The sequence below is a fragment of the Cyrtonyx montezumae genome, unplaced genomic scaffold (genome assembly GCF_038088225.1).
Source record: "Cyrtonyx montezumae isolate F1298 unplaced genomic scaffold, pur_monq_1.0 scaffold_0, whole genome shotgun sequence".
NCBI classification, from domain to species: Eukaryota; Metazoa; Chordata; class Aves; order Galliformes; family Odontophoridae; genus Cyrtonyx; species Cyrtonyx montezumae.
This window is the reverse complement of record NW_027071824.1, coordinates 16,976,274-17,046,895: the sequence shown is the minus strand read 5'-3', so window position 1 is coordinate 17,046,895 and position 70,622 is coordinate 16,976,274. Positions and strand designations below refer to the sequence as shown.

Below are 70,622 nucleotides of genomic sequence, written 5' to 3'. Positions count from 1 at the left end.
AACAGGGATAGTTCTGTGTGGAGGAGTGTGTAGGGGGGAGATCTGGAATAATATACAGACTCAGCACCCCATTCACTCTGGGTCTCCATCTGTGTCCCTATGCTGGGCTTTACAGCACTCGTTAAGTGGAGGTGGTGGAAACGGTGCAAAAAGATGAGGCTGTGGCTTTCCAGAGTGTCGGAAGTATGGGGTATTAGGATAGGACAAGCTGATTGGGGAAAACTCCATCCCGAGGCAAAGCCCTTCCGTGCAGTTGAGAGCACTGGTTTGACCATGGGGACCTCCTCACTGACCTCTGCAGCTTCACTGGGGCTTCTGAAATGGTTGCAATAAGGAGTAAAGGAGGGGACAGTATTTATCACATTCATTATGAATAGTGCTAGTGACAACAGTAAGGCCACAATTCAGCATGGACTCAATCACATTTTAAGTGCCCTCAAGGTTCCATCTTAAATGAACTAGCCATGAAGTTAAAGATCTCTCCTACCAGCTAACTGATCTTTAATGGACCTTTGGGCAATCTCTCATAGATGTTATTTTAAATATGCAAACCCCAACGATTCCTATTGTGTGCCACCTGAGGTCACTGAAATTGCAGCAGGGAAGAGTTGGTGCGCTGCATCCCCTCAGGGAAACCAGCCAGCTGGGGATTACCCACCCTGCAAAGTGCTGTCCTTCTAACTCCACTGAAGGGGAACAAACCTAATGTTCAAGATAGTCTTTGGTGTCTGCAGATTACCTATGTTTTGCAGGCAAATGTGGCCATGTAGGCCTTCAAGTGCTTTCTACTGAGGACATTTTCTTCAGAGGTGAAAGGAGACTGGAGAAGACTGGTCACCTTCCAAGCCAAGATGTTAATGGGAGTCAGCATATGACATATGCATGTAAATTATAACCTAGCTATGTGCTAACATGCCAGCACCTTCCTGGCCCTGTTTGCTGGAGTCTTCCTGCTGCCCCAGGGGTGAAAAGCTCCATTCATCCTGTGGGCCACCCAGTGCTCCAGCAGAGGAGCGCTGAATTTTTTAGTGATGGATTTAGAGCTATTGGAGGGAAATGAGATCAGCAGGGTGAGAGACCTTTAAACCACTTATCTGTCTGTGCCTGCTTAGGGTGCTGCACATTACCAGCACTCCCCAGGCACTTTATGCCCCTTGGGAACCCCTCCACCACTGTTGTTTCCTGGCCACCAGCCCACCATCATGGCCAGCTAGGAGCCATCTGCAGCACGTATGGAGAGAAGAGGCAGATTATCTGCTACAGGAGTGGCTGTGCTTTGCCTCTCTGATCCTCTCAAGGATGGCCACCCCTCAAAGATCCCCCTCGCTGCCTGCATGCTGAGGACTTGTGCCATTTACAGAAGGGATGGGGAAGCAGCAACCTGCCCAGGTTAAATTACCAGGCTTGCTATGGTGGAGAAGAGCAGGGCACAGAGGCTGCTGGCTGCATGGGGCAGGGTGGGCAGCCCCAGGCCAGGCCCGCCTGCCTAGAGGCTCTCAGGGGAGCCAGGCCTGCCCTGGTGGGCCCTTATCTCCTTCTTGCATCGCTCACAATGCTGCATGGTGCCAATAAAGGGCTGGGGGGAAGCCTGATTTATGGCACACCAGCACCTCTGCCACTGTGGCTCTGTCCAGCCCTGCTGGCCTGCAGTGATGGGGTTTCCCAGGGAGAGGGTGTTTGCATTGCAAGGGATATCTGTCCCCTTGACAAGGGTCACATTGCTTTTTAATTTCTTGCTGGAAATGCATCTGGAAAGTTTAGTCAATTACTGACTGGGAGACTCCCTCACAAGACCATGGTATTTATGAGCCCCCCCAGGCTGGGGGTGCTGACTGCAATTAGAGGAGTTGTGGGAGTGAAAGTTGCCTGCAGTGAACTCCAGCAGCGTGGGGCAACAACCCACTGGCCACTGGCGGATGGGAGAGCGTGGCAGATTGGTGGTCTAGGGGGAAAGGAAGACAGATTCCCCCAGGGAGAGGGTGGGAAGGGCAGGGAGAGACATGAGTAGCATGTGGCGTGTGTGGGACATCAGTGGGACAGATGGGGATGGGAGACGGCATGGATAAATGTCATACCATGCTGAAGGCAGGGGATACATGAGGAGGGTAACCCAGGCATACACTGACCTCATTTACTGCGCCTGAGACCCCAGTGCTATTCAGTGTGTAGTGAGATATAACGGATGCTGGGCCTGAAGATTTGTGCCTATGCCTGGCCCTGTCAGAACCGATGGAGAGGCTTCAAAGCATGCTTCAATGTCATATACATCCTTTAAATGCTGTGTGCTGATGAGGCAACATTAAGAGGTCATCAGCCTGATCTATTCCCCAACATTTTTTGCCCACATAACCCTATTAATTAAGGAAAGAAAAAGTCATCCTGTCCCTCCCATTGATGCAGAAATGCTGGCAAGAGGCTTAAGATGATGTGCTGTTCTGCTGGCAGCAAATTCATCAGGGTTAAGCCATCCTAGCAAGGGCAGACTTTTGCCAGTGGAAGCTGTGTATCCATGGGGAGGATTGCTGCAGTGTTTTCAGCATGAAGAAGGTCGGGTTGGAAGGGAGAATGAAGTGTCCTAAGAGGCAGTAGGAGGAAGTGTTTGTGGTCAGAAAGCTGAGTCAAAGTGGTGGAAGACACTGCTGGCCTTCTGCATTTGTCCCTGTGTCCCCACAGCTGTCATCAAGTGGAGCCTGGTGTGCCTTGCTAGTCTCGTGCGCTGCATTAGCTGCTGGGGCAGTTGTGCTGCTTGAAGACATGCATCCATCCATGAGCCAGCAGGCCTGTCCTCACTGGCGTGTCAGTGTGAAAGTAGGTACGTGTGTGCAGTAATTGAAGAGATCAAGACTGAGTGCGCCCAACAGACCGACAAAGCCAATTACCCCTCAGGAATTTCTGCTCCTCAGGCTTGGATGGTGATTACAAAACCTTTGCCATTAAAAATTAGCCAAGGGAGAGAATTGTTGCCAGAGTCTAGCAAGAATTTCCCATGCCCATCTGATACAAAGAACGACCACAAAACATGCAAATGCCAAACCATGAACCTTTACACTGGGCTGATGCTCCCCTGTGCTGAAGGAGGTCGGTAACTTGACACATGAGTGCAGGTTTCTCTGCAGACAGAGAACATGTGTCCACGTATGTTGGCACACAGAGCAAGCAAACCGTAAAGCTGCAGTAATAGGAGGTTGTGAAACCCACAGTGATTGCGCTGACAGCTCCCATTTCTGACTGCACGCGCTTGGCCCAGCTGCAGGGTCTCAGGAAGGAGATGGGGGAGGGAGCGCCAGAGGGAGGGGGTCTGGCTGCTGACATCCCGTCCTGGAGGCTTGAAAGGAAAATCACAACCTGCTCCCACACTGTGCAGGTGGTTGTGGGACCGCTGGGTGTGTGAGGTGAGGAAAGGAGAGTGGGAAGGCTAGAACTGGACCAGAGCTACAAGCCTGACTGCCCTGCTCTCTGTAACAGTCACTCTGCCTTCCTGGCCTCTCTACTTAGGGTGGGTGTTCACTGCAGTTAATAAGATTAAAACTGCAGTGTTGCTGGTAGCCTGTATCTCATCCACACCCACATCCCTATAAATCAGAGATGCTTTTCAACTTGGGCTGGCTGGCCAGCCAAGGAGATGGGCTAGAGCATAACCTCAAGGCTGCTGACATAACTGCTCTGCAATGTGGGTGCAGGCCAGCCCCTTCTAGTCCTCTGGGGGCTTGCCCATGATGCTAGTCCTCCAGGGGCTTTCTACAATCCACCCCTTTGTCCTAGTTCAGAGAGACAGCTTTCTGCCAGTTCTCTGGGAAAAGGTTTGTAAAGCCATGCAGTTTCCTGCACAGCACTTGGGGCTGTAGGATAAGCTCCCGAAAGTACAAAGGGGAGCCAGAAAGGCATAACCCCTCTCTTGCAAAGTCAGATAACTTGGGAGGGGTACTGGAGTGTAGTCCACGTGCATTCAACTCGGCCATGAAGATGAACTCTCAATAGCATAAACCTTGCTCATCAGAAAGTCTCACTCCTGCAGTAGAAGACCTAGGGAAAGTCTGGCTTTCCTCTTGCACTATTTTATCAGTCCTGCTTCCTGGTCATCCACTAATATCCACTAACCTCGGTAACTTTGCAATGACAGGTCACTCTCACCACTGCGGCACACTGCTGTGTCTGTTTCCTAAACAGGGAATAGGGTCGAGGAGGGATGCGATCAAGTCGCTTAGCCTTTGGTTCTCCTGTCTGGGGGAATTAGTGAGAATGATGAAGCTTTTAGGAAGTTTCACACCTCTTCTCTTCCAGACCATTTATGCCTCACTAAAAGTCACTCCCCAGAACTGAATTTGCCGATACAGTTCCGGCCCTTGGTAAATTCACTACTTAGTTCTCCAGTACCGCATAGTGTAACTCTTGGTCCCTGCATTTGCCACTGTTGCAAATACATCTCTGAGCAATCTGGAAGCAAGAGGTGCTGGCTGGATTTAGCAGAACAATTAATTCATCATACTTCTGTTAAACCATCCTTTGGCACTTGGAGAAACCGTGTCCTGGGACTGCTTATTTCATGAAATCTCTACTTGATTCTGGCTTGACGTAGGGAAAGCCCTTGCAGCTCTGACACAGAAGAGTAATGCCAAGCCTTGGTCTGTTCCCTCCCTTTTTCCCACCCCAGTTCCAGCCTGGGTGTTGGAGGCTGCAGTCCCATGTGCTACTGCACTGGAAACACTGAGTCCTCTGAGCACCTTCTCACGAAGCCGCCTGCTGCTGACCATTACTCCCATTCCTGATGAAGTGAATGGATGCAGGGGTGAAGTCACTCTTACTCAGCCTTGTGATCTCAGTTCAGTGAGCATTCAGGACTATTTGCTCGAAGCCTTACTGGTGCTGGACGGGATTGCACAATTCAGGCTTCAGGAGCTGCCGTGTGGGTGTGCGTGTACTCTGCGCAGGAAGGAGCACAGAGAGTTCCCTGTAGTAGCCTTCGTTTCAAGGTTTTGGAGAACATCTTAAAAGCCTGTCACTCTCCTGTGTCAGCTGTAACTTCCTTTGCACGTCACTGGAACACACACAATGAGTGGGAGAGGTAATGACAGTGGAAGGAGAAAGCACTCACAATATAAACATTCTTCCACCTTGCACAGATAGCAGAAGACAGCCCAACAAACGGCCCTGTCAGGAAAGCAATCTCCTTCCAGACTGGTGTGCCTGCTAGGGGAAGACTGGGAACACTGCGTTTTCTGCAGGGCCATCTGATGCTGTCTGTGATGCTGCACTTGTTTACTGTGGCGTGGTGAGGCTCTGGGAATTACAGCACAGAAATGTCCAAAAGGTTTAGTACTTGGCTTATTTCTCAGAAAGCTGTGACTTGGAAAACTCAGACCGGCCTATCTTCTCTTCCAAATATTCAAGCAATATGCTTAGTAATGTCATTCTGCAGAAAGTTTTGGTTTCTGACTTTTCCAATTAATTCTGGGAGAAAACAGAGGTCCTGGAATTTCCCATAAAGCAAAATTTCTGTTTTTCACCAGCTTGACTCAGCAAGAATTTCTCCCACAGGAATTTGGCCATAAGTGTTGATACCAGCTAGACAGTTTGAATCTCTCTAGCCAGTGAAAGCAAGAGAAAAGTATCTCATAAATCATCATGTCATTGCTGTTTCATACTCAAGAAGGGAGAAGATCATCTCACCTTCCTTTACATTCTCCCATGAACGTTTCCTGGGAACAGCCTAAGTAGATGGGTATTGAAGGTCTGCAGAGAATGTGAATGGCCAGAGCTGTTGGAGCTGTGCTTTGTGAATTACTCCTTGCACACAGCCTCCCCTTTTGTGTCTCTTTATGAATGAGCTCAGTTTTCACAATGCAGTTTCTTGGTTGCAGCTACAAAGAGATCTTGGCCTTTTTTTATTAAAGGTGAATAGCTAGCCTTCAGAAATCGTAATTTTTCAGGTGTAGCTTGTGCTTCTGAATTCAAGGATGGTGTGGAGAAATTTGGTGTGAGAGGCAGGGAAGTGCTCCAGTGCCAATGTAGCAGACGTGGCAGAATGGCTGCTGTGAGATGCCTTGACCTGAGCTCCTGCTGAGAAGCGGGAGAACTGCTGGGCATGGCCTAGTATGTCCTCACCTGCACGAGGTGAAAGGAACACCCTGGAGGTGTTCAAGAACTGCATGCACCATGTGGCACTGAGGGACATTGGTCAGTGGGCATGGTGGGGATGGGTCGGTGGCTGGACAAGATGATCATAGAGGTCTTTTCCAACCTTAATGACTCTATGATTCTGTGTCTGGAGTGATGAAGATTTTAATATAATTTTGTCTCTGTGTAGCTCTGTAGTGGAAATGCTAAGTCATAGCCTGAACCAGTGATGGAGCACGTGGTGGGAAGGCAGGGCCAACCCAGGGGAGCTCAACTGCACATAATGAACCTGAGTGACCAAAAGGGTTGCAGCCAGGATCCACCCTCCCCAGACCTCATTTAAGGGTTGGCAGTGGAGGCAAGAGTATTTTGCTGGAGACCCCTGCATACCTGAGGCCTTCTAAAGGTAAGCAACTGCTTTCCTTTATTTCTGTGCCCACAGCTGTTGTGTTTGTGCAAATTCTCACTTGCTGCAGCCTGGGACCTTGCTACTCTGCTGTTATTGCTGCACTTTCTATTACATTACGTGCTCCCACTCTCAAAACTGTATTGGGAAAAAATATTAGCTAGTTAATAGCTGGACCTCTTCTTCACTGGAAGACAAAAATCTTGGGGTTTCTCCTGGCACCACTAGCAGAGATTTGTTGAAACCAGGCACAGCTCTTGAACTGTGGAAGTCTGTGGCCTAGGGGCAGCAGGAGGTCAACTGAGATGTTCTGGCTGGCCCTCAATGGCTTTAAGAGAATGCAAACCTCAGATAAAACAATGTTACCCTGAGTCAAGTTCAAAGTCTATGAATCAAGAATTCAAGCCTGAGCCTAACTCAGTGGAAAGGAACAAATTTGTGGTATTTGATGACAATGCAAGATGTTACTAGGAAGTTTCCCCGCAAATGCATAGTAAAAGCCAAACAACTGACTGTGTTCATGGCCAAAACATTTATTTTCTTTATGGAGTGAGAACAGAACCTGAAGTGCAATAAATAGCTTCTGAATGTGCCTTCATCTCTGGGCCAGTACAGGAGGTCTGATGCTTTTAAAAGCCTACTGGGAACTTGGGCTTTGATTGCTCCTGTCAGAGTAGCTGCTGCCTCTTCTGTGGTTCCATCAGGGATGTACCTCCTGAATGTGTGCTTGGGCCTGAGCCTGCACTTGTGACCGACCTTGTCTGGTGTTCACCTGGTTTTCCTCCTACCATGATGTGGTTTCATTGAGTCAGGGCATGCTGCATGTGGCCATGCGTGTGCTGACCTGCGATTGCTCTGCACCTGGGAGGAGGGATGGCTGCACAGGGGTAGAGCAAGGCTTGGACTTCTCAGGGGTTCAGGTCACTTTCTGGCCAGGCTTTCCCACAGCCCTGTGGATGTAGCCAGGTGAAACCTGATGTGTTTCAGGAATTAATAGATACACTTTTAATGATGTGAGGTTGCAATGCCTGAAAATAGCATGGTGTAGTGCCTGAAAATAACAAATGTTCAAGTAAAATATCTAGTTAGCTCTGTTCTTACTTGCAAGATGATGAGGGAAACATGGATTTTTTTCTAAAATGGCTTCTACGATATGATGCCTTTCATCTTCCTTCAAACTCCTGGGGAAAAACTAAGGTGACAGCAACAGCTATGCTGAAGAGCATGGGGAACATCAGGCTTGCTTTGCAAAGTTACTTAGATCTGTTCAGTGACACAGAGAACTCGGCTTGTTTGTGGACCCATTTCCAGCTCAAGGCTGAGCCTTTTGTTTGTGTCTTCAAATGGGAATGAGGATTTGCGAAGGAACTCACTGTGAATCACTGTCAGAACCTCCTGACTGATAGACACAGGATATTTGGAGGGCTAAAGTTTGGCTGTCTTGATCTGGAATGGTTTATGTATGTGCTTATGGACATTCTATTTTTCTAATTCAACTGAGCAATGAAACTCAGATCCAGAGGGGATGAAAGAACTTTATGAAGTGCTATCAGATGAGACCTCCTTTTGCTTCCTAATATTGTGCTGTTGTGTGTCTCTGACCACTGGGAGCATCAGGAATTACTGAGATATGGCTCATCGAGGCTGTGAACAGAAAACCTTACCTGTAGGAAGTGATCTCCAAAAAGAGACTCTGAGGCACATTCAGCTACATGGCATGTGTAGCACCAAGTTAAAATGAGATAGACACTTTTTTCATTCTTTAGTTCTTCAGGAAGCTTTTCAGGCTTTTTCCTGCTGCTGTGAATTCATACTCTGTTTTACTCCATGCATTATGAATTCCTGCATGCTTTTGACATCCGGATAGGAAGTTATAATTGTGAGCAGTTAGATCTGATCCAGGTTTTCTATAAATTTAGGTGTAATTATCATGCCAAACTCACAAAGTGGGCAAACAGGCAGCATGTTCCTCATCAGTGCCAACATCTGGCACCCTGGCTTCTCAGGAACCAGAGATGTTCCTTTCTCCAGAAGCAGAAGGGCTTTATTGGTGTTGGGGCTCTGTGTGGTTCAGGAGGGAGAAATGAATCAACAATACTGGTCATTATTTTCAAGGACATCATTTAGTGGGATACTCTTGATGTTCTTCTCACCCAGTCTCTACTGCTCTTCTCTCATCACAGGGCAAAGCAGAAAGGGCAGAAATGTTTCTCTTGTTCTGCAAGTTCAGACACATTTAAAATTTGGATGAGTGCCTAGATGGGATGTGTTTGGGATGATCCCATTCTGCATTACAATTCCAGGCAGGGCAGTGTATGTGCTCATACTTCATGTTCTCCTCAGGGTATGTGGATTTACTGCTTGGAGGTCAGAAGCAATGCACTACCAGTTCTAACTCTTCCTGGATCTTTTTCTTTCATGGTCCACATCATCATGGTACCAAAGCAACATGCCTTGTAAAACATAGGTGGTGATAGCAAAGGGACTCCTGGTCGTTTAAGTTGGGCTGTTGCTGACTGTGCATGAGTTAGCACCGTTCTGTGGTCACCTAGGGGGAAGCAGATCCTTTGCAAGGCTTTGCATAATATCCCCTGTGCTGCATAGTCCCTTCAGAGAGCAGCAGTGACTGAGGGAGATGCTGAGGCCTAGGTGCCTCCAAGGCGCCTCCAAGGCTCCTCCAAGGTACACTAAGTTGCTTCCTATTATCATGAAAGATACCACCGGGACCACAGGCAAGCAGCCGGCTTCTCAGGAGGCTGAATATTGCTCTCTAGTACCCTCTAGGGTTCAGAAGACACAGGACCTGGGAACTCCTGGCCGTGGGATGAAGGAGCCCACAGCAGCAGAGCCAGCAGCTGGACAGGAGGACAAAGCAGGCACACCGGTCATCTCTCAACCCCTCTCTTCCCAGACGGCTCCTAAACACCATCTCTCAGAGGGGTGTGACTTGTCCTTGTCCTGCAAGCCAGCCTGAGACCCTCGCATCACCTCTGTCCCACCTATGGGCTGAGCCATGCGGCAGATGGGAGGGAGCACTCTTAAGCCCACAGCCAAATCACTGAATCACAGCATTTAGAGGCAGAGGCGTGGTAAGGATACTTGGGCTAAATCCCAGCTCTAAAACAATGAGCTTGAGGGGTCTTTATTGTCCATCACAGTGCAGACAATAATATTTTTGTTACCAGAGCAATTGCCAGTGGGATGTGGGGACAGCAGTCCTCTACATACCACAAAGCACAAGAAAATATTGCTTAAAACTTTGTGTCATGTTTTGGATTGCTGCTGTGATTTACTGCTTCTCCCTGCCTCTGGGGATATAGTGCTGAGGCAATCCAGGAGTAGGGATGGGGCATTTTTGGAGCACAGTCAGGGCTGGACTGTCAGCATTATTTGTAAACACAGCTTAGTTCTCTTCACCAGGAAGAAAAGACACTTACCCTGCAAACAAAGCTTGTTCAACTGTAGGCCCCCTTACACTGCCACTTCCCATTTCTCCTCTGTTTCCTAAGGAGAAGATAAGCTTAATCCTTTTCATATTTTAATTATAGGGTAGCTAGCTTTTCAGTCCTACTTTCCCTTTTCTTGTGTTTGGACTTGTAGCCGTGAGCCCAGCTCTAAGCTTTGCTACATTCATTCCTCAGTATAGAAAGCAAGCAGGAGGTGTTCCCAGGGAAAATTTAGGGCTCAAGGCAATACAAAAGGTCTCTCTGAGCTGACTCCTTTCCTTTACAGTCTCCAGAGGGAGTGTCTGCCCCTGGTCTGTGCGGAGGATCTGCTCAGGAAGGGATTTGGGGGGGGTAAAGAGTGAGGGGATGCCTGGGAGGAAGAGCTAAGAGGTCAGGATTGAGGGCATGGCATGGGGACGTGGTCAGCATGCCACCAACAGGACCTAATGCAGCATTTAGGGCTGTTAGATTCACGGGCTGCTCTCCTTGAACTATGGAGTTGCTAGGGTGCTTCAATGGAGCTAAGAAAGAGAAATGGGGGCTGCAAAGAACCTCCTGCCCTTGGGAAAGTAGCAGGAGGGAGAGGGGCTGTGGTTTACCCCAGGTACTATATCCTCCTTGGCTCGGTGTAGCTGAGGGGCTGCACGAAGAGCAGGAGGAAGCAGCAGTGGGGCAGAGTGACCTCAGAACATATGCTGGGGTGTAGCATGTCGCAGAGCGCCCTGGCATGAGCAGGGTGCTCTTATTTATTTTTATTTTTTTACCTGCCTTGCCTTCTTGGTGAAGGACTTGCCAAGGTGCAAAAGCCCCTGTCGTGGTCTGAGAAATGCTGGGACAGAGGCAGGGCTGGGCCTGAGCCTCCAACCCAGAGAAATTCCCTGCTTAAAAGGAGGGAAGTAACACTGAGAAAGAAGGAGCTGGAAACCATGGAAACCGATCTCCCCCTCCTCCTTTCCTTCGCTCCCATCTGTATTTCCCAGAATAAATGCTGAACTCTGGTTTCTTTTGATGTGGCAAACACTTGGGCCAGTGCAGCAGTGAGTGAACTGGTCATTGAGGAGCTGGGTGAAGCGAAGGGAGAGAAGCTGAAGGTCTTCCTTGCTTTTCTTCCCAAAGTCATATAGTCTGGATGTAGAGATGCAAATTAACTCTCCTTTTGGATCATCCTCAAAAGTCAGAGGCACAGATTAGTAGGGGGACTTCTGGGCAAACTGCCCAATTTCAAAACCCCCTGCTTCTCTTGTCTAGTGCCAGGGGTTCATTTTCTCAGCTATAGATCTATTTGCCTTTCAAGCAAAATCCTGATGTCATAGCTTGGCTTTAGGATTTCCCTTAAGGTTTCGTTCTGATGTGTGTGCAGACCCCACTGCCCATACTGAGGATCCAGTAAGGTTTCAGCAGCTGCTCCACCCACTGCTGTTTGTGCGCATAACGTAAGGGTGAATTGAGAGAGAATACTAAGGGTCAAGTGAGATGTGTGGAGCAATGGGTAAGGGAAGAGAAAGAAAAGTTGAAACCAAGGGTGGGGGAGAGAGGGAAATGGAGGAGAGCCTGAGCATGGATGTGTGGAAACAGATGATACAGTTAGAGATTGGTGGGGCCCTCTTTGATTCATCCGTCAGAAGTGGTGTGTTCATCCATAACTACTGGAAGTGATCAGTTACACTTATGTAATGTTTGAGGAAGAAGGCAGTACTGACGGGCTGTACAAGGGGAACATTGGACTCTTGGGAAGGGCCATCTGGGAGAGCGTGGTGACTATGCACTATCACAGCCATCATTTCTTTGTGTGTGTTTACAGTGATCATCTTATCACTCCATTTCCTGAAGTGAAACCAAATACCATCTTGGAGGGTCTGTCTTTAGTTCTACTTGGCTGATACTAGCCAAACACCAAGTGAAAAAATTGGTATCCCATCATACCGTAGTTTCTCTGTGATGCTTTAAAAAATAAATTCTGCTATAGAGGTCTGTTCAGAAAAACCTCTTTGCGCAGATGTGCCAAGTTAGATGTGCTAGAAAAGAGACAGACACATCATCCGTGTAAAAACCGTTGTACTCCTTCTCTATTCTCAAGTATGAGGTGTAGAGAAAGGAGAACTCCTCTTGAGGAGGTGAAAGTATAAAAACAAAGACATGTGAAATAGTCTGGAGAATGAACTGTGTCTGTTACCAAAGATAGATGAGATGTTATTCCAGGAGATTATTGGATGAATATCTATGGATATATGTATGTATGTCCATGTATATATGTAGGTGTAAAGGTGAATGAGAAATTGCTTAGCTTTAGGATATATCAGATCCTCCAGTGAGGACAAACAAATATTTAGAGGGAATAATTTCCAGTTAAATGAGGTTCTAAAGCTCTTTTATTTGTGGCAAGGTGGGAGATGACTCTCTTGCTTACCTCAAAGATTCTGGCACCCGGGAGAGGTAATGAGAACAAGGAGCGCTCCTGCAACTGAAGACGATCCGTACTTCTTAACACAGTGCTGAACACACTCCGTTCTTGGCAGCACTCATGCTTCAGCTGTGTTGAGATCAGGCTCAGCTGCACTCCTTTGCAGTAATTGCTAGTGCAGATATGCAGCATACGCAGCACTGGGACTTCATGAGGAACACAGCCCTTTAGATGGATGCTCAGATTGCAAAACACCAACTGAGCCCTCCTGTTGGTTCCAGGAAGTTTAACGTACAAAGAAAGCACTTTCAAACGCTTTCATCATGATAGACACTACAGGGGGCTGAGGAAGAAGCCTGTGGTCACACTAACCTGTGCAGGCTGGGGATCTGTGGAAAATATTATTTCTGGTCTATGGAAAGGAAGCCTTCCTCTTTGCAGTGGTATTTCTGGCATTGTTACAACCCCAGGAGCAGCTGAGAGCTCCTGGCTGGAATGTTGTGAGCACCTTGATATCAGAGAGAGCAATAAAAAACAGTTAAAAAGCTCTGTTTTATGTAAGAGCAAGCACATACTACAGGTGCCCTGCCAAGGCAAAATACAACTGGGTTTATGGCCTTCTTTGTTTGTTGACATTGTGTGATCAGGACAAGAAAGAAAAATGGCAAGAGGGAATGGTTTGCTTGTTTCTTTGCTAGAAACAACAAAGTTCTTGCTATTGGGTCCTCCTTGATTTTGACATGTTTCAGAACCAGCAGATGTCTTCTATCTACGTTTACAAAGCAGTGATTGTTAACCAAGATGGAATTTTTTTCCTATATTTTTAAGGCACCAATATTAAACAAAAGAAATGAATGTTTTAACTTAGAATGCCTTTGCGCTATTCTTCTCATGACATAAGAACCATCTATAGTTCTTCCACTATCTCTCGTTATTCATGGTACAGGAGGCTGAGTATGAGAATGAAGAAAAATCACTGTTTAAAACACTGTGAAAACATTATTAACTACCTCTTAAAGTCTATGCATTCAAACAGTTTTTCTTTGGAAGTCAACTTTAAAATATTCTTAATAGATGATGCCATAATACAGGAGAAGAATCACACTGAGAGACCATCACCATCAGAGACTTCAAACCATTGTTTTTTTTCTCTGATTTTGATTCCTGTTATTTTTTTTCCCTTCATCTCCTTTCTGTTCCTTTTTAATTTTTCCTGAAGGTCAGACATTTGAGGCATCCAATTCTGATTGATTGCTGTGGAAGTAACGATGAGGCAAAAGTGAGAGTGGTGACATCATGGGAGAAACAGATGGTGAGCTGATGAACTTCTAAGAAACAAAGACTCTCCTGCCAATAAGTGTTCCTAGAGAACAAGACAAGGAAAACTGAGAACAATCTTCGTTCATAACACAAAGAGTGCGCACTTGTAAATCATTCCTTACATACAGATAACAAAGACAACTAGACATTGTGGACAGCTATTTGGATTCTGCCAGGACTTCCACCCAATCAAAACTGAAGCTGTAGTGAACCGTGGAAGAGTAGAGAGTACAGTGTCTAGAAGATTTCACAATTCCACTGAATTAGAAAGATAGAGTCACCAAAACCCTTCCCTCTTTACTGAGACACCTTTGGAAAATTTGCTTTTGGGGAAGCAGAATTTTCACTGTGAACCAGGATCTTCAGTTATGAATGATGTCTTTAATAATCTTGTTGAGGTCCTAATCTTGTGTAAATGTACTAGATTTGAAGAGGAATGTGGATAGAATGAGTGCCACCCCTAATGTCAAAGAAAGGTTAAAACAAAAAATTTGCCGAAGTGCTTGCCTGCAGTCTTCTAGAGAGAAGAACATGAAGAAATGGTTGGTTTGGTGAGGAGGGTGGCTTTTCAGTTTCATTCTCCCACCAGTCATGATACTGCCATTACAATTACTCTAGCATCTACATAAAAGAGTACTTTGTCATTACTTACTTGATTACAAGTCTATCTATGGTTGCTGGACTCTCTCCAGCTGCATCATCAGCAGGAGTAGTAATTGCTATACCTGATGTTTGCATCTGAAGGAGGTCTGTAGGTGGTCTCCTGCCATGAGGTGGACAACCTCACTGGTGACAAAGCAGCAAACAGAACTGATATGCTTCCATGATGTATATTTAGAGATGAAGCATTTTGCCTTGCATTACTTTTGGCAAACAGGAGCTAAAATTATGGAAGACTGCATCATACTGATAATGCTTGGTGACACCAGACAAGCAGCACAGATGGAGATTTCTGTGGAGACATTCCTCCTGTTGCTTAGACAAGGCAATGCGACTCCACTGATGACAGCAGAAACACTTGAACCAAAGTCACTGGGGCTGAGGCTCAAGCCAAGGTATCTTCAGCTCTGAGTGGATACCGTTCCCAGCCAAGGTGCATTCGGTCGTGACTTCTTCACAGAAAACTCTCTCCCTTATTTTCTGTTACTATTTGATCCCCTCACGGAAGTAACACAAGCATAGATACTGCTTCATACGCTACAAAAGACTCAAAGCCTGGTGAACACTGAAGTGCCTTAGTATTAGGTGCTGTTTGGAGATGCACACTTACAGCACTTGGCTCATCAGAGCTCTTTTCAACATCTACCTGAAATCACCCGTGCCCCAGATTGCCTATTTCTCTTCACTGACTGCTAGAGTAAGTCTAGACGTCTAGTTCTGATGTAAATGCCAACATCTGGACAGGTTTATCTCACCAGCAAAATGTCCTCTGGTAAAATCCAGAGCAATTACAGATAAATCAGGGATGAGAGCAGAGAAGAGTGAGGCTGAAGGGAAAAGCTCAGAAGAAAGTGATAAAGGGATCAAATTCCCATACCACCTCAGAGGTGGTAGGGAACAGAATCAGTGCAGGGACCCAGCTCACTCACCCCTTTATCTATGGATTAGATGGAAAGATTTTATAGTTTTCACAGGAAGGAGACAGGAGGATCTGAATGTTTTTGATATGGCCTGCAAAAATCAGTTAGTAAGTACTGGTCCTGTATGTAAATGTAGTTATCACATTAGAGTAAACTGTATGACAGTGTTCTGCCTCTAAGCATGGGAGGCTGTATGCAAAGGACCTGTAAGGGAGAAGGAAAGGAGAAAGAAAAGAAAGAAGGGGAGAAAAGAGAGAAAATGCTGTGGTGTTCCAGAAGAAAGCAGAGCTGCTATGGGTTAGATCATCTAGTGACAACTGTCACTGCTTATCCATGGCATGAGCAAAAGAGCACTGCTAGGTGGTGTGTCACTAAAGGGCACTGCTCCTTTTATCAGACCCCAGAACAAAGGAGCCAATAGATAGCTGCTTTCTCACCTACTTGTGAGTACTTGACCATTTTTTCGTTTCTTTTCTACCTCTCTATGAAAGCAACAGACAGTAAACTGTAAATTTGAGCCCTTAAGACACTACGGCAGTTGTTGAATTTGACCAAGATAGTACAGCACAACATAATTTTGCATTCACTCATATAAGCAGATACATCTGTTAAAATTTCCCTCTTGAACATTCCAGTATTGTTTTGCTTGCTTGTAAAGACAGTTGCTATCTTGTATGAGGAACACTATCTGTGTGACTGTGGTATGTATTGATTGTGGAGTTTTCTGCTATAAGGAGATTGGTTAACATTTATTTAGTGTAAGGAATAAAGTATTAGTGTGACTCTTGGAAAGTAAACCAGCAAGAAATGTCATCCACAGGGGTGTATTCATACATGACTTGTTATAAAATACAGCCTAAAATACGAGAGGAAGAATGTTGCTATAATTAAAAACAAAGGACTGGAAGCAAGAATATCTGGTTTCTGCTTTCAGCTGTGTCACAGACGCTCTGTGTGGCTATGGAAGGATCACTTCTCTCTCCCTTGGGTTTCCCCATCTGGAGAATGATCTAATGATACCTTCCAAAAAGGTGCTTGAGAAGCATGACTCACTAATATTTGTAAATATGCTGGGATCAAAGGGCCTGTAGATTCACAATGTAACATATGATTATGCTGCTGTTCTCTGCTGATTTCCCTTTGCTGTGTGGATGAGCAATTTGTATTTATTGCTCGCCTTGGAAAAAGGCCCCATGGGACTCTATGTTTTTATTGACTCCAGATGAAGTTTTCCCATGTTTACAAATAAAGCGATAACTCGCTGACCTCCGATGCCCACCTCGGGAGCACAGCCTTGTATCTGGCTCCAAGAACAGTTCCTTCTGGTGTATGGCAATAATCAAAACACTGCATTTTGGGTTTGTTTTCTGCCTCGTAGTTGGAGTGGTGGCGGCACGGAGGGAACAGCCCTGGGTGGGAGTTGGGAGAGTAAGCAGCACCAGGCAGATGTGGGAGCTCAGCTCTGCTTTAAGGAGTGGTCATGGCTGCATGTATGTATTTGCAGAACATGACACGATGCTGTTTGAGTAGTGATTGGTCCTTTACCCCCCTACCCTGAGATGCAAACGCTTTACAGTCCTCCTTATGAGGCAAATCACTTCTGCAGCTGCTCTGCCGTGAGGATGTTTCAGAGCTGAAAGAGCTGGAGACCAGCTCCTACAAAATGTTTTCTTTAGCTGAAGGGAATGTATCACCAAACCAAAATGGGCCTGCAAAGGCTTGGAAATAAATCCAGGCTTGTAAACTTCCACCTATTAGAGTGTGTGAGAAAGTCTGAATGCATTGGAGCCCACTGGTAGAGAACAGTTCCAGAAAGTGATTCTGCACATTTGCGATCAAAGCATGTCATCAGCCCTTAAAATACAGAATTAACTTCAGAATTTATTTATGGCTATTTTGTTCTCCAGGGAGAGCCAAAAGAGCTTGAAATCTGGTAAGATGAACAGGTAGCTTTTGCTTATGGAGTACTTACATCTTTTGGAGATGGATAGAAACTCTGTTCTGCTTAAAGTGCTTGAGCAACTGCAATGCAGCAGCGTTTCTCCAAATGCGCCATGCAGCCCACTGGAGAAGAAAGAAGCATGATGGCCTAAAGCCAGCATTTGCTAAACAAGGGACAGAAATTTTACTCAGGGGAAAACTGCTTTACTTTGGGGTAATTTTTTTAAAAAAATTATTATACAAAAATGTTATCTTCATGGGAACAAGAGGTTGCAGGAGAGGCCAGGGCCGACCACTTTGAGCAGGAAATTATTAACGATCTTATCTTCTGGAATTTGAGTAGATTTGGTTGGTGATCTTTATAGAACAATATTTATCTTTCCCTGATGGACTTTCTCTTTGTCTCCACCAGCCATCGGAATTATAACCTGGCGTTCTGCGTGAGTGCCTGTAACTATGAGCCGAGGAACTGGGCAGCAAAGACAATGGAATTATGGTTACAGTTGGTGGTTTGTGAAGACTTTTTGTTTAAAGGTTGGATGGTAATCACAGGAGATTGGGTTTTATGATTACTAATGGTCCTTCACTCCCCTTTCCCATGCAAGTCTTTGCCCATGCAGAGCTGAAAGAAAGCATGGGGAGGGAGATTTTCCTTTTTTGTATGCTATTAATATGAGCTAAAATTTCGGCATGTTTTTCTTTCGTTTGTGCTGTTTCTGTGTTTATGAGAAGAAAACCACAGCTGCCCTTTGGTGATCATCTGATGTTTAAAGCTCTCATTCAAATTCATGTCTTCCTCAATCTCTCAGTGCGCTGTGCAAAGTCTCTCATTTTCTACCCTCACCACCTTATCTGTCCTTCCTCACTGTGCTATCTTGTCCCATAAATACCCTAGAATCTATATGTTTGTACGACTTCAACTATTTTTCTTACACTATCTCTAACTATTCCTGCTGCATATGCAATAGTAAACAATGATAGCACAAACTGATGGCGTTTTTTACTCTTTGTATATAAATATGTCTAATCCCAGTTGTTGGGAGAAGCTGCTCTTCACTTCCTTGCTTGAAAACTGGCTGTGTATGGACTGACAGTGTGTGAATTGGCCTACTCCAGAGGAAATTAATGCTGGATTCCTTTCCAGATAGGCCAGAGATGCACTAAAAATGTAACTTATCACTAGCAGGGCCATGCTGTCCCTGTTACAGCAAGGTCTGGGCTCCCTCACTGCTTTATTCAAAGTGTGATGGTGGTGGTGTGCAGCGTGCAGGCCAGACCACACGCTGTCTTGATCAGTGTGTTGGAGACTTCTTCTTTGTAAGCCAGGGCCAAACATCGTCTGATGAACCAACTTCTTCTGAAAGAGTAAGTTGGGGTTGGGGGAACTTCAGCAGAAGTCCTCAGGGTTACTCTGGCAGATATTGCCAAAGAGACAGAGGAATCCCATGGGTATTCTGTCTCAGCTCTCTGCAGTAGAAATATAGAACTGGTTTTCTTCTCTGGGGTTTAGCAGCATTGTCCCAGAGTCCTCTACACACAAAGGAAGTGCTCAGAGTAACTCTGGTGCATATAGTCAAGCCTTCTAATGGCCTGATAAGATCTGGGGAGCACAAGAAATATGAGGTGCAAGGCCAGTTGCATTTCAGTCTGGAATTTTTCCATCTTCTTGCAGCTAGGATACATTCCCTGGAAAGCCCAACTAACATGCCCCTCCATTAGCCACATGTTAATTATTACCAGCTATCTCAGAAACGGAAACCTTCATTCATTTTTCTCCTTAATCCCTATCTTGGGCAGCAAACGCCTGTCTTCAGAGAGTGGCTGGCAGGAGGGAACGGGGGGGCAGGCCATTCCTTTGAGTAAGTACTACTCCAGTGTCTGACTTCTTAGTAATAACAACAACAATACTAATAAGTTAATTATTAACAATCTACTTCTGTTGGGGTTATGGCCGTGCTGTCAGCATGCACAGGTAATGGGATCGTGCTTCCACTTCCAGCCATGAGTCATGCAGAGCGTGAGGTAACATCCATTCCTGCTCACAGGTAGCTCAAGTGGACCTCGTGTCTCTTTGATGCTGCTGAATCTTTCCTATGGTGGTGTTTGCAAGCAGAGGCTTCCTTGGCATGGATGACACTGTTTACACAGGTTTTATTTTCTTGCTAGCATCAGCCAAATAAAGAGGCATTCCTCATTGCTCTCCTCACCCAGGCTGAAATTCATGCCCTGATGAAGCACACCGGGGAGGGATATTTTAATCCCGCATACCTCCAGGCAGGAGACCAGATGCCATCGTGATCTTTGTACCTCACCTCCAGAATGTGAAGTAGGCAGAAAACAAAGCCAGACATGGGCCAGTGTGACCAGCAGGGGGGAGTGTGGACAGCACGAAATATGACTGCTGCAAGGGGAAACCAGCCTGCCCCGATCACGGTCCGATGAATGCTGGTGATGGGAATACGCTTTGGGTCCCTTCCATGCTCTGCCGCAGACCTGGGATATGGCCTTGACAAGCTGCTCGGCACAGAAGCTGCCTTGCCAGCCCCAAAGTTGTCTTTAGCTACCCCCCAAGAGTTTGCCAATGATGGAAGTCTGAGAGAATCCATCAATTTTTTGGAACAAGCTCAGGTTCAGAAACATAGGGTTATTGTATCCATCTCATCTGATTTGTGTAACATTTGCCAAAGGAGCTTCCTGTCTTCATCCCTTTTTGAAAACATTGGAGCTATTTTCTAGTAAAAAAAGTGACTGGAATATTTCCAGTCATCAAGAAATCCACTAGAGCTTCTTGCAATTTTCCACAGCTGTATTTTTTTTTTTCTCCCTTATTTCTAATCGCCAAGGTTGCATTGCATCATCCCCCCCCCCCATTACATCTTTTAATATTTCTAAATACTATACTGAAGAGAACCATTTCCTGTTGCATTGCTATCTCCAGTGTAAGGCTCTTCCACTCCATGACCACATCACTCATGACCAAATCACTCATGTCTGCCTGTTTCATCCAACAAACAGACTATGTCCTGGCAGCTGTCCTCTGTGGCATCTTTTCCAGTACTGCAGCCATCCCGTGGCCCTTCTCAGCATCCTCCTGGCTCCTCCCCTCCCAGCTCACGGCACCGGGACTGCTTGTACTGCAGTTTTCCTGTTCAATAGTTCCTGTTTGTACAGCCCAGGATCATAGTACTCTTGATACCATATTTCATGCTGGCACATATATTCATAAACTCCAAGTCCTCTTCAGATTTCTGGCCTGCTCGGGTAGAAAACCTCTTTTATTAGGAGGTGTCCTGCTTTGTTCCAAAGTCATGAGTTGTACATTTGTGCATTAAAATGGATATTGTTTGCAACAGAGCCCAGGCAATCCATGTTGTTCTGCACCAAAGACGCATTCTGTTCATTACTCAACAGTTCCATCTTTGTGCCATCTTCAAAATTCAGTAAGAATCATTTTCTCTGTCATTTTGAGTTGTATTTGAAGGAGCTGGGCCAAAACTACTCCTTGCCAAATAGTGACTCTCCATTATCATTATCACCTCCTGAGATGTATGAATTAGCCAGCGTTTAAACCTTAAGGTTCGTGCTAATTTTGTATCATCCTATGCCATGAACTAAAATGGCCTGAGGAAGTCCAAGTAAATTACATCAACCCTGTTACCTCTGTCAAGCAAACTCATAATCTCACTGAAAAAAAAGCTTTCATTAGTCTAATTAGATCAATTTTCTACACATCTAGGCTCACTGGTGTAAACTGTACTATCTCCTTAAATTCACTTTTATTAATTCTTATTTCATCTCATTTGATTGTGCTGCCTTGTAGGCATGCAATTGCCTGCCTTGTGTTCATGGAGTCCTAGAAAAGATTGGAAAGGACAACTGAAGGATTTGAGGCCAACCTCTAGCTTTGATCAGGACCATTACTAACAGTAGATCAGGTCAGCACAGCTCTGTAGGGCTGAATTCTGAAAAGCTTGGGAGTGGACACTCCACCAGCTCTCTGGGTGCCTTTCTGCAGAGCCACACAGTTTTGTTTCATAGAACCATAGAATTATCAAGTTTGGAAATGATCTCCAAGATCATCCAATCCACCTACCACCATATTTCCCTACTATACCATGTCCCTCAGTCCAGCATCTAAATGTTTCTTGAACACCTCCAGGGTTGATGACTCCACCAGTTCCCTGGGCAGCCTGTGCTAGTGTCTTACCACTTTTTTGGAGAAGAGGTTTTTCCTAATATCCAACCTGAATTTCCCCTGGCACAATTTGAGGCCCTTCCCTCTAGTCCTACCACTAGTTATGTGAGAGAAGAGGCCAACCTCCACCTCACCACAATCTCCTTGCTGTAGAGAACAGTAAGGTCTCTCCTGAGCCTCTTCTTCTCCAGACTGAACAATCCCAGCTCCTTCAGCCAGTCTCCATAAGACTTGTTCTCCAAACCCCTCACCAGTTTTGTTGCCCTTCTCTGGATGCTCTCCAGGGCCTCAATGTCCTTCTTGTAGTGAGGGGCCCAAAACTGAACACAGTACTCGAGGTGCGGCCGCACCAGAGCTGAGTACAAAGGGACTTCTCTGCTCCTGCTGCTGCACCGACTCTGATACAAGCCAGAACACCATTATAATGGCACTGTTTGCTCACTGCCACCTTGTTTCTAGACCTACAATGCACCTTTTGCAAAATTTACTTACAGAAAATCACTCACTGTCTTTTTCTGGCAGCTCTTCTAATGATTTGCAAGGGTGTTTATTTTTACTTATTCAGTTATTTTATTTAGTTTATTAAATCAAACTTGATTTTATAATTTCCACATATAAATAGACAAGATTTTTTTGATTATATCCTTTATTTTGACTTAGCTTAAAAAAATTCATTTTATTGCCCTTAAATCTACTGTCAACAAATGTCTTCCTGTCCTTTTGCTCCCCCTATCAATTTTCTGTAGTTGCAGTCAATTAAATTAGTTGTCACATTAGCTATTGCTGTCAGCTTTTCTCTTCCCCCTTCATATCTACATATACAAAAAGAAATATGGAGACCATAACATCTCTGTATTTAATTTTTGCAACTGCTTGATTTTCATTCTAAACCAACCTTTTTTCTCAACTGTAATATTTCAGCACGAATAAAAATACTCAGCTTCCCAGCTATTCCATTTCTTCTGTTTGCTTTTCTCTCCCAGCTGATTTAGCTCAAAGCTAACATGTTTTCAGCTTTGGAAGTCGACCCTTTTAAAATTCCACATTTGTACATTAGTGGTTTGGACTTTATTCTGTTTACCCATAACAAATCACATTAAGCCACACTCGTTTCACTCTAACTAATCAATAATTCAAGCTAGTTGTCTTCCTCTAGTGCAGGAACAGGGAATGAGTTTCCATCAAAGGAAGGTGTTTTGGGATGTCCGCCGTGTCCCCTCCTATATCACACTGTTTTGCCTGCAGGTGAGCAATGCTGCTGTGGCATCACTTGCCATGTTAGTCCAGGTGTTGTTGGGGCTGGGATGCAATGGGCTGTTTTGCTCTTAATACTGCAGTGCTTTGGTGTTGGACATGCTTTCATGCCTTTGGGACAGGAAACTCCTGGTAAGGGCAGAGCTGCTGTACTGGGGCTGGCCCCAGTGGTGATCCAGCAAAGACCTTCACTGTTCCTTGTGGAGGACTCACAGGTGGGATGCCAGGAGGGAAGTACATTTAGACCCTGGAGCATCTCCGGAGAAGGGCAGTGAAGATGTGAAGGGTCTGGAGGACAAGTCTTAAGGGGAATGACTAAGGGAATTGGGATTGTTCAGTTTGGAGAAGAGGAGGCTCAAGGGAGAACTTATCACTCTCTACAACTCCCTGAAAGGAGGTTATGGTGGGGTGAGGGTCAGCCTCTGTTCCCAGGTAACAGCAATAGGACATGAAGCAATGGTCTCAAATTGTGTCCCGGAAGGTTCAGGTTAGATATTAGGAAGAATTTCTTCTCAGAAATAGTGGTGAGGCACTGGCACAGGCTGCCCAGGGTGGTGGTGGAGTCACTGTCCCTGGAGGTGTTCAAGAACCATGTGGATGGAACTAAGGGACATGGTCTGTGGGCATGAGGGGCATTGGTTGGTGGTTGTATGAGATGATCTTAGAGGTCTTTTCCAACTTTTAGTGTTCCTCCCCTTCCCTCCCTTCCCCTCCCCTCCTCTCCCCTCTCCACTTCTGTTCTGTTCTGTTCTGTTCTGTTCTGTTTTCTATTCTTTCCTGTGTAACCCTGGTGAAGTACAGACCTGGAGGAGCCATCAGCCAAAAGCTGCTCTCTTGTTGTTGGAGAAAAACACAGCCAGCTTGGGACACCTCAGCAGCTGCTTAATGAATCTTGACTCACCTGGGTACGCCAAACATTTGACCAGATGAAATTGGCACTGGTGATGCAGCTCCTCCATTCCCACTGCCCAGTCCAAAGCAAAATGAAAGGCAAGCATTTTCAGCTGAAACCTGGCACAAGCCACCAGCCTCAACACTGTGTCCCTTAAAATGCTGTCCAGCAGCAAGGCTGGCCGGCATGCAGCCTGCACCTGGTCAACAATATGTTACTTAAGAAGACAGTTCCCTTGGTGACCGCCATGATCTCCAAGGTGATTGCTCATGGGCATCTCCTCTTTGTAGCAGGCCATAGGCCTGTCTTGTCCTAATGTCAGGTGTGTCCCAGCCCCAGCCAAACACAGAGCCTTGCAATTGGTATCACAAAAGCCAACCCCTCCAAAACTAAGGGCACTAACTCAACCTGCTTCTCTTCTTTTGTAGTTGCAAACTGGCTGGCTCAAGTCTTGGGCTACCCAGGTATAAACACATTGCTGTAAGAGCTGTTTTATGGCTCACTCTCAGGGAAAACAAGCGGCTAGGTACTTCATATCAAGCGTTCTGTCACAAGAACTGTGTGTTTTCCTCTTCTAGGAAAGCTGCTTGCTGTTTCTAAGCACTGCTGCCTCACATCTTAATGAAAAGAGAACATAACCCTGTGCTGGCCTGGATCACTGCCCTGATGGCCCTGTGCTGCCCTGCGACATAATGCAGATGGATAAGGTGTAGGAGGATAACGTGTTGGTCCACCCACAACGTAGTTCTCGTGAAATATCCAGGAAGGGAATGAGATAAAGCTGCTATATATATATGTATGTGTTTTTTTTCTGTTTTTTTTTTTTTTTTTGAATGAGATAGTACGTTACATTCGCTGGAGATTTGCAAACTCTTACGTACCATGCTTTGAAAGAATTAATGTGACCCCTTAGGGAGAAAAAGAACATATATAAGAATACGGACAATACTGAAAGATAATTTTTCTGTGTCTTACTATAGATGTCAAAAGCTAAGCTCTTTGACCTGTAGCTCAGTTCCAGAAAAAGACACTTCTTTTTAGACAAGCAGAAAATAAGCTGGAAGTGATGAAACTGATCATATGTTTGAACTTTAATTTTGTTGATGGATGACAGTTGTATGAGTAGCTGTCCCTACTGTTTTTCTTTTAATTCTTTTAGTGTTGACCTTTCTGTGAATTGGTGACATCACAAAACCTATTGCCCAGTTCAGATTCTGCCAACCTTCTTCAAAAGTAGCTTTATTTATGAATATCATACTTGTAAGAAAGGGGGCATTCCTGGCATCTCAGGCATCTTCAGCCTTGGCTGTGCTGTGTCCTGCTGGTGTAAAAGAGGTTTTCCCAGAACTGGCAATAGTAAAGTGTTGTCTCAAGTTGAAGCTGTTTGGACCAAAGTTCCTGACTCCAAGATTTGCCCTAAGAACTTGGTTTCGAAATGCTGAGAGGAAAAAGGAATTTTGGAAATTGCACTTAACAAGGAGGAGGCTGAGGAGCTTGGCCAAAGATGAGGAAGGCTGTCTCTTAAATTATGTTCTGGAGAAATGCTGCATTTCAGTTCTAGCACTGAGAAGCACTCCAGCAGGAGATGGAGAGCTGGGGAACTCGGGAACCTCCTGTCATCCAGCTTGCCCTTGTTTTCATCTTCTTCTGTTTGGAGTATTGCCCAGCTGCCTTTTGGTGAGAAGGTGTGGCTCTGGGCAGCCAGCCACCAAGGTGTGTGTGGGCATCTGTAAGGTCCAGACACAGAAGGAATTCAAGAAAACTCCCCTGCTTTGTGCAGCTCAATGTGCTGTCATGGGACTGCTCACTGAACTGTATTCACTGTGCTCAGCTTAAGGTCCTGACAAAACTGAAATACTATCTTGTGCAAACTGCAATTCAAAACACTTATCAAACTGCCATTTATCCTAAATAATTTGTTGAATTCCGTTATAAAAAAATAAAATAAAAATGCAAGTTTCTGGAGTGGTGATCCAGGTGCTAAATACAGCTCTGAGATAGAAGCTTTGCAATTGTACCTATGGTCTGAAGTTTGCACATCAGATAGGAATCTAGTTTCAATACGGAAATATTTAACTGGCGTACAGTTATAGATGTGACTGATTGCGATTTCCTTTGGGTGCATGGTAGAGTGGGCAGGATTTTGTGAGGGGACTGGGGAGGTGAGCCTGGGATGATCACGAGTGGTTTTGTGGGAAGGGGCGGGAGGAGAAAATGGTGCGAAGAGGTCTTCAGCCATCTGTGGGAAGTGGTGTCTGGGGATGGGGAGGTTCCCTGCCTCAGACCCTAATTGCTGGGGAAGAGGCACGGTTGTTGTTTCGGTGGCTATATATTTCACTCCTCTCTGCTGCCAGAACAACTACAGCTGGCCAGTAGTTGTTCTCTAGCTCCTCACCCTAAATGAAGAATATAACTCCTAAATCTCCCTGTTTCATTGGAGAAAGATGTTTGGGTCTCATCATGAAGATCTGAGTGAAAGTCGGGTGAGCGCTTGCTGGCACTGTGCCTCAGCAGCAATAATCCCATGCTTCCTGGAGGGAGACAAGAGGGGTTTCTCCTACCTTTGAAGGAGAAAGAGGCTTTTGGGTCTGTTCTAGCTTCTTCCTTCTAGGAGAGCACTTGTGAGCAAAAACAGGATTTGCCACAAGGCATATCAACGCTCCCATTCCTGTATGCCCATCATTTCATCTGTCAGATTGTGGGCAGGAGGGAGTCACTCTTTGATCTTGGGACTTGGTGACCCATGGCACATAGAATAGGTGTTTGGTGGGTTCCTCTGGACTGAAATCCATTTGCCTGCCCTTGCACACACTGACTGTCTGACTTCTGATTCAGTTGTTGCATTGGTATATTTGTTGTTCAAGCCAATATCATTAATGGCCACTTGACTTGAGGGGAGCAATAGGAACGCTTATATTAAGTTTTATTTTTGTTTGCTAGTTACCAAAGTGTTGAGGTCTGAGTCCGAGTTCAAATCATACCGCCTTCAGCAAGCAACATGTGTCCAGCACCTGGGACAGACATCAAGTGACCAACCTAAAACAACAGAACAGCTTTTCTGAAATCAGCCTTCGGCTCTTCGACCCACCGCCATTAAAAACACACACTCCCAATGCTGTGAGTGTAAAATATGAACTCTGGGACAAATGATAACACATGAGCCCAAACGAAACCTTCCCTCCAGGAAATGATTTAATGGATAAAGCCGCCCCATCAAATTTCTTCTGGGACTGTGATGTAAGTGTAAGGTGAAGTACTATTGCAATGATTGTGTGCGTGTGTTCCTAGCAGCTCTGTTAGATGAAGATGTGTACGTTGGGGTGACGTTAGGTCCCTTAGGGTGACATGCACTTCACAGAGGAAAAGAGCTGCTTCAGCCTCTTGATCTCTCTGTTGATGTTAAAGCAGTGCTGCTGAAAGCCGATGACCTGTCCTGTTACCTCCACTTCCCACCGCCTCTGCTGCTTGCTGCAGCAGGATTGCACGGGGATCCAGTGAGAGCCAGGAACAGACAGATAGACAGTGAAACAACGTGAGTGACTCCAGGTGACCTGCCACAATTATAGACTCTGAAAGAAGCACCCAGGGTACAAAATCAACTCGTGAGGACAAACCAAGGGATGATGCTGCCCCTGGAGCATTTTTCTTTCTTTCTTTCCAGGAGCTGAGGATCTTTGGACAAACTCTGAGTGAGAGAGGCAAGTGAAACTGCCAGTGGGTGGTGCATGGGCATCTCTAATGCTCACAACTGTGAGCCTCGTGCTGCCCATGCCTGCTGCATGTATTCTATTTAAACCACAGCAGAGGGAGCGTTGGCAAAGCATCTCGGCACAGCGACGTTTTGTTATACCTGCAGCTGCTCCCTTCACTGTCAGCGCAACTGAAACAAAAATAATCCTAATAACGGGGATTGTGCAGTTCGTCGATTTGCTGCCTTGTGAAGGTGCTGCTGCTGACGTGGCCATGGCCTGGTGGTCACTCTCCCGTCACTGTGGCATCTTGTAGGGAAGGAAGTGCACAAAATACCCCCAGGAGTGTTGGGCTCTGCTCACCTTGCTGCCTCTCCTAGCAGCCTGCTCCATTCCAGCCTTCTTTCCACTCCTTGCAGTGTTCCTGGGCTGAGCGCCGAGGGACTCTATTTGAAATCAGAGCGAGCAGTGTGTTAAGAAATAGCTCTGGCACTCAACTGTTTAAAATTACTCTTTGTTTCCCTGACTTCTCTCCTAATTTAGATTATCCAAATCCAGATTCCCCCCAGACTTGCCCATGAGATGGAGTTCTAAGAAAATATTGTTTTGTTTCATTTGCTTTTTAACGTCCACATTTCTCACATTTCCTGTTCCAATTTCAAAGTGGGGCTGAGCTCCCCCACGAGCAGCTCTCCGGCTGTTATTTTGGGGACCTGAGAGAGGGGAGGAAAATAAACAAAGCGTGGGGAATGTGTTTCTTGGATTTCCCCCTTTTCAGCCACAGGTTTTGTGAGGCAAGCTGGTGAGGTTACCTACATTCCTCTCTTTTCAGTTCAGAGGGATGGGATGGGGAAGGTATTACTAGCATAGGACGAGGTATTAAAGAATGGATGCCTGAATTTAGGCTTTTACATTTGTATGTTGTGCCCCTAAATACAGGCTTATCTTGTGCCCTTGGAAGTCAACGCCAACGCTTCCCCTGAATCCAATCTGCGAGATGGAGTCCTCTCCACATGTCACAGCTCTGTGTGCGTCGTCACTCAGCCTCTCTGTGAACCACGCATCTTACTGACGTGCCTAAACGTTGAGCTCTTGCTTTTCGGTGTTCCATATTTAAACTCCTGCCCCTCGATTCCATCCTCCTTTCTGTCCCAGGAGCTGTTGACGTGAGGAAGATCCCACAGCTCCTGAAGCAGAGCAGCACAGACACGCATTTGCTTTTTATGGTGAGCACTGCAGGTCCTGTGGCAATGTCAGCATCTCCTGTCCCCGTATTTATTATGGTGTAACTCTAACATGGGAGGCATACGAGTGCCCGTGCTCGTGTCAGGATTTGTGCAAGTGCAGGACCATTTGCACAACCTTCACATGCACCGCTCTCCTGGTAACAGGATGTTGGCAGGTGGGAAGATCACAGGATCCAGATGAAACCCAAGACGCCACGAGCAATCCCATAGTGGTAATTTTAGAAGCTGGGTTCTGTACATTATTTACAGTACATTGTAGCTTTAAGGGGGTAAGGCTCCCCCTCTGCACTGCTGGATTTAATCTTTTCTGTTGGGTTTCTGTGTGGGACTTTCCAAAGTGCAGTAGCTTTGGGGATTTCAACCATACAGAGGGAGGGGGAAACTGCAGCTTATTTGCAGCACAGCTACATTCATTCATGGTCTGCTCACCTAGAGGGAGAAAAAACAGGCCCCCAGGACCCTATTTTCACCACATAAAAAGTCATCTGCTTTCTGCTGGCCCACAAGCAGAGGACTGGCGGGAGGCAGAGCTGCTCGCAGTGAACTATGGCATTGTCAGAAGCAGCCCCTACCCCTGGGATCTCCCATTTGGCATTACCTTCAGCAGCTAAACATCCCCTCTGCTCCTCTGGGGGATGCATGCAGCCTCCCTATCTCTTTTTTGGCAATCATGGTCCAAATACGGGAAACTCCAGTTGTTCTGGAAGGATATTTGTTTCTTCAGAGACTCTTTGCAACAGTTAGTTTAAAAAAATAATAATAAATAACAGAGAGAAGAGAGAGCAAATGAGAAAGGATTCTTTTGCAATGGCTGAACAACAGCCGCTCTTCTCGGAGGTCCCCAGGTCCTTCTCCAGGCTGGGTTTCCCCACTTGCCCAGGCATGGGGTGCAAGGGGTGGCCCCACGTGTGGCACCGAAGGCTGCATGGAGCAGATGGAGCTTGGGCAGAGCCCTCGCTCACCTCCCGGCCTTCGTCGGCATGGGCGCATCCCCCTGTCCCGTACCAAGGGAGGCTCTTCATTTGTGTTTAAATGTGAACAAAGTAGAAAACAGGTCTGAGATCCGCCGAAATCAAAGACCGATTTTTTTTTGTGTGTGTGTGTCTGCTCCGCGTGTTCCCCTCAGCCAGCAGGTGCCTCTATAGAGCCAACGCTTCGCCTGTATCGCAGAGCTGTGGCACGGTGCTGGAATACCTGCTGCGTCCCAATGATAACACGGCCTTGTCTTTCACCGTGTCGCCCCCATCGTGCAGCCCCAGCTCCGGGTGCCCGCCCTGCGGAGGGTGGCGGCAGGAGAGACATTTCTGCGTGCCGACACGCGCGTGGTGCTGCTATGTCACGTGCAGGGCGACGCTGCGGGGACGGGAGCGAAGGAGCTCGGCCGCGGAACCCTGCGGTAACCCCGCAGACGGAGCTGCCTTTTTGCCCTTCAAACGCCTTCCCAGCAAGCGGGATGGGATTCGCCCGGTGGTGCGCCAGCGGCGTTCGGCGCAGGCAGGCCCCTCCACCTAGGGACTATCATTGGATAAAGGGGATTTATCCACACCGCCCGAGGTGCCCCCTCCCCTTTTAGCGCGTATCCGAAAAGCAGAGGCCCTAGAGGGGCCGGACGGCGGCCGGGATGGCCAATTGCTCCCCGCCGGCCCCCTCCCCGCAAACGGCCCCGCTGGACTTCGGAGCGATTCCCACGGACAAGGTGAATTTTGACCCGAACGCATCCCTCGGCGGGGCACAACGGCGGCCGTGGGGGCGGCGGGGGGCGGCGGCGGCGCGGGCGGAGGGGGCGGCACGGCATCCCCGAGAACCGCGGTCCCGAGCGCGGCGGGCGGGGAGAACGGCGGAGGGGGGCCGCAAACCCCCGCGCTCCGTCGCGTGTAACAGGGAGGGATGGGTGGAGAGGAGGGAGGGGACCGCGGCGGAGGGTGGGACTTCTCCGGAGCGTCTCTCCCCGCGGCCGCGCCGAGCAGTTGCAGAGCGCCGGCAGCGGGCGGTGGGGCGGGCGCTGCGCGGGGAGCGGGCGCTGCGCGGAGCCGCCGCTGGAGAGCGCGGAGCGCGGCTGCCGCGGTGCCGGGGGCGAGGAGCGCACGCCGCGCCGGCGGGGGACAGCGCGCCGCGGGAGCAGCCCTGCGCGGCACCGGGACCTGCTGTTGGCTTGCCGCCGTGCTTTATCCTCTCGTTTAATTTATTTTTTCCCCACCTATACTTTGATCCGCTGGGATTTTTTTTTATTTTATTTTTTTCCCTCCCTTTCCTGCAGAGCCTCCCCCCCGCCCCGTTCCCTCCCTCTATAGCCAGTTTGGATTTTTTTTTTCCTGTTACTATTCTGATTTGCAAAGCGGTGGACGCAGAGTGAGAGGCAGAGAGGGCAGGAGGCAGGCGGTCCGCTCGCCCCCTCCGCCACCCCGACGTGCGGAGCGGGCTCGGGCTCGGGCTCGGGCTCGGCCCCTTCCTTTTCCCGGGGGAGGCGACCCCGGCTCGCCGCGAAGAGGGGGCGCGGCGAAAGAGATGCATTGAAACTTTCCGCGCAAACTTCGTCGTGAGTGCGCGAAGCCGAGAGCGAGCGCGGCGCGGGTGCCTGCCTGCCCCGGCTGCGGGAGAGCGGCCGCGCACGGGCGCCGCTGTGGAGCTCGGATTGCCCGGCGGCGGGGGCCGGGCGGCGGCGGGGCGGCCGCGGAGCCTGCGCTCGGCCCTGCGGAGCGCCCACCGAGAGCGGCAGCGGGCGCCGGCGGAGGGCCGGCCGCATGGAGGGGTGAAAGCGGAGACCCCGAAGAGGAGACCCCCTTCCCCCGGATCCCCTCGCAGCGCCCGGGAGGCGGCGGGCGCGGAGGAGGCGCGGGCCAGAGCGCGGCAGCGGGGCGGCGGCGGCGCGGCGGCGAGGCGGAGTGCGGCGGGCCCCGCTCCGCGGCGTGCGCCGGCAACCATGAACTTTCTGCTCACTTGGATCCACTGGGGGCTGGCGGCGCTGCTCTATCTGCAGAGCGCGGAGGTAAGCGGCGCGGCCGGCGGCGGGACGGGGCTTTGTGCGGGAGGGACTTTCTCCCCTTCTTCCCTTCTCTCCCCCTTCCCCCCCATCCGCCTTCCCTTCGCCTCCCACCTGCCCACCGCGCTGGCAGCGGGGCCGGGCGGGCGCCGGCGGCGCGCACACACGTGTGCGGGTGCGTGTGCGGGGCTGCGGCGGGGGGCGAGCGGCCGGGAGCCGCGCGCGGAGCGCACGTGTGCGCGCATTGCACGCCCCCGGCGAGGGGCTCCCCGCGGAGTGGCCGTGGGGCCGCGGGGCCGTGGGGCCGGGCGCGGGGCAGGGAGGCAGCGCGCCGCTTTCTTGCATCAGCCTCGCCTCCCGTCCTCCGGTCTCCTGACATTGCAAAAGGGTGTTCGGCCGTATTTGCCTTGGGTCCCGGCTCGGGTTCGTGCCGCCGAGCGGAGTTCAGAATACCTCGCTGGAAAAACAAATAAAGATCAAAGAGGACAAAATGGATCCTGATTTTTTTCCAGATTGATTTTTTTTTTCCAATATACGTATCTCCAGCACTGAGACTACAAAACCCCGCGTTTTTCCCTTCTCTTCCTCTTTGGTCACTTTTACTTTTGCCTCATTGTCATTCCTGAGCGATTAGAGACCGACTCTTCCTCCTTTTTCTTTCTCTCTTATTTGTTTTTCTTGTTTGTTTCTAAAAGGCAGCGCTCTGTGCAAACCTGCCCTATAAATCGATCTGTTTCTGGAGTCCGGAGGGCTGTGTTGCCAAGAGATATTAAGGGGTTTAGACAGAGTGCCCACGTGAAAGTGGCTGTGCACTGGGTAGGCATGGATTATGTTTAAGGCTGTAAGAAGCCAGTGCTCCCTGCACTGCTCCTCTGCTCTTGCAGGGAATGTGAGCCACATCATCTCCCACAGACATGAAAATAAAGGTCGCCTGCAAGCTGCTCAGTTATTCACATTGTTTGTTCAGCATGGATGCTGGAAGGTAACTCCCCAATTAGGAGCCATTTCAGCTGGAACTGGAGGCAGGCTCCGCACGCTTTGTTTCTCGCCTGTTATATCTCCACTTTTCCCGGTGACAGCCGCACGTTGGGCAGTGCTGGATGGGAACCAAGGCTCAGCTCCCATCTGAGCGTGTCACGGAGCTGCGCCGTGCAGCCTGGCGGCCACGTCTGCCTCATGGGACAATTCTTTCCGCTCTCCCAAGAGTTTTTCCACCGTCACCTAAAACAGGGCTTCTCTGCCCGCTGGCTCCTCCATAAACTTCGAGAGTAGCATCTCTTCCCTGGCCATGGGTTAGACAACTCCGTGTCTGGCAATAAAACCCTTCAACCCTCCCCTTGCTCCTTCTCCCCTCCCCTTCCTCTTCCCTGGAGATGAAGCTGCAGATCAGGTAGGCTCTGGGTCCGTCCGTCCGCAGGGACCATGCAGAAGCCTGTTCTGCTAGGTAGGAGGATGGTGTGACGCGAAAAGAAAGAGGGAAAAATTATGGCGTGGCGTGGGAAATGCGGAGCAGTGGGAGGTGTTGCAGGGTAAGTCCGCGGGGGACTGTGAGATGAGCAGATAGCGGGGTTATGCGGGCTGCAGAAGCGCTCAGACAGATGGATGGACGGTGAGGTCTGTCCTACACTTCTGTCCTTATTTGTCTGTGGGCCGCTCGGGCGCCACGGTGATGGTCGGGATGTTGGGAATGCCAGTGGGTCTCACGTAGGCAGCCTGATGGTGGCTCTGGGCACGGCGGAAAGTGCCACTCTTCATGTTGTGCTTCGGTGATAATATTTATCGGTGCTGTTAATTAGGCTGTTGTGTTGAATAAAACCTATCTAGCTAGCCAGGCGCATTGAGAAGAACTAAAGAGGAGCCGTGGAGAGGCTGGGCAGGAAGGCAGGGTCAGGCGCGTGTTGGGCGGCTTTCCCAAGGGCAAAGGAGGAGGGACGTGGGAAGCTCAGTGCTCTGCCGAAGAGATTGCTCTTCACCGAGGGGTTGGCACGCTCGCTCCCAGGACGGTGGGAAGTGTGTCATGGTGTAGGCTGGGCGGTGCCGATGCCACAGGTGTCTGCCTCCACGTGTGGCCACAGCCCTTGTGCGCGGGAGAGGGAGGAAGAGGCAGTTTTGCAGTGCCACCCTCCCGGCTGCTCGCCAGCACCGAGCTCCCGCAGGCTCCAGAAGGCCGTGGCGGCGTCCCTGTTTCCTAGAGATATGGGGGACAGCAGCTCCTTCCCCATCGCCCTTTGTCCGGCTGAAGTGATGGCAGGTCCCTGCTGATGGGGCCCTGGGAACCCATCCCTTCCCTGAGACGTGGAGGGACCTGGCTCTACCAGCTATATTGCCACAGGGAACAGGCAGCGCTCAGACACACAGGGAGGGAGAGCGCGCCTGTGACCAGACTGCTAATGATCACACACACACCCGCCGTGCTGCCTTCAGCCTGCTTCCGCGCCAGGCTGCGCCAGGAGCTCCACAGCCCCTCGGCCGCCCGCGCACAGCGGTCACCTTCCCCATAACACTCCTACGGAGAAGGAGCAGAGCTCCTCTGGGAGCAGGGGAGCCTGTGCTGACGCCGCAGAGGGGCTCACCGATGCCTGAGCAACCCAAGTGGGGTCTCTCGTCCGTCTGCATCAGGGTGCCTGTGCTGCGCTGGCAGTTTGTGGGATTACCGACCTCTGGCTGTGTGCACAATGGAGAGGGAGCGCAGCGAGAGCCCCCTGCTTAAGTAGAAACCGCTGAGAAGAATTTCTAGCGCCTAAGACGAAAAGTGCATTAACTCCTGTCCCAGAGTCCCTCTCAGAGTGGATGGATTGTTTGTTCCAGTCCTAAACAGTTACAAAGCTCTTTTAATGAGGCTGCACAGATTAGGGGGAGGGGAAGGGAGAGAAAGAGTGCTGGTGGTGTTGGCGAGGGGGGCGATGGCTGGGGAGGAACAGCGTCATTAACCTTTTCTCTCCCTTCAGAGGATAACTCGCTCCATGCTGGAACTGGTAGGAAAGGGGGGATGGGAAGGTGCAGGTTCAGAGGTGTGAAACATGATTATTTCTTCAGGAGGGTTTTGGCCCGCTTCAGGACATGCATTTGCTGTGACCTGCAAAGGACACTAAAAGGAGCTTCCCGCTCTCGAGCCCAGGGCTTGCTTCCACACCTCTGTGACATGCTGAAAATCTTATGGGAAAGAAATCGTGTTACAGAGCTGTTGGGTAATTCTGAAAGACAGCAGAGGAGAGCGTGACCTTCAGGCTCCCACCGAAGGGCATGCTAGGCCTGCGTGTCCCTTGAAATGCTTTTAGTTTCCCATTGCCCTTTGTGATATACGGCAGCTTGGTTTAGAGTGAGGCAGAATCCCCTGCCTCACCTGCTGTTAGACAGGCTTTGAGGGCATTAGTGAAAGGCAATGCCCAAAGGACAGAGAAGTTTCTTGCCCTGCTGAGCTGACTGTGTGTTACTGATAGTTGCGGGTGTCTGCAGAGAAGTCCCCTTCGAGCTCTGCCAGGGGAGCACAGCAGCCTTACCGGCCCACTCCTGGCAGGCTTTGTATCAATCTCATCTCACGTGTGTGTGGAATTGCTACCCAGGTGTAGGTGACGGCTGGGAGGGTGTGCTGGCTCCTACACCCTGGGCAGGGAGAGGTGCTGGCCATGCGTAGATCAGCAGTGAAAGTGTGTGGCTTGTGTCTGCTTCCCAACAGCCATGCACCACGTGTGTGTGTGCGTGCAGGGAGGCAGGGGGCTTGGCAGCGGGCTGAGCAGCCTCACGCCAAGAAGGGACAGCATGACCCTCAAGGTGTCTCAGAGCTAATTCTGCTCAGTCCATCATGGTCATCTGGTGTGTGAACCAGAAATCCCTCAGCGAAAGGTCTTGGGGGCATTGTGACTTGGATAGACTGACCTGGCTCGTGATTGCCTTCCTGTGCTATGATGTGAATTGAGGCTTTTCTGCCCTTGAAGCGGTTTTCTTCTGACCCATAGATCTTTGGGAGCTGAGCCGCCCTGAAAGGCCACTGCAGCCTCTGCTTGCCTCCATTTTGTTTGTGCTGTTGCGGTGACCTTCACACTTCAGGGATGAAATTGTTCCTAGGAACCTGCTTTTTAAACTTACCACGGCACTGAGGTTAGGAGCTTCCCTCGCTGGGGCATAACAATGGGGCAGCTCAAGCCTGGACCAGCCTGCTATGCTCAGGTACAGAAGGACGTTAACAGAAAGGAGAAGCGAGGAGTTTGATCAGGGGGACCTTAGACAAAGGGAACTGTGCACAGACACAAAGGAATGGCTGAGAAAGGGGCTCTGCCGGCTCACTTTCCTCCTCCTCTTCAAAGCTGACACTCCAGGCTGTGCACAGGGCTGCTGAGAAGGCCATAGATGGCCAATTCCCATTGTGAGCCTGAGGTGGACTTTGCCTGGTCCGTTCAGTCCTGTCTCCAGCTGTGAGATCAGAAGGCCTTGCTGTTGGCTTAAATACAGCAGATTGCTGATGAAGCAGTGTTTTGTGTGTGCCTACTTGCTGAAATGCAGCAGGTTCTGGAGCGGATGGCGTCACGCAGGTGGCAACATACCTTGCAGAAGTGAAGAAACCCGAGCATTTTGGTTTTGGTTCAGAACAGAACAGCAGGGGGAAACCTGACTTGGCTGGAAAGTTACGTCAGAGCTCCAACCCTTGCGCAGAGCAGGAAGAGTGGAGTTTTTGTTACACCTGGAATGAAGAAAAAGCACTTCCTTGGCAAAGTGGTGCAACGCTGCTCCATCTCAGTCTGGGGGTGGGTTGCCTATTGCTGCTCCTGGTTAGGAAATGCCCCTTGTCCCAGGCAGGGCAGCGAGCGCAGAGCTCGGGCCTCGCTCAGCACTGGGGAAGGGCCCGCTACGTGACAGTGCCAAGTGTCACAGCAGCCCATATCACTCGGGAGAGGAGGGATGCCGTGGGGTGTCGCGGCACGTGGTGCCCTCGCAGCTAATCGCCTGACACGGGGCCAGGCAGCGACACCTCTGCGGCCACCGACAGCCGGGGGTGACATTGAGAGGGGTGCAGTGCCCTTGGGCGCCTGACAGCCCTTCTCCCCCCACGGCCCTCCCCGCTGCCGGTTCAGCTCTCCGGCGGGGAGGCCTGGGGGAGAGAGGGAGAACAAAAGGTCTCTGTGTGCCGCCGCAAGGGACAGCCTCGGGGCTCCCCGGTGGCGGCGGGCCCAGGACACCCCCCCCCTAACCCACCCCACCCCACCCCACCCCAGCCCTTGACCCCTTCCCCGCGGCCCGGTGACCGATTCTCCGTTCTCTCCGCAGTTGTCGAAGGCTGCTCCGGCCCTGGGGGATGGGGAGCGGAAGCCCAATGAAGGTAAGCGCGGGGCGTCTTCCCCCGGGGGCGGGGGGCTCGGGGGAGGGAGGCCCCGGCGGCCTACACCGCCACCTCCCGGGGAGCGGCGGAGGGCGCGGGGCGCGGGGCGGGGGCGCCGCCATTAATGCCGGCGCGGTGCCGGGCCCGAGGAGGCCGCGGCCGGGCGGCCTTGGAGCCGGGGCGGGCGGCGGGGCCGGCCCAGCCCTCCTCACGCCTCCCATAACTGCGAGGAGAAGTGCGTGCGTGCGCTCGGGCACACACACGCGCGCTCGTTTATATATATATATATATATATATTTATATACGCGCACACAAAGAGCTGAGTAGCTGCGAACAGCTTCCTAGGAATTCGCCACAGTGCCGTAGGAAGGGATTTGTCATCTTCGCTGCCTGCCTCTTCCCCGCAGGCGCTGGGGGTGCCTGGCCAGTCAGGGCTGAGCCCCAGCAAAGGCCCCACAGCAGCACCCAGTGCCTGGCTGCGGGTCTGGGGGAGAGGGTGCTCAGGCCCCCCGAACAGGGCCACCTGCCACTGCTTGGGCTATTGCTGTGTGAACAGCCGAGCATGAAAAATACAACCTCTTACTCTGGTGCAAGGCACAAAGGGCCCAGATCCTGTAGCTTCTGCTTAATGGCAGCACAGGAGAGGCAAGAATACAGCCTGCTTGGGAAGCGTGGTGCTTTTTGTGGCACTACCACTGCCTCGAGGCCAAAGTACCCCCTCTGCATCACTGATTTTGTGCCAGTGGATGGATGTGTGAGGGGTCAGAAGTGTGGGCAGCTGCGGGGTCAGTGGGAGATGCCTGCTGCACATCCCCTGCCCCATGTGTTGCAGCCAATTGGCTTTCACAGCCTTTAGGCCAGCAGTAGGGTAGCGGGCAGCCCAGTTCTTAGGAATAAAATAGTGAGACGGATGTCATCAGATTCCAGTCACATAGGGATGTGATCTATAAAATAACTGCTACAACTCCACCAAGAAAGAAACGCAAGCTTTCTTAGGTGTTGTCGGTTTCTGGAGAATGTGTATTCCACATTACAGCCTGACTCTGGTCATCGGAGCCTCCAGGCTGAGGCGATAGTCAGCTGCTCTAAGGTCATCCTGTCTGTGTTTTCCTTCCTGCCTCCATAGCTGAACAGAGCCCTCACTGGTGTGGCTGTGGTAAAGGGTCCCCCCGTGGGCTGTGACCTCCAGCGTTATTCCATCCGGAGGTCAGCAGAGGGCTCTAGCTGTGTGGATCCAGTTTACCTTTTTTTTTTTGTCACGCTCGATTTCAATTTCTGTAACTTTATTAGCGTGACAGACTGTGAGTGTGTTGCCAGAGATTTGTGGCAGGCTGTTTGGGATAGGTGTCCATTTTGCATGGCCAAAATTTCTGATTTGCTGGCGGGTTGCCGTGTGTTGTGTTTGACCCTTGCTCCTGCTGAAGTCAACAGAAGAAGGTTCAGTGACTTCTGAGGGATCAAGATGGAGCCTGCTGTGAGGCTTATTTTGGTAACCAGTCCCTCTGCTGTTGGTAGAAAAGAGACAGTACCCTCATCTGGCCATTTGTTGTGACCAGCTACCTTCCTGGGGAGGGGATGAGTTGAGTGGAGTGTCACTCCCTGGCACGGGAAGGCAGATGGGAGCAGGAGAGAAGTCGGTTGAGCAATGTGAGCAGTGAGACTTCAGTGCTATTGCCTTGGTGCTATTCCTGGACCTGCGATTCAAATACATCAGTGAGCAAGAAGTCAGGACTCTTGGCATTACCTTCTTGGCTCTGCTTCTGTCCTGCTGGATGACCTTGGGGGTCTGCTCTCTGTACCTCAGTTTACTCTCTCTGAAGAGGAGCCGTTGATGTGCCTCTGTTGCAGAAGGACAGTCCTGCAGTGCCTTCTTCCACCAATGTTCCCGGGGCCTTTGGGGTCGGCAAGAAAGGTGATTTTGTACCTGTGGCCATTCTGTGCTTGCTCTGAGATGGCAAGCTGCAACAGGTTTTTATTTGGGATGAACTTACTCCGGTTGGAGCGTGTAATTTTAGCTTCACCCCCTACCCTTTTGTGCTCCAGAGAGCTTTCCACGTGTTTTGTGGCACAGGAAGTTGTAGAGGAGTCAGACAAACACTCTTTGTTTGTTCCACGAGAAAAGATTTTCTGGTATAAATAAAGGAAACCACCAGCACTTGTGGCTGCACTTTTATTTTTGAAAGAACAGTGTGTCTATATTGCTGCAGAGCCATTGGTGGAGAAGGAGGCAGAATGATTGCTGAGCTGCTCCATTTCTAGTATAGCTTGTTCCCACTCGTCTGCTCCAAATTTGGACTCAATCCCACCTGCCGTGGCCATGTCTGCCCTAAAGAGTTAATTGGGCCCTGGCTGGGTTTTAACCTTTTTCCCTCTCCATTCACAAAGAAGAACCTCTGACTCAAATCTGGAGGTGTGTTACGGGGTAGGGGTGTGGGTTAAATATGGGATTAACTTTTAACATGGGCTGAGGCCCGAATTGCAGGAGGGGAGCAGGCCAAGCAGTGTTAGTCCTTCAGTGACCTTCCCATTTTTCCCCGTCAAAGACAGACGTCCTTCCGTCCCCAACACAACCAATGGAAAGGAGGCATGGACTGAATCAGCCCGGCAAAGTGTGGAATATGACTCCTGGTACATAGGAGTAAGCATAACAGGGGCAGGGCTTTGAGAGATGACTGTACCTCAGTCATGTGCTCTGCTATAGCTGTGCAAATGGACTGTGAAGCGTTGCACAGTCTCCGTGTGAGTGTTCTGTGTGCAGCAGAATCAGGGCAGTGCGCCTTCCGTGGCAGGAGATCTGACTGACAGCTGGAGAAGGAGTCCCTGCTTCCTCCTCAGAGGCTGATGCAGGCTTTGGAAAATATCATGCATTAATGTAAAGGCAGAAGCTCCCGCGTTGTTCATGGGAGGCATTTGTTCCTGTCCGATCCCCCGGATCTCAAGTGCAGCTAGCAAGGTGCGTCCAAGAGACTAAAAACTGCGGAAAAAAAAAGTCAAGTGTGCTGTTCTCTGGCCAATCTGTAGCCCAGATTCGATGGTATAATCCAGCTGCTTGCACAGTGCAAAATTCAGAGAGCGGAACAGACCTGAATCAGTTTCACTTCAGCTTTCTGCTTGGTTTTGGTTTCCGCCTCTTTATATCTCAGCCAAATTCAGCGAGCAGTCTTTGATCTGCACAGGTAACCTTCGCCTCCCCTCCCTCTTTTCTCTCCTTCTTCCCCATGCAGTCAGTCTGCAAGTGTTTCTGGCCAGAGCTGCGCCTTTATCGCCAGGGTTCCCAGATCCTTTCTGCTGGCACAGTGTGAATAATCAGCAGTGCAGTTCAGTGGCTGTCATTGTGCCTGCAGAATTTCCCACATATTAAATTGTTCAACTTGTTGGAACACAAGCAGTGACTAGGGTCACTCCCAAGGGGAGCAGGAAGGAGGCAGCGTGGACACCATGGAAGGATGGACAAGAGGCACACTGCAGTCAAGGGAAGAAGGAAGAGGGAGGGAAGGACAGGGAACAGAAGCATGCTGTCTTTTAGGCTAGGAATACCAGCAAGCGTTCTGTGCCTGCCAGGCTACATTTTCTTTTCATAAGCCACTTTCTCTTTTAATAGTAGCTCACACTCCCTGACACTTCAAACTCCCTGGATGGGAGTTCCTCCCTTCTTGTACCCGCTCTCAGCACCGTGGCACTGTCAGCTCCACATGACCTAGAATTAACTTTCAACAATTAACTGTGGGCTCTGAGCTCCAAGCCCTGCAGCTTTTGCATTTTTTTTTCTGTGGCAAAGTAACCTTTATGCCAGTTTGTCACAAGTTCAGGGCGCTTTAGAAACGCTTACTGGAGACCATTTTTTTTCCATGATGCAAGCACATTGCGCTTATCGCTCAGTTATCAATGCCGGTGCCGTAGCACTCTGCATACTGTACAGGTGGATCATTAGAGTGCGTAACAGCATGGGGTAGGTACTCCCTCTTTGTGTGTGCTCTTTTCCCCTGCTCCGTTTGAGCCATCTCCCTTTGCCTGCATGCTAGGAGGCCTCGGGAGCTCTAGGTACCCGCTGTTTGCAGAAGTATGCTAGCAGCTGGGTTTTGTGCATGTGTGCTTATCTCTCCTATCTCTCATCTCTTCAAATCTCTCCAACCCTTGACCAAGCAGCAAGACGAAGCTTTGGCAAGAGACTGAGAAACATTGAGAAACGCTTGTGAAATCGGTGCAGATCGCAAGCAGTCAGTGTTTGCTCCATTCAGAGGAAAGGCAGAGGATAATGGTAGATCCACCCCGTTTCTCCTCCCACGTGGCTTTACTGTGGTTCAGTAGCCAAGTATGTGGTCTAGTTAATCCTGAGGGTGCTGTGGGTCTCCCAGTGTGTGGCTCAGTTCCTTGTCGATGTGGAGACATGGGGGCTGTGACCTGCCTGCGCGCTGCAGGTGATTCTGAAGGTGGCCTCTTGAGGTGGATGTTAGGAAGAAAGAAGCCACGCAGATGCATTGTTCAGAACCATCTCTTCATTCTCAGGAGAATCTCTGTGCCAAGGTCTGTGAGAGGGATGCTTCTGCTTCTGGCTTACATACCCCTGGCTTCTAAAACCCACTGAGGCATCAACTGGCTGTTTTGAAAGGGGGTAAAAGATGAACCTGTGAGGGTTCTTAATCCGGAGTGCAGATCATCTGCTGCAGCGTCTGGTGCTTTTTGGCTGAGCAGATATGCTTGGTGGCAGCATATCTGAGCGTATTGGTGATGGAGGGGAAGAGGCATCTGTGGTGTCAGGATGGGCCAGACCAATCAGTAAACCTCGCTGGTCCATCATGTCTTAGCTCTAAAGCAGTGTCAGGGAGAGGCTGTCTCCTCTTCCCCACTTTATTGGGGTGTGGGAGGGAGGGTGGGTGGGTGTGTGAGTAGGGCAGAGACAAAGAAAGGGCTTAGGCCTGCAAGACTGTTAGTGAAGAGCATAGGGTAGATGTGTTGCAACTGCCTGGCTTGTTTTAAGGGGTAAAGAACTAGACATTCTTGAGCTGAGTTTGCATTAACTTATTCCCTCCATTCCTCCCTGCAGTTATCAAATTCCTGGAAGTCTACGAGCGCAGCTTCTGCAGGACAATTGAGACCCTGGTGGACATTTTCCAGGAGTATCCTGATGAGGTGGAGTACATATTCAGGCCATCCTGTGTGCCTCTGATGAGATGTGCGGGTTGCTGCGGCGATGAGGGCCTAGAATGTGTCCCTGTGGATGTGTACAACGTCACGATGGAGGTGAGGGCCCAACCTGCAAGCTGGCATGCTTGGGTGGAGGAGGCAAGTCACCCATCACAGCCACTCAGCTAACCCAGAGTCCAAGCTCCCAGCTAACCCAGATGGAAGAACAGCCTACCCTAGGGAGCTGGACATTGTCGGATCGGGAGGGCTTACTTCTTTCCTGATCCTTGTGCTCAGCATTACCCCACACTGGGGTGAAAAGTGACCTGCCCGTCTATATGCAGAGCTAAGAAGAAAATCTGTTTTTTTCAGTGGCTCTGACCCTCATTAGTACTCAGATACAGAAGATAGGACTATGCAAAGGAGATTTCTACAATGGAGCAGAATGCAAAGGGCCATTGCTGATGCTTATAGCCCTTAGGCCCTAAAGAAGATACTCCCCGGGCCCTTGCTCTGCCTTAACTTTGCATTTGGTCCACACAGCTGTTGTTCTGAAAGCAGCTGTGTAGTGCAAAAGGGAAAAGCCTGCCAGTACTCTCTCCCGGAGGGCATGCGAGGTCAGCCTTTACCAACAGAGCAGAGGATTTGGGTCATTAGCTACATTGGCACAGCAGGGGTGGGAAGGGTCTCTAAGAAACACACTGCTTCAGTGTCAAGTGGAAAAGCCTTTTTGCCTCTGGGCGTGCTCCTCCTTTATTTGGAGGCTGCTGAATTCATTTCTTGGAAGAGACAGACTGGCCGTGATAGCAAAGGCTGGGCACATGGGGAAGACACATACTCTGCTTCGAGAGCTTTGTCATTGCCTTTGCCAACCTGGATCCCAGCTTGTATCCAGCATGGTGCTCACACCCAGTACCCTTGACTTGTAGCTCCCTCACATACTTTTGTTTCTCAGCCTCCTGAAAGGGACCTGTAAATATTGCCCTCAGTTTTTTAAACGGATGAGTGACATGCAGGAGTGCATGATAACCAGCCGGTGCTTTTTACTTGTGACCTCAGCTGCATTTGAACCCTGGGACAGAACCTGTCTGTGTCCTTCTGTGCTTCCCCTGTATTGCTTTTCCACTTGCAGGCTCCAGCTTGGGCCAGAGTCTACTGGCATGGTGTAACTAAGAATGGTTTTGTTACCGTTCTTTGCTGAATTACAGGTTTCGACTGGCATGCCCACATGCTTGTAAAGAGTCAGAGGTGCTTCAGTGGCAAATGCTAGAGCTAGCGGTCCAGCCAGGTTCTGGGTTGAGAGACTGTGACAGTACAAGCAGAGTAATACAGCATCCCTGGAGGCACACTGAGCTGGGGGCTGGGCAAAGTCTGGCTCTGCAGGGGTGTTGGAAGTACAGAGCACCAGATTTATTCTGTGTGTTGTCTCAGAGAGAAAACGAGATGTCAGCCAGGAATGAGTGGTGGCTTAGGGAAAATTAGCTGGGTATGGAGCTTTTGCTTTGGGCCTTTGCTTTAGGCTGAAGCCTGACTCTATCTGAGAGCTGGCTGGATGTTCCATCACTGTCTTTCTAGTACTGACTGGGGATGACTGCTCAGTAAGACTCTTACTGTGGTGTTACGCCTTCTCCCATGCCTGTCTCCAAGGCAGTCCACCAGTGCTGGCACCTTGCATGCATGAGCAAACAGAGCTTTGGCACGAGACTGGTGTTGTTGCTTGCTTGTGATCAAAGGCCTTCCCTGACTGGGAGAACAGGGCCTCAGAGGCAGCTCAAACTCTGCCATGCTTTTCCCAGGACCACCTGGCGTACAAATGCTTTTTCTATGCAGAGGACTGATTTGGAGCTGTGAATATAAATAGTGAATGGGCAGTCACCCTCTCCGTTTCTTTCATTACAGATCGCGAGAATTAAACCCCATCAGAGTCAGCACATAGCGCACATGAGCTTCTTACAGCACAGTAAATGTGACTGCAGGTGAGAATGGAGCAGCACTGATTCCTCTTGCAGTTAACTTATTCTGAGCCTTTCCTTTCTTCTGCCATTGTGTTGAGACTGTTGTCTCCACTGTTCGTTTGCAGTGGGATGACTGAGCCTGGGAAAAGAGCTCCTTTGCCTGTGAGGCATCTCCATCTCTAGATCTGACAGGTGGACAATGCCAGCCTGCAGCCTGGGGTCTTCTGGCCTTGGTGAGGTGCAGCAGGAGAGCAGTCACTTTGAGGACTGCTTAACTGCCACAGGCATCCTGCAGTGGCACCTGTACATGTCCTTCTCTGGACTTGTGGGATTTGGAGATAATACTGGATGTTTATATAGCAGATTCCCTTTTAATGATGCCTTTGTTCTCTCTTCCCCCACAGACCAAAGAAAGATGTCAAAAATAAACAAGAAAAGTAAGTGACAAGCTTTTTCTCCCTTCTCTTTTGGTGGTTGGTTGGCATTTCTTCTCCCTACTGCCCCTTGCCCTTTTCCTTGGTTGGTTGGAGATACTCACTTGGAGAAGGTGTTTTTGGAAATGGCATATGGTGGTGCATGGGGCAACACTCTGAATCCGTTCCAGGTGGGCACAGAAACCCAGATCTGACGGTCCTTCCTACATACCCCAGACCTGGAGCTTGCATGACCCACAACCATGGCAGTCATTCCTAATGCTTTACCCTGAGTCAGGGAAGTCCCGTCGTGTGTGTCCTACCAGAATGGATTCAAGGTGCAGCCCCCATTCTCCCTTGCCTCCTCCTGGGGTGTTTCTGGTTACTGCATATCGCTGCCTTTCTTTATTATTAATTTTTTTTCTTGCTGCTTGAGTGAGAACTTGCTCGCTTCTTTCACGGCAGCTTGGGTAGGAGCTCTGCTGGCTACAGGGAGAGGTGGCAGTGGAGGCCTGGTGGAGGCAGGACTGATGCCATGCACGATGTGATGCTGGTTTTGGTTGGGTGGGAGCCTGGGAGGGTGTAAAGGAGGTGGATGTCCTTAACTGGGACTTGGTGGAGGCTTTCAAGAGAGTTTTTTTTTTTTGAGCTGGTGGATTTGCTCTGGTGACCTGAAGAAGGTTAAGGCACAACCTTCCCTTTCCTTCCTTCCCAAAGTAAAAAGGTTGTGGAAAGGAGATTAAAAAAGCTCTCGTCCTGCGGTAGTTGCAGGGACGATCACAAAACGTGGAACAACATGGACAAAATGTGACCTCTCTGGACAAGAGGGTCAGCTGGACTGCGCATGGCTGGGATAGTGACTCTGCCATTTAGAGGTGCGGAGTTGGAGAGGAAAGGGGTAAATACTGGGAGATGAAGCTGAAACAGAGAGCAAGTGGAAGAGTGAGAGAGAGCGTCTTTCACCCTTTTCCTGGTGGTTGTGGATTTCTAGCTGCCTTCCAGCCTCTCCTCCTCCCCTGGAAACCTGCTCGTGGCTGCATCAGGCTGCGTGCAGCCAGTGCTCTCCTCTGTGCAGGGCCGTGTTGGGGACGGTCATCTGCGTGGCTCCGTGGTTTGAAGGTGTGCGAGTTGGGTCTGTGTGAGCTCTGGTGAGGATGGGGTGTGGGTGAAGCAGCCAGCCCAGACTGTGTTGCAATCCCTTTCCTCTTCTAACAGCACCTTGCCTGCTCTTTGCTGGTTCTGCACTCCCCGGGGAAGGAAGGGAAGGGATGGGAGAGATCGGTATGCTTTGATTTGTTCTGGTTTGAAAGTCCTGTTATATATCTCCATCCTTCAGATTTTCCTAAACAACAGATTTTCCTCTCCCTCACCACCTCCCTGTGCCTTCTGACATGTAGGGCAGCAGCTGGGAGTGAGCTGATGCTCTGATACACGTTCCATCAAGAAGACTGGAGCAGGCCTAAGAAACACCTGTGGTGTTCCTTTCTGTTCCCCTGCTAAACCTTGGCAGCTCCCTCCCAAGATGGGCTGCGCCCAGGCAGAGAGGGGAAGGAGGGAGGCTGCTGAGCTGCTGTGAGGCTCACAGGTGCTTGCCCCAGGGCCTTCTCACATACCTGTACCTTGTTGCTACGCTGATGCAGCTCAAGGAGCAGTGCAGACTTCAACCGCCCCTGCTCTGTGCTCTCTGGGGTACAGAGATCCATGGTGTCCAGGCCTGCATGTCCCAGCCCCTGCCTGTCCCAGCTCCTGCCCAAAAATCAGGAGCAGCAAGTGAATTTTTAAGAGAGTGCTTTGGCTCCGTCCGCTTGTCTGTCTGTCAGATCTTTGTGGAAAGCAAAGGTAGGGAAGGGCTGGATGGAGGAAGAAAGAAAAGAAAATCTGAACTGCTTGCAGTTACCATCTCCTGGGTATCCTGACTGGGCTAGCCTCCCTCTTCCTCCTCTGTTGCTCGGCATGGAGGATGCTGGAGGGTGTGTGAGCAGAAAGTGAGGTCTTCCTGAGTCCACCAAACCACAGGCAGTGGTGGGGTGGGTGAGCAGAGCTTTCAGGCTGCATTCCCCCACTCCCATGCAGCAGCACTGCACAGAACAGGACTCAACCCTTGTCCCCAGTGTACTGAGCCCAGGGCCCCATCGCTCCCATCCCATGGCAGGACGATTGCCATCCCCGCAGTGGGGCTGCTGGGTGTCCCCTCCTTGCCGTCACGTCACGGCGGTCTCTTTTTCTCCATGTCATCCTGTGTGAGCCTGAGCTTGTCACCAGAGCTGGTTGTCTGCGCTCACTGCAGTTGTGTGATGCTTTCACCAGTCTTCCTGATCCCTTCCTCTCTCCGCTGCCCCACTGCCCCTCTCCAGGGGTGCGGGTGCCTTCAGAGGCCCGTGGATGCCGGCAGCCCCGCGTGGAGGTGGCCTCAGTGCACGCTGTGTCCCTGGTGCTGGCTTGGCTGCAGGCAGACTGGTGGCGGTGCTGCAAGAGGGCCAGTGAGTGTGTGTGCGAGGTGGAGGTCTGTGCTTCGCTCCAGGACTTGTCCTCCAGTCCTGCCTCATGTGCTTTCCCCTCCCAGCAAGGCACATGGCTGTGTTTTTTTTCTCTTCTTCCTTGCGATTTCTTCTGTTTTCTCTCTTGCTCTCCCTCTCTCTTTCCTTCTCTCTCTCTTTCTCTTTTTTTTTTTTTTTTTTGTTTTTCTTCCAGAAAATCAAAGCGAGGAAAGGGGAAGGGTCAAAAGAGAAAGCGCAAGAAAGGCCGGTACAAACCACCCAGCTTGTACGTTTGTGTCCTCTGCTTGTAGACTCTCTTCCCTCCCTTTCCCCAACCAGTCCGCCTGCTTGCCGCTCACTCAAAATCTCACCCTCTCCCCCCCCCAGTCACTGGTGGGCTGCAGGTCCTGCAGGGGCAATGCTGGCAGTGGCACCGCTCTGGCACAAAGGGTGTCTCAGGGAAGGTGGCTTTGGCTTGCTTGACTCTCTCTAATCATCACCAGTGACCGTTTCCCCTGGGCACAGGAGAGCGGGCAGGTGCCCCACGCCTCTTTGCTGCTCCTTTGGTTGTAGCTCTGTCCTGCACTGTCCCCTACTTGCCTGGTGCCCTCGCTGCGACGGCTGGTGGAAGATGAGCTGGTGCCTGCCGTGCATGTGTGTGTGTGCGTGTGCGTGTGCGCGTGTGTCTGGTGGAGTCACAAGCGGAGAGGAGAGGTGGGACGGTGGGAAGCTGGAGAGGGGGTGCTGGGGAACTTGGGGGGGGGCTCTCTGTCTCTCTCTCTGCTGGATTCGGTGGCTTCTCTCTCCCTGCCTCTTTCTCCCTGTCTCTGTTTCTTTCGCTCTCTCTCTCACGGTGGTTCACAAAATTCTGCATTGTAAATCTGCAGCCCTTCAGAGCGGACTCTTAGGTGGCAAGGTGGAGATGGGGCTCACAGAAGGGAGGGCAGTGCAGACTGCAGGTGTAAGCACACAATGCTGGAGCCCAGCTGCTTTCCAGCAGGGACAGACCCTGCGTATTTAACTCATTTAGCCTTTGGCTTCTTTCTACTCCCAGCAGCCCACTTCAGAGAACGTCTCTCATTGACACCTCCATAGCTGGTTGGGACCTCTGACCTTCCCATCCTTGCTTCTCCTTTCTTACTCCCTGTGGCTTATGCCAATGGATCCAATGCAGCATTTGTGAATACTGTGCAGAGAGCCTGTTCTCCTTCTCTTTACGCTAATGCAAGGGGATGCTGTCCTGACCATGTCCTGGGGCTGCTGGGGTGCTGCTGGAAAACCCATCAGCCCATGACACTCCAGTGGGCAGCATGGGGGCTGCGGGAGGGGGCAAGGGGATTGCTTTGATGTTTAGGGTGTTGCATGTGTATTTTCTTTCTGCTGAAGCGCTGTAGCTTAGACATCTTTCCTTTTGCCTTTTTGCAGTCACTGTGAGCCTTGCTCAGAGAGGAGAAAGCACTTGTTTGTACAAGATCCCCAGACCTGTAAATGTTCCTGCAAATTCACAGACTCACGTTGCAAGTCGAGGCAGCTTGAGTTAAACGAGCGCACTTGCAGGTTTGTGTCCTGAAGGATGAAAGAGAAACACACAGAGAGAAAGAAAGAGAAAGAAAGAGGGGGGAGCTTGCTTCCTGCTGACTTCTGGCACCAGTGCTATGTGATCACTTCTTTTCTCTGTCCTACATGAGCCAGAGGGCAGAGGGACTAACTGAGAGGAGGACAGAGATTCTCTGTGTCAAGGGGCGGCTGTCCGTTTCTGATATGCTGTCAGGACTTGGATGAGGATGGGTGTTCATACCTAAGATATCCTTTCCCCTAGAACAAGATAACAGAGTTCACACTGCTGCAGTAGATATGGGGAGGGTCTGTAGCCTTCTGTACGTTATCTTTATGCGATTCTGAGGGTAATGTTGTACAAAGCCAAATCCTTCTTAGCTGGCTAAGATTTCACCACTCCTATCTTCCAAGCCCCTTCTGTGTGGCTTGTGGACGCTCTGTTGTGTGCAGACTGAGGAAGGCCAGGCCACACTCTCATTCATCTCTTTGTTCTTAAAAGCTGGGGTGAGGACCTTGTCCTCTGGCCCTGCACTCAAAAGTTCTCTTCACATTTTAGCCAGAGTTGTGGTTTGAGGGGCTGCATTCAGGGCTGTGGTGTGGGATACAGCAGGGTTAAGCCTGCTGGAGGTGAAGGCATGCAGAGGTCTGTATTTCAGACATGCGAGCTGGGAGCTGAAAAGACACTGGGTGGTTAGTGTCTACTCAGAGATCCACACTGTGAATGTGTTGCCTGAGGATTACCTGTCATGCTCCCGTCCGTAATATGGATGTGCAGAAATTGATTCCCGGTTCTCACCTGAGCTCTGTGGTGAGCTCAGCAGGATCTCTTGACTCGCTGTCTATGTGTGCACCTCTGGTGTGTGATCATCCTGCCTATTGCAGAGAGTGGCATAAAGGTGGAGTTGCTAATGAGCTGTGACTCCAAACTGAGTTCACAGAAGTCTAGGAGCTTCCTCTCATCAAGGGAATGTTGCAGGAGCAGTGACTGGATGAGAAAAGGGAGAGAGATCTGGGGTCTTTTGTTGGCTTCATCCTGATGGAGAAGGTGTCCATTTGCCTGCCTGGAATTGGCTAGGTGACTAGGGCTGCTTCAGGCAGCATGTGCTTCCAGGCGTGCAAGTGCTTTGTGCCAAAGCCAGGGAGGCACCTAGCATTGCCAGAGCTGTCAAAACTGTTCTGCATATAGAGAAGTTTTCTGGCGTGCTGCAGTCTGAGTGAGAGAATAACTGATGGAGGGGTCAGACTACAGCAGCTTCCAGAGTTACCCTCCTGCCAGTGATCATAGCCCCCAAAGAGCGAGACCAGACCTTATGTTGTTATTTTCCACCTGGTCTTGCACCCTAACCCCAGAGTAACTGGAAACTACCTTGCAGAGTTTAAAGAGTGAGAAATAGTACAAAGTACAAAGAAGAACAAACAATACCCCAAATAAGTCGTGATGGCAGAAGGGATTTGCTTGTGTCTTTTATTAGTCTCTCCTTTTGGTGGGATGATTGGCACTAAGGGAAGTTTCCAGAGGTGGCATGTTCACCAGAAAGGTAGCAAGGAGTCATAAGAAATGGTAGATTATCTGTCTCCAGAGAAAAAGATGGTTAAGCTGAAGTTCCTCCTGCTTCATCTCCTTGTAAGGTTCGAGTTGGGCCCTGGAAGGGAGGGCAATTTTTTGTTTCTCCCACTGCTTCTTCAGGCTGCTGCTGCTGCTCTTCTCTGGCACTAACCCCTGCTCATGGCAGCCACTGAAACGAAAGGCACTTTATTTTCAGCAAACTTCTTGCCTGCATGAGGCTTTGTTGTCTGTGTTGCTTCCAACCCAAACAGCAGGCTAGGTGGGGAGCTGGGGGAGTGTGTCTCTCTGCATGCATTGCTTGGCTTTGTTTTTGTGTGTGTGTGTGTACCTATGTGTGCATGTTGTGAGAGGGTGCAAACGAGACACCCAACTCAGCTTGTGAGTGAGGAGACCTCTGATCCTGCTCCAAAATTTCCCTCTGTACCAGTGCTCCCCCCCCGACCAGGTGAGCCTGGGGGAATAGAATTTATCGACCCATTCACGGGTCAAGGTTCTCTGCTGCTCTGCCCCAACTACACAGCACTTCACCCCACCAGTGACGTCATGCCACGTCTTAACACCATGTGCTCTTAAAAACATCAGCCACCTCCCTTCCTCCCCTCCCTTGCCCTGCTTGCACCCCCATCACAAACATTAACCTCTTCCCTTTTTCTTTCCTTGCCTCTCCTCTCTGACAGATGTGAAAAACCGAGACGGTGAGCAGCGGAAAAGAAGGGGGAACAGCCCTGTTTCTGGAGCCTGATTTCTCGCCTGGACAGAAAAATACAAAACAAAACACTAATCCAAATGAACCCTAAAAATGAAGGATCGGTAGAGCACAGCACTTTCAGTACGGACGATGGACTCCGGAAGGAACATTCCCCAAGGCACCCGCCGCACAGAATTCACCTTTGGGTTTTGAACTGTTTTATTTTATTTTTTGTTTCATGCTGCTAAATAACAGAGCCAGGAAGACTATAGGGGTGTATTTGATGGGTTTTCCCATGCATACATATATATGTGTGTATACATGCATATACATATATATATATGTATATATATTTTAACCACATCTATATATACATATATGTATATCTTTAACCACACACACACACACATATATTATATATATATATATATATGTGTATATATATATATATATATATACTGATTATTTTTTTTAACATTGCTAATGTTATTGGTGTCTTCACTGGATAATACTCGACTGCTGTGGACACAAGCGGGCTACTTGGGGCATAAGAAACAAGCTAAGACTGGACTTGAGTAGAAGCGCTGAGTGTAAACTTCTTAACTCTAACTGACCTGTGCGGCCTCCGCTGTTTCTCTGTAGAGTGTGCTGTACCACAAACCACCTTCTCCTTGCCTGGGACAGGGAGGAGAGGTGACGGAGAGGATGGGCAGGGAGTTCCAAAGAGCGGCATCCTAGGGTGCGATGGGTCAAAGGCCAAGGAAATGGCCGTCTGCGTGATCAAGGATTCCTCCTCCCCTCTCTTCCCCCAACCTTCGCCCTTACTCGTCTCATAACCTGCCTGCCTTGCTGGGACATGGGATGTCAGTGTACATTTTGCGTTGACTTTATTCGCTATAGAAACTTTGCCAGAGAGACGTGCTGGCTTCTCTTAAGGATGGTGGGCAGCTGATGCGCACTAACTTTCCCTTCAAGAAAGTATCACAGGAGTCTAGATTTCCCGCCCTTGGTGGCTGCAAAAGGACACAAGGCCTACAGTGTGCTGAAGCAAGAATGGGGACCGGTGCCTAGCCACACAATTGTTCAGCACTGTCTGCTTTCTTCATGCACAGAGCTGCCACTCAAGAGCATCCAAGATGCTTACGGAACATTTCTGGAAAGGGATATTAATCAAAAGTATATACACAGTAGGGGTGTGTGTGTGTGTAGGTGAATGTGTGCGTTCGTGTCTGTGTGCTTGTATGTTTGTGTTTTTCTCTCTTTTTTATATATATATATTTATTTTTATACATATATATATATAAAAAATAATATATATGTATGCCAAGATGGAAGGGGGGAAAACGAAAGCAATTTTTGCTGCCTTCCGTTCGCACGTCCAGTGTGAATGACCCCTGGGGACGTCAGGATTTTTCTAATGACGTACTGTAAATACCAGGCTCCTTTTCCACCTCTTGCTCTGGGAATCAAACGTGGAGGCAGCCGGAATCCCTAAGCCACGTCTGAAAATCTTGGCCATGTGTGTATCTGCGATATACTCTGCGGTGTATGTGGAACCCACCTTACACACGCGCACACACACACACACCCCTGAAAGCGTGTTTGTACATCTATGTGGATATATATAATCTAGTTCTGTGATTAAAATTATTAATAATAATAATAACAATCAAAAAGGTACTCGGTCTGTGTCAGAAATCTGCCAAACATCATCTGCAATTGAATTTTCAACGCCTGATAATGTACAACACGGAAAGCTTCCAAAAAAGACGAGACAGTCTAAAAACAGACTCACAGCAAGTGACTACTAACCACTAGGAACTCCCCATCTGAGTGATGGCTTTCAGGAGAACACACGGGTGGGTGCTTGCATCTGCAATGTGTAATACTCATGCTGCATCGTGCGCAAGACAGAGGCTTCCGATGGGGGGGAGGGAAGAGAAAGTGTTTTATATACTTATTTAATATCCCTTTTTAAATTAGAAATTAAACAGATAATTTAATTAAAGAGTAGGGATTTTTCAGTATTCTTTGTTAATATTTAATTTGAACTATTTATAAGCCGTACCTCTTTTTTTTTTCTTTTTCTTTTTTTTTTTTTTATTTGTACTGGTTGTGTATAAATTTAACTTTCCTGTTGTCCCATCCCATCTCTCCCCAATTGTTGGCAGAGTCAGTAGCATGTTATGGGCAGTTATTTAATTAATTTCTCTAACACCTACCCCCTACACATTCCTATTGAGACAAGGGTTAGATATACATCTACATACTATATATATATTTGGCTATGTGTTTGTATATATATATATATGTTTATGTATATGTGTGATTCGGATGAAATAGACGCTACGATTTTTTTATATATGTAAAAAGAAGAGACAGGAAAAATAGAAAATTCTACATCTTGAATCTCTCTCCTTTTTAATTTTAATATTTGTTATCATTTTATTTATTGGTGCTACTGTTTATCTGTAATAATTGCGGGGAAAAAAGATATTAACACTACATATTGTGTCTAGTGAGTTTTTTCAAGATATTCCTTAGTACATATTTATTTTTAAACAAAGAAATTACAGATATATCTTAAAAAAACCGACGACGACGACGACAAACAAACTTTTTTTTGTATTAAAGAATTTAATTCTGACTCGGATTTCCTTTGCCTTCTCCTTCCACCTTGCACCCTGATTTTCTTCCGTTGTATAGCAGACCCTCCAGCATTGCCTCTGGAGGCTCCGGGGCACCAGCAACCTGCCAGTTGGACTCTTGGATATGTGCCCAGAGCCTCCAAAAGCATCTAGGTACCTAAAGCCCCTTGAAATCAGTGGGAGCTAGGCACCAAAATACCTACGTGAAGCCCAGGCCAAGTTCCCAGCTCAGTAAGGAGAGGGGGGGGTCTAATGGGCAGGAGTAAGGGGACAGGACTCTTGGGTTCCTTTCCAGAATCCAGTACCAAGGAGTGTGGTGCTGGTCACAGCCTTGCCTCTTGTCTTACCAGGAGTCAAGCTTCATTGTGCTGGGTACTGTAGAGGTACGAGTACCCGTGAGCTTGGTGGATCTTAGAATCCAAGATGGAAAGTAATGCTCTGAGCCTATCCTTCACTCATAGTGGACTTGGTAGTTGCTGTTGGAGCTGTGTATCCAGCTACCAGTGATGGCTCAGCAAGACCTCACCATCCTGGATGATGATGAATGAAGAACTATTAATCTCTGACCACGCTCAGCCTTTTTTGAGGCACTGTAGTGACTTCTGTGATGTCTTTTGGGATGTCAGAGGGGGAAAGCTATTTGGAAGCAGTGTCACTTCCCCATCAGCCGTGAAGGTGAGTGTGTCACATGCTGTTGGTCATCTGGCCATGCTGGAGAGAAACATGCAGGATCTTCCTGGATGATGGAGGTGATTCACCCAGGCCAACGCCTCTGAGTTCCTGGCTGCCTCAGTCCTGCTCTTGTCAAGGTAAAGCATCCAGTTTTTACTTAGTGCCAATGTGGGCAGCTCAAGAGGTGGATCTGCAGTTTTGAACTCTGCAGACAGTGGAGGAAAGTGGAGAAGTAATTGAAGAGGCTCTGGTTCATCTTGTTCAGTAGCATTTTGTAGAATGCATTGTTGAGAGGTGTGAAGGTGAGCAGCGCCATTTTTGGATGCTGCTGTGTGAGGAACCTGAGGAGTTTCTTGTCATGCATATTCACCACTGACTTTTGGCTTGTAAGGATCTACTGGCTGTTCCACATATGGCTGTGCAAAGTAACATGGACAGGAAGTCTAGCCTATCACCAGTACACCTTCATTGGCTCTATATGAGTTTGGAAGGCCTTACAAGTAAAATCAAAAAGACTGAAACCAACAGGTCAATGGTGCTGCCATGTTCTGATCTCAAGAGATCTTTCTGGATGTTGTATCTCAGCAGGAGAGAACCCAAGTCTGTTTAGATGCAGTGGGTCATAACATGCCAAACCCTGCCTGCTGATGGTGAGGTGAGCTGGCTGTTTCTAGGATGTGAAGAACAACACCTGCAGTCCTCTCTCCTCCTACTTCTGAGAGCTAGGTTACTCCAGGAGATGGTGACTGTGCCTGGTGGGGTGGCACTTTTCAGCTGGGACAACTGCACCTGCTGAAGGGATACACTTGCATGTGGCTGCTGCAGGGCTCAGGCAGTGGCCATGCACCACGTTATGCACACAGTGCAGCCACAGTGGGATAGCAGCACAGCGAGTGGTTGTCCAAGCCAGCTCTGAAGTAGGCACCTGGAAGCAGTCCAGCCCTTCACATTTACCCTCCAGAGCAGATATGGCTGAGTTGCACCCTTCCGTGAGGAGAACGGCTGTGGCATATTGTTGGAGGGGAGTCTTGGCCTCCTTGGAGAGGCTACATGTGGGCGAGGATCACATTTTGCAAGGTATTCAGCCTCAGGAGTGTGGCTTTCCCATGTCCTGCATTTCCTGAGCCCGTCTGTCACACCTGGCTCATGTGTGCCTTGCTCTGGGGTGAGGTGAGGACGCACAGGGCCTGGCCAGGTTCTCTGCTTTGTGCCCAGCACAAATGTGGTTTTCTCTCAAAACTTCTGGTCATGTACGGACTTGAGTGGCTGGCTGATTAAAACGTTATCTTGAGGTAGCTTTCCTTGCACCTGCTTTAATTATTCTGTGGGACCCAAAGAGTGGAGCCACCTGAAAAGGGAGAAAAACATGTCCCAAACAGAAAACCCCAGTGGCAACAGGAAAAATGTGCTTTAGGTTAGAAATGCCTTCCCTCTTTCCAATTTGACACTTGTTAGCTGTCTTAACTCCTTGTTACTACTGATATGCTCTTTATTTTTACGTCTGTCTTTCATGTATGCCCAACGCTTCTTTAAGAGGTAAAAATATGCCTAACTCCTCCCCAGATGGAAAGTGCACAAGTGTCTCATCTGCCATCTGCCCATTGCTACCTGCTGCTGTAGGCTCCTATGTGCTTTTAGCACAGGGGTACCCCTACTGCTCATTCCATGTCACACACCTCTTGGCCAAGCCTGGCTCTTGAACATGACAGGGAAGGAGTTGAACTACAAAGTCTGTGCCCACATGGCAAGGGTTCAGCTAGGGAGTTACCTCAATATGGTTGTTGTCAGCTACTTAGGAGCTGCTTGCAAATTCCACACCTGGAGCATTTTTCATGGTAGGACCAAGGCTGGGAAAGGTATCTGGCTCTGCTGGGCACTCTGCCCCCATCACTAATGACAAACCAAAATAACCCGAGATGCAGGTAGTCCTGACGTGCATGGAGCCTTGCAGATGTGAAGCTTCGGCTATGGATGGCAAGAACCTGTGAATCTGGGTTGAACTTATCTGTGGTGCAGAGTCTTCTGTGTTCAACCCTGCTCAGTGGGAGCATTACCTAAGCAGAAGGAGGAAAGACCAGACCCATGACTGCAAGCCCCAGGGACAGCTGAGGAAAGGTGGCACAAGATGATCATAATGAACAACTTCAGCAAATAAACAACTTCCATCACCTCATCAGAGATTTTAAGGCCAGAAGTGGGGTCTGCATGAACTGAGCAGAGCTCTTCACCCATAACTCTTACTCATACATAACCCTTACCTGAGCTACAGTGTACGTTTTGGAAGGGCTTCCAAGCTGCTGTTTGGCTGCCCAGCCTTCATACCCTTCTCATTCCAGAGAACCCTTGCACTGGAGGCAGCCCATGCTGCATGTCATTAACCCTGTGTCACTGGTGTCCCCTCCAGAAGCACTTGCTGGCACCTTTGCTGCCCTTCCTGCCTGTGCTAGTTGCAACTCCAGGACTGCAGAACCAAAAGCCCCAACAGAGCTTTATGATGGACTCATTCTTTTCAAGGAAACACCTCATTTAGCAGCTCAGAGGTCAGTGTGAATGCTAACTTCTGGAAAAGCAAATTACTGTCAGACAGCTCTGCTTTTTTTTTCAGCTCTGATTGGTTAATTTCTCCTCAAGTGCCCTTCATTATTTTGTGCAACTTGCTGGAAAATTCAAACTTTTTGCATTGCAAAGACCTCGCGTCTGGGAGAAGCAGCCTGAAAGCTTCTGATCAGCTCATGTTTGTTCTAAGGTGTTATTGCTCCTGGAGAATAAGCAGCCAACTCCTACTTATTTTGATTTATCTCACCATTGAAAGTGCGATGAATTGGGGTCAACAGCACGGAATCTGATTGTTTCCAGTCTCCATGGGCACCATAAATTATGAGTCACAGGCTCATCCTGAGTTACTTGGTGACTAATCTGAGGCCATTCTTGAGGCTTAGGTCCAACTTCATGCTTGCAGTACTGGCTTAGGAGAACTCTGTGCTGCCAATATGCAGTGCAGACCTAGTCAATACACAGCACCCAGGAGAACTGGCTAAACTGCCAGAGGTGGTGCTCATGAGTCAGGGGGTGGCACTGCCCTGTGCACCACTACTCCATTCAGGTGGTTTGATGTGTACTACAAGAGTCTGTGACATTAGTGACTCACTTTGTGGGACTGAGTTTGATCCACACCCCTGCAGAATTGCTAGGTCCAGACATGAACTCAGAGACATCCCAAGAGGAACGATTCCTGGTTTTCAGTTGTCCACCAGTTGCAGATGTGCCACTGTTCTGAGTATGCTTTTCTTTGCGCAGGTCATACTCCATAGCCTAATGCATCTGGACTTTGACCTGCTTGTTAGCCTCTGTTTTCTCTGCCTCAATTTCATGCTGTTGCTTTAGGTGTCTAAGTGCGCTTCCCTCCTCTCAAACACGGATCTCAGATACTTGCGGAGTTTCACCGTGTCTCATCTGGGGGTATTTCTTGTCTAGAGACAGCTTGGAAGTTCTTCAAAGCCCCCTACATCAACTCACCAAGCTCTGTACTCAATCATCTCCTGATACCTTTCATTTATAACAATAATAATCCCTTTCCCTCAGGAAGTGACCTCTGCTGAGCACACTCAAAGGTGGATCACTTCAGAACCACAGAAGAGGCCGTAGATAAGTTTAGAGTCTCTTGTGTTTCTCTCTCTAAATTCACCTCTCCCCAGTTGCTTGTTCTCAGCCTCTTCTGGCAGTTTCCAGGGTGTCCCCTTTCCAATGCAAAGCAGCTTTGCCCCAGATACGTTAGCTTATCTTTTCCCAAGTTAAATCTCATTTTGTTTCCTGCCCATTTCTAATCTCTCTAAATCCTTCTGGGGGATTTCTCAGTTTGCACTGGAATTTGCAATTGCTTCTGATGGAGGTTCCAGCCTGGGGAGCTCAAGGGGGAACCTTCCCCTTGGTGCTGCTGAGCCAGGAGGACACTGCAGCTCTGGTGCTGGGGAGGTGATGGTGGTGCCCCACAGAGCGTGTGCAGGTGCAGTCTTGCACATAGCTATATTCAATCATGTGGTGAACTATATTTTTCACTCATCATCAGATAGGAATTGCCTAGCACACCTGAAGGGCTGGAAGGAGCGTGGGAGTCAGCAGGTCCTAGTCTGTACAGCAGAGGTGTGGGAAGTGAGGGTTCAGTTCTCAGCTGGGCCAATGATTTCCTTTGACTCCCTGCCTTGATTTCCCCATGCATAAAACAACTGTGGTCCTTCACTTTTCATTCTAGGGTCTTTCACACATGATCAAGTTCCATTCACTTCTTGCTATTTTATTGTCTGTAGAAGGATTCCCAGCTTGTTGAAATCGTATGAAAACTCTGCATACTTTCCCATAGAACCATTTAGGTTGGAAAAGACCCTAAAGATCATGAAGTCCAACCATCATCTAGCACTATCCAAGACCTTCACCAAACCATATCTCTAACTGCCACAGCCACACATCTCCTCCCTGGACAGCCATTCCAATGCCTGATGTTTTATATGAAGAAATTCTTCCAAATATCAAATCTAAATCTCCCTTAGCACAACTTGAGACCATTTCCTTGCATCTTATCACTTGTAACCTGAGAAAAGAGACAGACATCCTCCTCGCTGCACCTTCTTTCAGGCAGTTGTAGTGATGAGGTCTCCCATCAGCATCCTTCTCTTTAGGCTAAACAGCCTCAGTTTCCTCAGCCACTCTTGTAAGTCATGTTTTCTAGCCCCTTCACCAGCTTTGCCACTCTTCTCCAAACACATTCCAGCATCATAATATATTTTGCATAACGAGAAGCCCAAAACTGAACACAGTATTTTGCTCACCACCCAGTTCCAACTGAAGTCACGCCTCCCTGTTCCTCTCCATCTTGAGACATAACCTCAATAGTAATTTTGGTACCAATCACATTTTTCTCCATTTGTTCGCTGGGAAGAGGGTAGAAGGGTTGAGAACAAAAGCAAGCAGGTTTAAATTACTTGGTATGTATATTACTGTTATGTATTGCTTCCTCTTGGTTATCCTCTGCTCTTTTGCTGTAGTTGCACATCCAAGTTTTGCTCTTAACCTCTCTCCAATATGGTGGCTCCTTTGAAGGGAACTGCTTTCTGCCCTCATTGGAAAAGACTTTGTGGGTCATATCCTTAAAACTGCAGACAGGACCACCTGGGAGACCTTGGGATAGGAGGAACCTGGGGCCCATCATTTTGCAGGAGGGCAATGCTCTGGCGTTTATTTGTGCTGTGGAAGGGAAGAGCTCCTAATCTCTGTTTAGAAGGGATTCTCTGAAGCTGCGCTCATTGCAATCTGGAGGTTCACACCTGTGCTTCAGCTGGAATGGTGGTGCTGTATATCAGGCACAGGGGGTGATGGGTGGAGAAAACACTGAGACACAAATCAGCAGAGGCTTTGCTGTTTGGGAAAGGTGAAACACAGTGCGAGACCAGTGAAAGACGAAGATAAGGGATACCCTGTGTGATGGGAGGATGAGGAGGCTGGGTGTCTTAGGAGTGGGTTGGGGCAGGCCTTAGGTTATCTGTCAGCCCTGGGTGTAGAAAGCCTTCCCACTTACTAAACCTCCTGCACTCCTATGGACATGTCTCTCAGTGGGGCCAATTGTTCTGAGTCCTGGAAAACTTGTGGCTAGAGCTTGCAGGAGTGTTGGAGTTGTGCCTGCCCTGGGCGACCTCTCAGTCTAACCATGCAGGTGAATAGACAGCTATTAAAGGCCAGGTCACCAGTACTCCCAGTTTTACTGGGAAGCTTGTGCTATTTGCGTCAGCACAAGAGCTGTGTGAATATACAGGTCTACAGTCAAAACAAAAAACTTTCAATGGGTGAATTGCTGGGTGAGCAATATGCCAGCAATGACTTCCCTTTCTAGCCTTAAATCCCGTCACCCAATCCCTTTCAGCACACTTCAGACCCTGTTTCCATCTCTTGTCATTTCCCTTTACAACGAGGTTCTGCCCTATTTTTAATTTGTTCCCCATCTTCTGGTGTTGTCAATCTCAGACCTTTCCTGAGACTGGAAAAAGACTGTGTATACTTGTCTCACTGTGGCTCTTTTTTTTTATGGTTTCTTTCTTGATTTTAAGTCACTTGAGTCCTGTTTGCTTTTTGGGTTGTAGATACACACAAATCTCAGCCATCTAATGAGAGGTTTCCACAGCAACTGCTAAATATTTTTTTCCAGAGGGGACTTTTGGTCCCCATTGGCAGAGAGGTGAAGATTTGGCTGTCTGGTGCCACAGTATGTCACCTTGCACCTGTCCCAGCGGCTGTTTCAGAGAGCTGTTGAACTGCTTCATTCCAAATACCTTTATGTCCCTTTTGGGCTCCTCAGACACGCGAGCACCATCAGCCAAAACCATTAGCTCCTCATCCCTGGTGTCCTGGGATCACTCAGCAGCAACCAGAGCACGGCACCCTGTGGCTTCCCCACTGGAGGCTCTATCCTGAGCAGCGAGTTTTCACTTTTTCTTTAATCACATCTTCAAGTTCTAATGCCCACTGAGAACTTTGACCCTTATCCAGGGATTAGCTGTTATCCTTAAGAGCTTTCTGCGGCAAGCCTTATAAAAGAACTCCAGCTCTGGAGAATGCGGGCAAATCATGTCCACTGGGTTAATTTTCTTTATTAGCTGACTACCTCCCTTTTCCGCGCGCAGCCCTCGGATATTGTGTCCTCGCTCCAGGAGAAGGGCTGTTCCCATCAGTTCACAGGAAGTTCACTGCCGGGATCCTTATTACCACTGAGCCACCCTCAGCAAGAAGGCCAAATCTCAGCCTCAGTGAAATCAAAGGAAAAACAGTTTGTTCCGCCATTGGGCTGTTTCACATCCCCTCCCCATCCCCAGAAAAATTCAGCCCTGATGGCGGGCAGCCAGATGGGCCCTGTAAAGAGGCAAAGCATCTTCAGTGGGGGGTGCAGAGAGAGCTGGGGTTAAGCAGAGGTAGCAAAACCCACTCAGCCGTTTAATAAGTTATCTTCATGAAAAGAAGTGCCTGTCTTCCCTTGTGTCTCTCTCTTGCAGCCTATTTCAAGTGTAATCCTGTTTACTAAGCAGGATTTTAGTAAGGCATAAAAAGGGATTTTTGTTCTTGCTATTGACTGTTATTTTTCATGCGCCTGCAAGGTGCTCAGATACAGGAAAACCAGAAGCACAGTGCTTTTTGCTGTAAGTAATTAGAGGCAGGATTCACAGGTATATTCTGGCTGCTTTCAGCCTTTCCCGTGACAGAAAGCAGCTGCACACCCAGCATTAGCCAATCTGCTAATAGGCCGTGTCACAAGACACAGCATCACCATGTCTCACAAAGAAACAGCATTGTCCTCCCTAAGCTTATTGTGCGAAGTATCACGGGAACGCCACCAAATCGTGTCCCGCAGACCATTCCAGACTAAACATCGATGGCCCAGCTCCCTGACCCGGACTGGGGCCTTGAGGGAGGAGAGGAGGCACCCAGCTCCTGCCAGGCTATGGGAACATCTGGTGTGAGCACATGCACGCCTGCCCCATGTTGACCTACACGGGCTGTAGTACACCCAGAGGATGGAATCTGCATGGAGATTTGAATTAATGAATTAATTTAACCATTCCACAACCAAACAGGTGGCCTCAATGAAAGGTATGCTTTCACACACAACTTTGCAGAACTGTAAAAGAAAATGGCTGATAGGTACAGCCGTTTGCACTACTGCCTCAGTTTCCTCATCTGTTAGCGGCAATGACAGCACTTGAACCACCCCAGGGGATGATCTGTAAGTAAATTAATGGCAAGTTGTTAAGGATGGATTAATTGGTAGCCTCTGTCAGATGCTCATAGATTCCATGATAGCAGGCAGCAAGCTGGAGCTTTGCATGCTAGGCAAAACTTAGCTTTTGCTTACATAGCTGCCTGTCACCAAGCCTTTGCTTCACGCCATGAGGCTCCAGCAGAAAGTCACGCCTTAGTTAAGATGAGCATTCATCAATCAAGTAATGAGGTTTCCAGGTGTGCAGTGCTCTGTGTGGGCAGGATGGAAGAGCTTCCCAGATGCAACTGTCTTCCCCTGAAGCAATACATAAAGAGTAACATGGGTAGCGTTCTCCTGGAGCCTCACATGATATGTGTGATGACAAAGGGAAGAAAAACAGGAGGAACACAGCAAAGGGGGATGTTGCTTACAGCATACTAGTGCTGTGATGTTTTCTCCATTAAATGATAAAAGTGAGGGAGTGCAGCTCTGCGGGAGAGAGCCTTGGGAGTGCAAAACATCACTCAAAGTCTGCTTTGCTGAGAGGGTAAAATCAAGAATTTGAGAGAAATATCTGTTGATACTGGATCTGGTCTTTGCCTCCAGATACAATTGCCAGAGTGTGAGGCCTGTGCCTGAGGTGTGACCACTGCTTATTAAAGTTTTGTCAGCCTCTGAACCCCTTCCCATCTTCTGGGGTGCTCCAGAGCTCTGCAGAGAAGCCAGATGCACAGATCTCTGTAGTAAAGTGTACCACATGGTCACTTCTTCTAAATGGCAAAAGTCTTAGTAGTTAGGTTCATCACAGAGATGTCTGGAGCACAGACAGAAGAACACTCCCTGACAAATCATCTTTCCCTCTCTTATTTCTCTCTATTAATCAGGAGCCAAATCTCCCAAGCCATGCTGGCTGCACACGGTCAGGATGCTCTGCCTGACCCTGCAGATCCCCAGAGGACCGAGCTCCCACATCGTTCCCCATCCCCGTTGCTTCTGCCTCCAAAGATGGAGGCTATTCCCCCAAGGCTGAGCAATGTGACAACATGCTCAGACCTTGGCTCATACCAGCAGTAACCTCCGAGCTGCTGACTGTTGCTCAGCAATAAACACCACTTGTGCTATTAATAAACACTATCTGTCAGCCTTGGTATTTTTAATGCTTGAACACAGTGCCCTGGCATGCAGAGTCTCTCTGACACTGAAGGCCGGATTCAGAGAGGAGTCTAAACTGGAGTAAGGCAACGCATGGTGCTTCCCTGCAGCCTGTGCACGTTGGAGGGTGGAAAGTCTCTGTTCCCTTGAGTGTTGGGCAGACCTGAGTTCTTCCCTGCATGCAATCCCCTCTCCCATCCACTGCAATCCTGCGGCACAGAGGCTCAGAGGCAGGCCCTACTTGCTTTCATAGCCAGGGATGGAGCTAGGAGGAACTCTGGACCCATGTGAGTCAGTGAAAATGCTTCAGATTTTCTTTGTGATGTGCCAGTATGTTTAGCTGAATCAGCAAGGGAACGCTGCCTACTTACACAGTGTCTTCGGACTCTCAGTCCTGGAAGTGAACGTTTCAGCACCAGCTTGAGACACACTCCCCTGTGTACAGAGGTCAAGAAAGTTCCTAGAGGAACTGTGCACCGCTGTGTGATTCCTCCAAAAGTCTAGAAGAGAATTAGGAAGGAAAAGGAGGCATGTACAGGATGCAGTCAAACTGTACTGAAGTTCTTGCTTCTCGCTCCTCTCCTCGATATGGCCTGGACTTTACTGGGATTAGTGTAGACTGAAGGGGGTAGGTATGATGTCACCTGGAAGGGCTTTGCCCTTGGCTGCAGGGGGCATGGAGAGGGTGCTCAGGTAGGTTTGGAGGGGTGGGTGAGGGGAATGGCTGAGCAAACAGCCACCAAAGTGAAACAACCGGGTTTCAGTTCTGGTAAAGCTCAGCAAGTACTGCATAAAACCTGCTGCTGGCAGCGGTGCTTACCCTAGTTATCAGGCATAGCACTGTCAGAGGGCAGATCCAGAGCAGCCTAGGGAGGCAGAGAGAGTTGTGCAAGAGAAAGCTCTGGCCAGCATGACTCAACCCTCATTAGCAGTGACACACCTACAAGAAGCCCATTAAATCTGAAAGGAAGAAAATCAAGCATCTATTTTCTTCCCTTCGCTATACACCATCTTTTTTTTACCACATCCACATCTCAGTGTCTGGACTGTTGGGTGAATGCCATGATGGCAGTGAAGATAATTGCTGTGGATCATAATTCCTGGTTCTTGGAGCTGCACAGCATTTTTTGAGAATTAGTGTCTGTCCTGAAGAGCTTCCAGCATCACTGGAAGCAAGTCGTTATAATGGAGTACAAATGGCCAGAGAAGAGGAGGTGGGGGAACAGAGTATCAGAGCAATTCCTTACCCTATTGCTTTAATAGCATTTAAGTTCCCTACTAGCCAAACTCTGAGTTCCCAGCTCTGCCCCTGCCCCATGGACCTCTCCATCCCATCCCACTGTGCTCCTTACTTATGTGGTCCAATGCTCAGCTATCACCTCTCTTCCACTGCCTTGGACTCCACTTACGTCAGAGCCACCCACCTTGATGACTGCAGCCTCTTCCAAAGGCTGGAGAAGCCATAGGACTGCTCTGCCCCTGTGTCTTGCTCACAGCCCTGTGCTGATAGTGTCTGTAACACAGCTGAAGATCTCCTTTTGGGAGATGCCCTCAGCTCCTGGGGTGAAGCTGTGCTCTCTGAACACCATCCACCTGCCAGTTTTATCTTTCCTGATGGCTGGCTCCTTGGACATGCCCTTACAGAAAGCACTAGAGAGAGAGGGATTCTGTGTGTCTAGGTACAAATGCCCTGAGCTGGGTGTTCAGAGTGAGCAGAAAGCATGCCTGCAGCACACTCCTTGACACCTTGCTGGTGTCTGTAAGTCCCTTGATGGACAGTTACTGGGAAAAAGGCCTCACTTTCCTGCTTCCAGTGAAGAATAAAAAAGTGAGTTATCCTTGAGCTGCTTAAAATACAGACCTAAGATTATATTTTAGAAGGAGATGGGTGAATTCAGTCATCCCTTTGGGTGTCCATCATGTTCCAGAGGTGATATTGCACATATCTCAGTGAGAATGAGTGCCAGTCAGAGTTCTGAACTAGTTATCTGTGTGTTAGAGTGGGTATTGGTAGTGGTGTGCCACTGGGATGTTTGGACAGGATCAGGATGGCTCTGCCATTGAAGGCAATTGGCTGCTGTAGAAGAAGCAGGATGTCCACCTCTATCTTTCCCCTCTATGCCCCTTCTCCCTCCCTCCTGCAAGCCTTAAGGAAGGATCTTCTCTCTCAGAAGCAGCATTCCAAACCCACTGTCTTTTATCTGATTCAGATTGGTTTCTTTTTACTTTTTAGTTCTCTCTATTGACCCACAGGGGAGGGACCAGATGAGCTCCAAATGGTGGCAGATTTGATTTATTATTGTTTAATATCATGTTGCTTTCTGTTGCCATTGCAAGGAGTTAGCTAAACTTGGGTAAAACCACTATTCTTTGGACAGGACTGATGGTCTGCAAATTTTTTTGTTTGTTTGTTTACCTAATCCAAAGCAGGCAGTTCTTTCATCAGAGATTTGGTCAGGAGAGATCTTCCCTTGACAGAAATAGTGGGGGAGAAGGTAGGAATGTGGGTTAGAGCAAGAGGATAATGAGTGAGCTCTACTAAGCTTGTCAGCCTTGCAGACCTGGCCTCAGAAAAGTTTTCCAGTGTTCTGGGATGGGGCCAGTGCTGGACACCACAGGGAAGAGGGCAGGAAATGCAGCTCCAGGTAATTATGTATTAACCTGTTCAGATGTGTCATTTTGTCTCAGGCCCTGTCCATCAGGGTTGGCTTGTATCCTGGAGCAAAAAACATTAGATCTCTCACGTTTCTATTCTATCTCGTGTAGCTCTGGATGTTCATTTTTATCCACTGAAACATCTGATCCTTCCGTGCATCCTGCTGAGCTCTTGGCCTCCCTGATGACAATGATTTCCATCTGTGCTCTCCCTCAGATAATTTCCAGGCTTATTTTGGTGAGTGTGTGGGTTCGCTGGGATCCAAGCTCCTGTTTTCTGAATGAGTTCAAGGTCTGCCTGGGATGGCAGTAGAAGCTCTTACTGCTGAGCCAGCTCCATAAAGCAGAGCATCCCATCCTTAGGACTCCATGGGGCCCATTCAGTGTGGATTGGCCCCGCACTTCTGCTTCTTTCAGGATAATAAGCCTAACTTGTTTGGCTTTTCAGGGTGTGGAGAAGACTCCAGGTAGGAGGAGAGGCAGGGAAGACACCCTGAAGCCACATTCTTAACCTACTTCCAATGTCAATCTTGGCAGGGATGCTAGCTGACACACGCTTTACCTTTTGCATGTCCACTGGGCATATGAAGAATACTACATCTGTTGCCACCACTACTTTTAGTATCCAGCTCTTAAACGCCTAGACCTATATCATCTTAAAATGTTTACTTATTTTCTTTGGCCTGAATCCTAGGGGACATAACTGTGGGTTTCCGAATATTTAAGGCCAATGTGTTATTTATAAGCCATGTCGGAAACATTCTGAGCATGTGGATTTCTACTGAGTAGAGTCTGGGTTTGGTATGTCCACACACTTTGGGTATGCCATTCTGCAATGCTTTCTGTGGTGATTGCATTTGAGGTTAGCAATGTCTGCAGCTGTGCCAATCTCATGAGATTCCCTAACTCTTTAAATCTACTGCCTAACAGAAATGAAACAAAAAGGTGGGTAGCAAAGATCTGAGCGAGGCTTTGCAGTGCCCCATTTAAAATCCTATCAGACATCTCACCTTGCCTCTCCTCTCTGTTGGCCCCCTAAAAAAGTTCTCATTCCTTTATCCCAGGACAGTGACCACAGACCTCAGTGCAACCACTCCCTAGGGAGGAACAAGAGATGAAGAAGCACTGCGTGTGAATGGAGCTCGTCTCCACACTGTCTGCCCTTGCTGTCCCTTCTCAGCAGACTCTCTTCTGGGACACACAGCACCACTGCAGCCCATGGGCACAGGGATGAGACAGGAGCCAGTCTGGTTCCTGGGGCTTGTGTTTATTTCCTTTTGCAGCAGCAATTAGGCTGCCCTGAGGCTGCCTTCAGTAGGCTGATGTTATCTCTACCCTGACGCAGGAGATCAGCCCTAAGACCTTCTAGCAACCATGCCAGCGTCACTCTCTCCACACTGCCTGTGTGCTTCCACCTGAATGATAGGCTGGCTTCCAGGGCTCTTCAGCCTTTCCTTTCAAAGAACCCTAGAAGCTCTAGAAAATCTCTCTGCCCTGTGCTTGAGGTGAGCCCAGGAAGCTGTTCACAGTGGAGACACACCTAACAGCTCCAACTTTCTGGCTGTAGTTCTCTAGCAGGGAGGCTTAGCTTTACTACCACTCCACAGAAAGTCTCCGCATTTGCTGCAGGTTAATTGAGACAAGAAAAAAACCTGCATCAGGAGTGCCTGCTTTCACTGACACCATCGTACGCAGCAGATCTGCTTTGCTCAAAGCTAATTGTGTCTAGAAGTGATCCTTGCTGCTCTGTGTCACTGCTGAGGGAGAGGCGATCTCTACCCTGGAAAGCTTTTACCTAATTAGACAAGACAGATAGAGAGGGAGACTGAAAGAAGAAATGGTGCTCTGCTTGCCCAGGGCCAAGTGCTGGGTGAGCTGCAGCAGTAGAATGTGAAGCTGGGCCTTTTGGGTGCTTGTGCTGCAGGCCCACATCACCTCCATGACAGGGATCCCACACAACGCAGTGATGGACTTATCCTATAGCCCATTCTCACACATCTAGCCCACTGTTCCCCCTCATGTGTGGGATGCAGTTGGTGGGCAGCTGCCTTGGAGAAGTGCCTTTCCTGGCTGGAGATGTGGGTGCAAGGGCTTGGAGATGAGCAGTGCTTGGCCAACATCAACCTGAGTGGAGATGCTGTTTTGGAACACCATTTGCAGCTGGGCAAATGAGAGAGATGTTACCCTGGAGTCAGGGGCAGAGAAATGTTGAGGCTGACACTGGTAATAAATGTGGTAGTGATCCAGTGTGCTGTTCCCATGTACCTGTGAGCAGTTTGCCTTGCCAAGACAGGCACCGACCACAAGCCTGGGGACACCTCTCTGAGGCTGTGGTGCCTGATCCTGTGTCAGTCACCAGAGAGACAACCAGACATTAGGCTCTACACAGGGCACTAGTTCTATTGTACTCTGCGCCCAGATAACATGGAATTTGTCATGGAGCACTAGACTCAAACTACCCCCTGATATCTGAGTTACCTTGGTTATGGCTTTGAAGTAAAATTAAACCAGACATTAAACCAGGCCTTTGTTTCTCCATATACTACTGGACACACCCTCACAGGTCGGTGAGAGCCCTCAGCCCTATCTTGTTTTCACACTGTCCAAGAATCTCTACACCATATCACTCAATTTTGCTACAGAGGTGAGAGGTTTGAGAGACAGGACTCGCAAGGAGACTGGGTTAGGCTGGCACCCCTTCTTGTTGACTTGCTCTATTCTGTTACCCACAAATATTTGGGGTACATCAAGATCTTCAGTTGTACATCCTAGCAGAACATTTTATATCTTACGATGATTATGAGTTCTTTAAACAACAAGCCAAGGTCTTGTAAAGAATGGGAAGGACAAGGGTGAAAGAAAATGCCCCTGAACTGTGAGACAGAGTGGAAGAAATCATCCTTGTTTCAGTAGACTGAGTTTCCTCCAGATATCAAAACCCACTCAGGAGCTGCTTGCCTAGAACCCTGAAATTTGAATGGGAGAGGAGATGAATTAGGAATGGTGTGCTTTCATAGAGCTGGGAGGACCACAGCTTTGGAACTTCAGCACGCTCACACCTTATTGCCCACAGTATTACATTGGCAGGACTCTTTTCATTCCGTTAATTTACTTCTGATGTTGGGGATCACCTGGCGCTTTGCTCACAGGCTTTGTTCGTTGAGGATGATCAGCTGGGGCAAACAGCAAGGTGTTTCACCTTTCTCCCTGATCAGAGGAGCCAGCCCCATGCAATTAAGAAGCTTAGCTCAAGGCAACAGAAGCCATTATTGCTGGGCTCCTTTGCTCTGCTTGAACTCTGTTAGCCATGCTAAAAATGTCAGAGAAAGAAAACATTTCCTTCTCTCCCTGGCGTCTCCCTGGCGCTGGTTGATTGGTAGGTGCATATCTGAGATACCTGTATGTGTGTCTATCTGATCACCCTTTCTCCCCACTTGAGGCTGTTTAATTTGGTGGGATGGTGGTTGGTCTCATGACAGAGCAAGAACACCTGGCTAGGTGTGACTCTCAGCCCTCCTTGGGGAATATCTCTTTGGTTTGGCAACCTTTCTACCTCTAAGGGAGAGAACTCATCTTAGTTGCTGAAGACATCATGGAGAGATCTCCACTTGCCCCTTGGGAAGCAATGGGAACTGAGAAGAATCCCAGTGCTTCCATCCTTCCTGTGTGTAAATGCCTTGGTGATTTTCTGTTCTCTTCTGCTGGGCCTGTGAGAGGAGGGATGCAAGGTAAAGCATCCTGCTTTTTACTCTGCAGATAAAGAGCCTCCTGAGCTTGGCTTGTACTGGAGTGTGGGAGATTTTTTTTTTTCTTAAACATTGTAAGAGTTATTCTCTTCTGGTTATGAATGTTCATGCGCAGTCCATCTCCCCCCCCACCCCCCCCCCCCCCCCTTCTTGTCTGGGCAAAAATATGTAGTATTCAAATTAAAACACAAACGTATACGTATGCTTTTATGTACTTACATCTGCTATGCACAAAATTGAGCCTCCTGCCTAGCCCCAAACATAACTGATGCTTGAGGGAAGGTGTATTCACTCCTGATCAAACCACAGACTGTTCCTTCATGGATGGTCCCTGTAATTTCCTACCTTCTCTCCCAGATGTCACTAAACATTGCTGTTATTTAGTTGTGCTTCCCAGTCAGAACTCAGGTTTTGTTTGCTTATTTTTCCACATTCAGGCTCTGTTATTAATACATGAATTGGTGATAAAAGCAATTAAAGGCCTGTTTTTCAGAGAAAAAATTCTTCTAACCCATCTTTCACTTTGTTGGTCAGAAAGCCCCCTCTGTCTTATTTGTGAGAGCAAGTCAAGCTACTTTCTCTGGCTATGATACCTGGTAAGCTTAATAAACCACTTGCATTATATGTGTAAGAGGAGTGAGGAAAGAATGAATCTCAGAGGGCAGATGTTAGTCAGACTGCCTCAGGCACTTCTGGGAGGTCTTCTGATACCACCATGATATGATGAAGTGAGGAATGGGTTAACTATGAGGTTGTGTTGTTGTGAGATGGGGAATGCAGCTCTTGGTGCAGAGGTCCTACGTTTAGGTAAGAGTCACCAAAACCTCAGAACTGGGAGAACAGTTTGATTTTAGAAAGTGACATATGGATAGGTGTAGGGAAAGGTGGGCCTCTTCTTGTGAAGTGCTGTCAGGAGAGAGATTCATTTTCTGTTCAGAAAGTTGTACGTCACACTGGGATAGGCAGCAAGGGACTAATTTCTGAAACTCCTTGTCCCTGTGCTCCTGCAGGCACAAATATTCCCCCCAATGCTTTTACAACACAGAGAGGAAAGTGACTTCATGACATTCCTTTTCTGACTGTTTCTCTGGCGTGTGCTTTCTAAACATAGATCTAAAAATCAGAAAGCACCGGGAGAATTATGGGTTTCTACACCCTATTGTGCTTTATAATAATTATAATTATTGTAAATACGGCCCAGACACTGTAATTTTCTGCTCTCCATTGGGTCTTTCTTTTTCATTTTCTTCTTCTTTTTATGACTGTTTTCTAAGAAAGTTTTCATATGTCACCTTATAGATGGGAAATGGCGGAGTCAGCTCTTAAAATAAAAGGGGAGGAGTGGCTTGGGGAAGATGGAGAGAGGGATAAAGAGATAGAAATGTCATATAGTCTGTGGTGATGGCACCAGTGGGGGCAATCAGGAGACCTGGTTCTGTACTTAAGCTAAT

General features: G+C 48.8%; 1 protein-coding gene across 7 annotated transcripts; it reads left to right on the top strand.

The window, feature by feature from the left end:
* The first annotated feature begins 30,879 nt into the window (after positions 1 to 30,879).
* VEGFA (vascular endothelial growth factor A) lies at positions 30,880 to 53,213 on the top strand. Of its 7 annotated transcripts, XM_065755572.1 has the most exons (9): positions 30,880 to 31,471; positions 36,728 to 36,779; positions 41,824 to 42,020; positions 43,803 to 43,879; positions 44,263 to 44,295; positions 44,463 to 44,609; positions 46,963 to 47,034; positions 48,174 to 48,305; positions 50,550 to 53,213. In XM_065755572.1, exons 1-9 carry the CDS (start codon positions 31,406 to 31,408, stop codon positions 50,569 to 50,571), a joined length of 798 nt encoding a protein of 265 aa, XP_065611644.1. In that variant the 5' UTR covers positions 30,880 to 31,405; the 3' UTR covers positions 50,572 to 53,213. The 7 variants fall into 7 exon arrangements, with proteins under 7 accessions (XP_065611644.1, XP_065611661.1, XP_065611653.1 ...); XM_065755589.1 differs by lacking the exon at positions 44,463 to 44,609 and having other exon boundaries at positions 31,312 to 31,471; XM_065755581.1 differs by lacking the exon at positions 48,174 to 48,305 and having other exon boundaries at positions 31,312 to 31,471.
* The last annotated feature ends 17,409 nt before the right edge of the window (positions 53,214 to 70,622 follow it).

Bases quoted from the DNA above. Each gene is read 5' to 3' on its own strand.
- VEGFA (XM_065755572.1), top strand. From the start codon at position 31,406: ATGAACTTTCTGCTCACTTGGATCCACTGGGGGCTGGCGGCGCTGCTC. The intron at 31,472-36,727 runs GTAAGCGGCGCG...TTCTCTCCGCAG, and splicing joins TCTATCTGCAGAGCGCGGAG to TTGTCGAAGGCTGCTCCGGC. The intron at 47,035-48,173 runs GTACGTTTGTGT...GCCTTTTTGCAG, and splicing joins CGGTACAAACCACCCAGCTT to TCACTGTGAGCCTTGCTCAG.